Source organism: Eucyclogobius newberryi, unplaced genomic scaffold (assembly GCF_026437365.1).
Source record: "Eucyclogobius newberryi isolate DKJ021-1_F unplaced genomic scaffold, fEucNew1.0.hap1 SCAF_19, whole genome shotgun sequence".
NCBI classification, from domain to species: domain Eukaryota; kingdom Metazoa; phylum Chordata; class Actinopteri; order Gobiiformes; family Gobiidae; genus Eucyclogobius; species Eucyclogobius newberryi.
Genome location: NW_027315823.1, coordinates 21,772,490 through 21,844,047, shown reverse-complemented (window position 1 = coordinate 21,844,047; position 71,558 = coordinate 21,772,490). Strand labels below are relative to the sequence as shown.

Sequence of the window (71,558 nt, the reverse complement as noted above, 5' to 3'; positions counted from 1 at the left end):
AGAAGAAAAGAACAGATCACTTATAGGAAGTCTGAAAAACAAAAAGATGCAGCCTACATAACATTGTGTATGAATATTGAATTCCATTTATTGATTTTATCTTGAGTTTTAACGGTTTTTGTTTTAAAAACTGTTAAAACTCAAGATAAAATCAAAAAATGGAATTTGATATGCATACACAATGTTTTGCTTGCCAGGCCAGCCAAGAACTCATGCATCTCCAATACTTTACAAAGACGTGCAGTCTGGGCCCTGGTTTTTATATCCCCCGAGTTCAAATGGGTGTGACTGAAAAGCAGATAGGCCAATCAGAGACCCGCATCAAAAGAAATTTGGATGGTTACGAGGAAAAACAAAAAACAAACAGAAAATATAGTGGACTGGAAAGCAGTGCAGACTTCAGCAGAATCAAAGAGCAAAGATATAAACACTGTTCATCTGAGGCGAGAACTTTTATTTTGTTCTGAAAAAATCTAATTTGATTGCATGGCTTTGTGTTCATTTGACCTGAGACGCAACGAAGATGGTGGTGACCAGACAGAGCAATCGTCTGTATAGATTATACACAGTCTGACTCTACTACTGCTATGCCAGTCAGAAGAAGCACCCGCAACATCCGTCAACAATAGGAATGAGTGGTGAAGATTTGATTACAACTCCCCATGTGGTTTCTCATATAATCTTTACCACTTAATAGCCACACGAAGCTTAAGTTAAAAATACGAGCCACCTCTTCCAATTACTTTTATTCAATTGGGACAGCAACACCTCCCACGATAGAAGCAGCTAATTACAGAATGACAGACTATACGGTGGGGAACTGGGTCACTGTCTCATCCCATGTTATCCCATGTTAAAGAAGCCATGCTGTTGCTCGTGCAGAAAAGGTAAATATGGTCTGTCATTTTAAGCACTGTTTGGTTGCGAAGTGGCAATGAAGAGCATCTATAAAGACCTGTTTATGGAGGAGATGTAAAACGACGAGCTCAGGAAAACCGTTTTACCAGAGCGTAAGAAAAGCAGTAGCTCCTTGTCAGCAGAGCCGAAGCGCTGGAGAAAATGAGGCACAAAACTGAGCTGAAATGGGAGGCAATCTCTCTGAACGTCATGACATCCTGCACACAAATTGCTCAGGCATTCAGTGCTGTAAGTGAAAATCCTTCTGTCACCAGTTGTGTCACGTGTGATAGAGGTTCAAGAAGTTGGATTGTTTCATACTAAACCAAACCATTAATTCTTATAGGGCTGCATCTTTTTTTTTTACGTAATAGACCCTGTTATTGACAAGCATTCAAGGATGACAAATAAGTGTCGTTTCATAAGAATACCAATAGGAGATTCATTAGCAAGCGGTCAGAATCAGGATCAGAATCGTCTTTATTGCCATTGTTGGTGAAAAATACACAAACAAGGAATTTGCTTCGACGCCAAAGTGCAACATAAAAATATATTAATAGTAATAATAATATTAGGAATAAAAAGTGTCGACGGTGCTAAATGTGCTCAAGTAAATGCAAAAGAAAATACAGAAATACAGGATAAGAACAAAAGTACAAAACTGGTAGTGCCAAACAGTGGATAGGAGGTATTTACATGAATATTTAAGTGACAGGTGTTACGGTTCTCAAAGTGTTCATGTGTCCAATGGCAGAGGGAAAGAAACTGTTCTTGTGACAACCTGCAGCTATTTCCAATCTTCTGTGTGTGGATAAACAAAATGAAAATATTTCGGCACCAGTGAAACGCAGATCCAACTATAACAGTAATAACTTGATGGTGTAACAACGCAGAAGGTCAAAACAACAAAATACTGTTTCTGTCTGTGTTGTCTCACACTTCCTGTGGTGTGAATGCATAAAGCAATACTGGGTATAACTAATAAGATTTTACATGGAAAAAACATCACAAGAGCCCATATCGTTGAAGCATTTTAAGACGAGAGGATTGTACTTGATCAGCTTAGGACTGTTGTTTAAACAAGCCGTGCAGATGCCAGCTGGCTCCCCACTACGCACAGCCTGAAGGACACTTGATGAAGCATAATATCAGCTCAGACACAAGTGAGATATATTGTAGTGACTCCACTAAAAGACAATATGACAGTGAGGAGATTTCAGAATTAGAGATTTTGCATAAAAGAAGGAATCTTGTGCATTGCAAATAACAAACTGTGTGCCAGACAAGTGTCAAACTGACTGACAACAACTAAAGGAACAGAACAGAAACCTTCAGCCTCTGCAGTGGCTGTGGCTGAATATTAACAACAGATAAACATATTGTCCAGAAAGTTGTCAACGCGCAGTGAATATAGAAAACACAACTTCTACAGTGTGTAATTGCGTTGATTACCTGATGTCGGGGTAGTCTGTTTGGACTCAATGCCAGCTCCAATCAAGTTCATGATCCTCTCAATCTGTCAAAAGAGTGTTGTTTAGACATAAACAAGAGTGGTATTTTGTGCTTAAAAGATGCAATAACACACAGGCCAATAGGTAATGCACAAAGCATTAACCCAAATGTTAACCAAACCAAACCAAATAACATAAACATGTGTATTTTAGACTTATTCTCGTTTATTCAATGGTTTTACATGAGTCTCAAGTTACAGTTGTAGAAGGTCTTATGGTCTGCTATGCTCAAAATGTTCAATCAGAATCAGAAAAGGTTTATTGCCATTGTCAATTAAAATAATTCACAAACATAGGAACTTGCTTTGGTGATTCTGTGCAAAATAAAACAATGAACAATGATAAAACAACCTAAGTCAAAAAGAAAAACTAGTCAAATCTGCTACAGGATAGAAACAAAAATAGGCTTACTGTGGACACATATTACAATTTTCTTTGTATCACGAATCATGTACACAAAGTGCCGCTTTAAAGAGGCAACAAGAACTATCCACATCTTCTGAGAGTTAACGCCTGTCACTCGCTCAAGCTGACCAAGTAGAGTGGTGGGTGGGAATAGTGTCTGGTTTTGAAAGCAGAGCTGCATCAAACACTGATCCATGGCGATAAATCACAGAAAAAGCGGATCATCACAGGGATGGGATCAGTTTCTATCGCTGTACAGCCCATCCCTAAATGTAGGACCGTCACCGGTGCGTGAACAAACCAAACTCGATACTGGACTTCAAGACTGTGCCACCTCATGACTCAAGAGGAGGCGTGCAGCTTAGCGATGATGGATTTCCAGCAACAGTCCAACTTGGAGTGCAATTCAACGAGTAAGGCAAGAATCAGCAAAAACTCAGCAAACCCATCGCTTCTGAAACTTCACATAAAAGAAAAAGGAAATAGAAAGTGCTCAAGACTCAACAATCTCCAGACATCGCCCATTTGTTGCTTCTAAGAGTGTGCCGCCCTCTCATATTGCCTAGTTAAATCTGATGTGGCATGCGAAGGATAAGGAGATACTAACTGAAGAGAGAATAAATGTGGGGATTTTTAATATCTGCAAACTAGAGTACAGTCCCCTGAGTTCAAGTTGGAGCAAATAAAAAAACATGTTTAATAAAGACAGAAAGAGAAATGTATTGCAAAAAAAAACTTTCATCAAGATCACCACATTTCACTATTTAATACTAAATTCAACACAAAATACTTTTTACACTAAAAGTTAAATTACTTTTACTTGAATAGAGTTCTATATGGAATATTTTTTTACTTTACTTTGACGTTTTTTGCTTTTGTATCTGTACTTCTTTCTCCACAGCTTAGTGCAGGAATGTGGGTGGGGCTAGGGGGTAGGTTAACACAGTGCGGGATTACTCAAACATTGTATTTAATAAAATTACAACTCTGAGCAAGATAGTGAGTAGAGGAAATCTAGTTATATAAAAGCGCATTAAAAGATTTTGCATGTCTCCATTATGTACAGAGAGTGAAAGAGGTGACTTTATTAAAAAGAACTCAAGATAAGTTCCCGTCTAAATCTGTGCTGTCTGTTTGCTCATTACAAATTACAATTTGAAAATAAGGCTCCCCTCACACACTTTTTAGTTGGCTGGGACACACTTTGCAAACTGTCCAATGTCATCTCAACGCTATTAGATGTATATCTTATTACAGCCCAAGTGGAATTGCCTTCACACTGGCACACTTTCTGCTGAGCGGCACCTTTTCTTATGCACACCATAAGAGAGATAGATGTTAAGGGAAAATGTTCACACACAAACGCAATAAGATAAATATAAAAGCACTCGTGTCTTCACAAACAGCGGTGATGATTTTAGGAGCCTAAAAAGCTGATTGTGCTCTTCCATGGTGACACCAGAGACATCGCCAGTCTCATTTGATGTAATATTTAGTGTTAGAAAAAGCCCTATGCACATCGCTAGTGGCATCAACACTGAGGAAAAGCCTTGATTCATTTGGAAGTCTTTCACATGGGACGCGTGGCATATGCCTCCAGCGGTACAGACCTCGCATTACTCCCTGAATTAACCCACTTAAGTTCATATGACACACACCAAACCGGAGTTACAACCGGCCGGAGTGAGTGCACCTACACAAATCTGTCTGTCATCAATGTATGCTCTAACATTAGCAGCCTCTTCATAGGTAAAGTGCTGAAAACCTTTCACAACGTCCAAGCCTCATCCGCTACGTATAAATATTTAGTATGTGGGCAGACATACACAGAAAATGTTTCTTGCTGAACTAACTTTTTAATTTATAAACGTGTGTTATGTAAGGGAATGAACATTAAATAGAACAAAGTAGTGAAATTAAAGGGCCTGTACTTGATTCTGAAACCATGAGTAAAAGAGCTTGTTTCAACTTGATTTTCATTCAACAATGTCTCTCGTTAAATAAATTGTCCCTGTCCCTGTCCCTGGCTATTACCTCAAATGATTCTCATACAAAATGGCTTTTGAAATATGTAGGCAATGACATTCAGTCTAATCTTTTGTCCCAAATAGATGCTTTCACAATATACTATATGGATTAAAAGGGATTGAATGAATAAAAGGCAGGTGGGCACTATCACTTAATGAGATGCAATGGGAATGAAGAAAAACATGTAAGGCTTCCCAGTATACTTCAAATGAGTATCTATCTAGTTTCAATAGTTTTAGAATTTTTAATACTTTTGACAAGTATATTGTGTTGTAATATTGCATACCTTTGTGTCACATTATGGTCAATTAGACAGATTAAAACTACTGCGAACACAACACCTCTCACTTCAGCACAACACCTCTCACTTCCAATGAAAGGACTTGTCCTCACTCACAACAAAACTGTTATGTACTAATAACGGCACAAACTGTAATATTTCTTGTCTAGTCACCTTCTGAATACAAAATATGTGTGGGTCCACTTGAATCGCTCAGCAAAAGAGCTCTTACAAAATAGACATAATGGCCATATTGACAATGTGCCTTTGTTTGCTGTAATATTTAAAATAAGATTATGGTTTGTGTACCACAGTCAATAGTGGCAGATGGGGACGGCGCTTTTTACTCAAAATAACTTCATCTTGTTCCATAAATAATAACAACATTAGACATTTGAAGCATTTTCCAAGTTCACATGTGCATAAAGACTTGAGACGTTTAGTGTGATTGTAGGTCATATATTTTTTACTTAGGGACTGCGTATGCATTTGCACATTCATTGCAGTTGGTCTCTGGTGTGAGAGATTTTCCGGACAATGTGGCAGGTAAAGCTGGACTGTGTCACCCCCCCTCCCCCATCCACAGTTCGTATACACCATAAGCACCACTACTCTCATATTCATGTGCCACATCTGTCTAAACTGATCTGGAGATGTGTTCACTCTGCTGTTCTCAATATAAATTATACACCAGCTTCTACGTAGGTTAAAAATACACACTTTTTGTCAAATGGAATTATCAACATTGCTGCCACCAATGTGCATTTATCTGTGAAATACAAAACAAGTAAAAGAAATTATACCTAAAATAAAAACAATGAAATAAAAATTAAATGAAACTTATTTTTTAAAGACATATGAATACAATTTAATATTAGCTAATTTCCCTATAGTATTATATTGTATTACACATCCCAAGCCGTTGATGTTATGTAAACCGTGTGCATTAGTGAGTGAAGATGCATACAAACTCATTCTGAGTGCGCACTTTAAAAGCCTGAATGTATAATGACCTCAGGAATACTGTTGGGAAATTTAGAGTACAGAGACGAATGAGGCCACTCAAGCATCCGTAACATGTGACTGCCTTAACCTTTGCCTTCTGAGTATTAAACAGATACGGAGAACGGATGGGGCTCCTAAATCATAAATACCATTACTAATGGCATATATTATGTAATATATCTTTACTTCTTATTCTGCAAATTAATACATTTGTATATATCAAACCCATCCAGTGGTCATTGTACAGGGAGAACAAACATTGACTTGTGAGACAGCTATATAATAATATCTAAACAATAGAGCAGAAGACAATTGTGCTTATGAAGGTTCAAATATTAATGTTGGTCTTTCAGCTCCCTTAACTTTCTGGGCCATTCTAATGTTTGCTGAAGGATGATCGCTTCATGGGATCTAAACACAGTCAGGTGTAAACTTTTGCCCTTGGCGAAATAACTACACATAAAATAAAAATGCACAGTAGACAAGTCCTATGGGCCAAAACCCAAACCAAACAAACTGCTCATATTGTAACAGAGAGATATTTGGACACTTCCCTGAACTGCAAACAGGATGTCCGAGAGCAGGATGCCCCACCCAACAGGGCCTGAATAAACAGTGGTGTCAGGGGGCTCAGGGACTGCGGGGGTCGTACAACAAGAACCATAAGAGCCATGGAGTGGAGGATATTGGAGTCTGACAAAAAAGGTTTTAAGATATCTAAACCTAAATAAATGAATCAACGTGTTATTAATTTAGCTCTAACTTAAATATATTTTTGCAGCAATATAAGCTAGATGATATATAATATAGAGTAGAACAATAGCTGTAGCTGTAAAAGGCTGACAACAGTCTGAGTCAAATACCCTTGGACAAATTGAAGATAAATGTCTCTTATAAGAGACATTAGCTCAGGGCAAAAATGAATGAAGTGTGAAGTTCAAATGTGGCCTGGGACTTTTTGTTAAATGTTATGCACGAGTCAACAGCACACCAAGTCAATACAGTCAATGAGTCTGAGTAAGACATAATATAATGTGATCACAGTGATATAACGCAAACTGAAAGTGTCATAATCCTCCACTTTGCACAGATCACTTTGAGAAATGTATAATTCTGCCTCAGAGCAGTGCACAAATCATATTGTCAGTCATCTACCATTGCCCTGGGCTGTGGCTATTTAAATAAGTTGTAATATTTTGCAAAAAATTGGTTTTATATTTTAACTCTGCAGGGTGTGCTGCATACACCCTGAAGAATCACAAATTACAAGTTTAGGCTTTTGGGGATAATGGGGTTAGGGACTGTTCACATAAAAGTAGATGCGCAAGACGCAGCAAAGGAGCCAGAGGAGTGCAGGAGGAAGCAGAGGAAGCGTGGGTCGGCCCCTGAGACATGGACTGAGTGGATGTGGAATGACAGCACAAGCCCAATTAGTCTTGGATGCCAGGGCTGCTACAGGGAGGTCGGTGCAAGTGATCAAGCCATTCATGCATTCAAGCACTCGCCGCAGGCATTCTCCGCCAACAGCCTGGATAAAGTACTACACTCCATCACTGCTTCTGCAGGACTTAGCTCCACTGCAACCTTTCTACCTTCCTCCTACTTATTCTTCTAAATGTAATTTGTCACACAAAAAAAAGCGCTTATTGACCCTCACTCTCACACTGTAAAAGCAGTGTTAAATATTACCTCATCCCACTCCGAGGCAAAAGAAGGCATGCGCTTCATGGCTGTTTGCCCAGAACTGCAGTTTGACACAGATCCACTGCGTCCGGCCAAGCCTTCATCCTCCTCGCCCACCGGGGACGACAATAAGTCCGAGTCCGACTTTGACAGACTGCGGATCAATGTCAGGTCTCCTGGTCTGGGTCTCACGGTTGCTGGTAGACTCTCTGTTGACAGTTCACTTGAGTTCACGTTGTCCTTCAGATCTAGAGTCAAACTGTCCACACTGGGCTCTGATGGACATTGAGCCATGCTGACGCTGCTGGTTTTATATCCCTTGATTTGATGTTGTCTGGTACTTCTGGAGTATGGTTCAGCCTGGTCGTAACTGTAGTGTTCTTCACCTTCAATATAATAACATATCAAGAAAATAAGAAAAATGGCAACACCAAACAATCCTGTACAAAATAAAAAGCCTTGTAAGTGAGTAAGTTTGCACTCCGAAACAATCATAGGTTCCACCCACTGGTTGTATCCTGTTGCCCTCCCCTTTTGCTGCCCAATAACATTTATTGTTGGCCTTTTGCTTCCTCCTCTTGCTACCAGCCAAACAATTATACTAAACTATTCTAATTTAACATTGCTCATTAAAGTATCCTACTAAATTGTCATGCTTTCTTACCTGCTAACTTTACATAGAGTCCCAGTGCTTGTCTTGTACTCAAGTGTGTCCCGCCGAAGGGTTGTCTCCAGGAGGACCGCCTCTGTCCTGTGTGAGGATCAGGGAATGGTGGATCCCAAAGCCTGGGATTCAGACTGACAGCTGGGGTAATCAGGTTACCAACACACTGGGTCACGGCTCCATTTTATATGATTTTGCTATGATGACTTCCCCTGTATACGTAAGATGTGTTTGTTGCAGCAACTCATTTGGACACTTTTGGAAACAGAAGTTTAAAAAACCTTAAATATTTCAGCAGCGGTCAGGACAGCAATCCAGTGAGAGAAAGAGTCTTGGGAACAAAGCCATTACTCTATATTATCTTGTTTCGCTTTTGCATATGAAGAAAGTACCATAATCGTATTATTCCCACAGTACCAAAGAGCGTTTCTATGGTCTCCAGTGACTGGAGAATATATAAAGGAAACTGTTGGGGAAGATCAGAGATTAGTTTGTACAACAAAGGAGGACTCACATTTTTGCCTTTCACCACTGCTCTCAGAGGGAGTGCGGGATGACAAAAGGGTCTCTCGTGAGACATCCTTAGTATTCACAGTCAACACAGTGCACACAGTGCCACTGTCCCATGCCCTCAATCAGCCAAGTTCGTTGCAGGCTCACCTCTCCCCTGTGGGCATCGCTGGTTTGTGCATGACAGAAAAGATAACATCCTTCCCCTCCCCACACACTTGCTACACTGCTGAGCTGGCCACTAGAGCCACATCAAATAAAACACATCACCAATTATCTCCATGGTGATGCTCAAACTGATTCTACATTTAAGACAAACAACACTCAGGAATACAACTTGTTTTTGAAATAATGATGTCTTCTCGGCATATTAGAAGGACAAAAATAAAACAGCCCCCTCCGCCCAGGGCTAAAGACAGTGGTGACTCATGAACGCTCTTCTCTAACAAAGAAATGCACACTCGAAGCCAGAGCTATGCCACCAGAGTTGTGTGCTAAATATTTTTTGGCAATTGGGTGTTTGATTGTGTGGTGTTAGGGTGGGCTATATTGACAAAAAAAATAATAGCTCAGTGTTATTTTTGATTCTCCATTATTTTGTAATCCATCACAAATATGCTAAAATGTGTCTATGGAGCTCAACAGTCCCACCCACTTCAAAGGCCACTGAGGAAGAAACAGATTTTAAATAAAAATGATTGGTCTTGTGGCCATTAGTTACTGATTAGACCTGATTAGACTGATTGGAAAGCTTCCGAACTAAGTAATATTCACGTTTTCTTGAACATCTCTGGGGAAAATGTATGATAAATTTATTTCTGGAACCTTGTGGTGGGCAATGACTGTTGAGTTTCATAAATGCCTTGGTTGTGGATCAACTTTCACACAAAAATGTATAGACATCAAAACTAACTACAAAAATGCAGAAATAGCATACCCATACTGTAAGCTCAATATAGCTTCCCTTTTCTACATGATGTACTCAATATCATAATTTATAATACCCAATAGGTATCATTTTAAATGGGGTTATGCCCATCTGGTACAACTTCTAATGTGATGGCATGACCAGATGAATGTGTCCAGTGCTCCATGAGAGATGCTTTAATCACCTGTAGAAGTTGTAAAACTACATCCGGACAAAGGACAAACGATGGATTTTCTGCAGTCAAGACCCTGCAGCTCCCACCTGATCCTCCTCTATTACAGACAGACAATGAGACCACTGGGTAAAGACCATAATAGAGATAATCAAGCTGGGGGAAAAACTACCTTCATAACAGTGGCTCACTTTCAAAACAGATCTGAGAAAGGCAAAAAAACAAGCTCCTCCCCCTCACAAATAATCCACAGTTTATGCTTTGTGTCATGTACTGTCTTATCCTTGTCTAAGCCATTCAAATTCAAAGAAGACATTATTCCAAAGTCACCTTTAATTTAAGAATGTAGGCCTCATAGCAGTCATTAATCAGATCACACAAATTAACCTTTATGTGACTTGTTGCGTATCTCACAGCATTAAATTTAAAGGTGCACTTTTCAGGTGTGAATAAATGTTATTTTTTCAGTTAGGTGTTTCTGTTGTGAAGATAAATACCTTGAAAAACATATATTCTCGCTTGTGGATCATTCCAGACAAATCAGTAAAGTGTTAAAAAACTGTGTACCGATGGCTTAAGAAATAGGAAAACAAATAAAATATTATATTCTGTCATAATTATTCAGTAGTCAGAACCGCACAGTGCTTTAAAAAAAATTTTTTTAGTACGGCTGCAGCGATTAGTGAACTTAATTGTGACCAGTCGACCATCATCTTTTTTTAATCATAACCATGTTTTGATAAACGTTATCGTTATCTGGACTATACAGACTCTAAAGCACGGACATATATTTTATAGGCAAGACAAGTTTATTTGTAGAGAACAATTTGTACACAAGGGAATTCAAAGTGCTTCACACAAAAGGAAAAATGCATTAAAATCTCAAACATGACAGAAATCACAAAACAGTTTAAGAAATAAAAAGAGACGAGTGCAAAAAAAAATCCTCTCAGTCATATGCACAGCAAAATAAAACTGTTTTTAGCTTAAAAATTAGCTTTTTAGCTTAACATTGTCAGAGTAGAAGCCTGTCTCACATCTTCAAGAAGACTTTTAGCTGCATAAAACTGAAACGCAGACTCGCCATGTTTAGTCCTGACTCTGGCACCAGCAGGAGGCCGGTCCATGTTTAGTCCTGACTCTGGCACCAGCAGGAGGCCGGTCCATGTTTAGTCCTGACTCTGGCACCAGCAGGAGGCCGGTCCATGTTTAGTCCTGACTCTGGGCACCAGCAGGAGGCCGGTCCATGTTTAGTCCTGACTCTGGCACCAGCAGGAGGCCGGTCCATGTTTAGTCCTGACTCTGGCACCAGCAGGAGGCCGGTCCATGTTTAGTCCTGACTCTGGGCACCAGCAGGAGGACTGTCCATGTTTAGTCCTGACTCTGGGCACCAGCAGGAGGCCGGTCCATGTTTAGTCCTGACTCTGGGCACCAGCAGGAGGACTGTCCATGTTTAGTCCTGACTCTGGGCACCAGCAGGAGGCCGGTCCATGTTTAGTCCTGACTCTGGGCACCAGCAGGAGGACTGTCCATGTTTAGTCCTGACTCTGGGCACCAGCAGGAGGCCGGTCCATGTTTAGTCCTGACTCTGGGCACCAGCAGGAGGACTGTCCATGTTTAGTCCTGACTCTGGGCACCAGCAGGAGGCCGGTCCATGTTTAGTCCTGACTCTGGCACCAGCAGGAGGCCGGTCCATGTTTAGTCCTGACTGGCACCAGCAGGAGGCCGGTCCATGATTAGTCCTGACTCTGGCACCAGCAGGAGGCCGGTCCATGATTAGTCCTGACTCTGGCACCAGCAGGAGGCCGGCCCATCTTTAGTCCTGACTCTGGCACCAGCAGGAGGCCGGCCCATCTTTAGTCCTGACTCTGGCACCAGCAGGAGGCCGGCCCATGTTTAGTCCTGACTCTGAGCACCAGCAGGAGGCCGGTCCATCTTTAGTCCTGACTCTGAGCACCAGCAGGAGGCCGGCCCATCTTTAGTCCTGACTCTGGCACCAGCAGGAGGCCGGTCCATGTTTAGTCCTGACTCTGGGCACCAGCAGGAGGACTGTCCATGTTTAGTCCTGACTCTGGGCACCAGCAGGAGGCCGGTCCATGTTTAGTCCTGACTCTGGGCACCAGCAGGAGGACTGTCCATGTTTAGTCCTGACTCTGGGCACCAGCAGGAGGCCGGTCCATGTTTAGTCCTGACTCTGGGCACCAGCAGGAGGACTGTCCATGTTTAGTCCTGACTCTGGGCACCAGCAGGAGGCCGGTCCATGTTTAGTCCTGACTCTGGCACCAGCAGGAGGCCGGTCCATGTTTAGTCCTGACTGGCACCAGCAGGAGGCCGGTCCATGATTAGTCCTGACTCTGGCACCAGCAGGAGGCCGGTCCATGATTAGTCCTGACTCTGGCACCAGCAGGAGGCCGGCCCATCTTTAGTCCTGACTCTGGCACCAGCAGGAGGCCGGCCCATCTTTAGTCCTGACTCTGGCACCAGCAGGAGGCCGGCCCATCTTTAGTCCTGACTCTGAGCACCAGCAGGAGGCCGGTCCATCTTTAGTCCTGACTCTGAGCACCAGCAGGAGGCCGGCCCATCTTTAGTCCTGACTCTGGCACCAGCAGGAGGCCGGTCCATGTTTAGTCCTGACTCTGAGCACCAGCAGGAGGCCAGCCCATCTTTAGTCCTGACTCTGAGCACCAGCAGGAGGCCGGCCCCTGAGGTCCTCAGAGTCCGAGATGGTTCATGGCACTAACATGTCCGAGATGTACTTTGGGGCACGGAGAGACTTGTTTGTATACATATACAGAGCTGTGAACACATTGAAGTATCGTTATTGAATCAAAATGTCAAAAATGTACAAACAATTTATGACGTTCCTCAATAATACACTCTTCATCTAGAACTCTTCCGTCACCATATTTCAAGTTTTATTTTTGATGTGTGTAAAAAAAGTTTCAATATGGTACAATAAAAAGAATAATTTTACTTCTGAAGTATTTCCTCTGAGACAGCTTACATTCCCTTCTTTAACAGTGAATCAAAAGGTTCACTGAACAACACCTGCCCTTTTCACCAATAGTCCACAATTCTAGTGAGGGTGTTTGCAGTGACTAGGAGCGGAGCTGACCTCTCCGTGAGGAAACAGGAGTGTGCGGCTGAGTGAAGGCGTGCAGCTGGATATCCATCAACGTCAGACAGAGACGGAAACAATGGAGCCCACACAAACACAACTGCCTTCATGCCCTGGACACAGAATCATTCCCACCATTGTCTTATTGGAAGAATCAAAAAATGTCTGGATGTGAAAGGAGGTCGCTTGCAATACACCAAGTGATACAGTGTCTTCTAGTGCCAGTGTCTCAAACTCCACACAGCAATCTGCATTATACTTACATTGAGTGGCCATGGATAAATGTAAAGGTTTGAATGAGGGGCAAAATCAATAAATCAATAACAACACACAATATAGGCAGAAGAAATAAACAAAAGACTTCACTTTGTGCACTTGAGGGAAGAGAATGTAAACTGCGTTGTATAAATAGATAGATTTCCAGGTTTATCTTTCCCCTTGTTAAATGCACTCATTATACAGTTCACCTGGAGGCACAACTCGAGCATTGTTACTCTCCTTATCAGTGTTAGTGGTACCACATGTTTGCATCCTATTTGCAAACGGACATACATTTATTGTGATAAGGGAAGCTTTTTCATCATATTTGTGGCACAAGCGCTGGAGGCCACATAAGGAGAAAGATAGAGAGATACAAATACATTTAGCCAGGATCTAAATCAGAGTGTACTGTGGAATCCAGGTCTTTACTCTGTTTGTGTGGCTAGAAAGAATGTATGAATTTAGTGATGTGAAATCAATCATGTATAACATTAGCACTAGTGATATATGTTATATGAAGTTTGACAATGGGCAAATTGCAATGAAGGAGACAGAGCATCTTCAAAACTGCGACTTTTGAGAGGCAAGTAAAGTATCCATAAAAAGAGTCTGGATGACAATTATTATTATTATTATTAGGTGCTTTACATTTGGTGGGTGGGTGGACTCGCCAAAAATCATACTCAAGAGTAAAGTTAAGTGTAAAAAGGTATTTGGGGAAACTATAACTCAAGTAAGAGTATTTTTAAGATAAACGGGGCGTAACATCATATTTAGTAGTATTGTAGTGTAGTGTTTATGTATGTTTAAGTAATTGGAAGGACAAAACATTGATTAATCTGGCATTTTAAAAAGATAGACACAAAATGAGGAAAACTAATATCTGAAAGGGCAGTGCAAGAAACACAAATATTAAACTTGTTTCAACATAAAACCTTTGTCACTTGTAGATTTACAGTCACTCACAGTGGGAAAAGGAACCAAAACTTTTACACAAGTAAAAGTACTGTTACTTCGATAAAAATAAGAGTAAAAGTATAGTGTAAAAAAAATGACTCTAAGAAGTATAATTTCTTGAAAAAGTAATTCTCATTAGACTAAAAACGAGTCACATAACATTTTACTATTTCCACTACTTTCTGCTCCACTCCATGAAGTTATTAGCTATATATAATGTTCCACAGTAAGGCATTAACTGTATCCATCTGCATGAAGAAATGCTGACATTTAAGTATTTCTAAGCAATAAAAAACACCCGTAATTGATTAAATGCCATATTGTGAAACATTAGGCAACATCTCCAAGACAAGTCGGCCCCCTGCTTGTCTCCACCATCATGAATAGTCACATAATGCACTTTGATTTGATTTGTTTTACATTTTCAAACTATTAACACACAATTCACGTCACGTTATACGCAACACAAGCTGAGTGAATAAGTATGAACACATTTGAATTCAGAAGAAGAAAGGATGAGGAGGGCAAGGTAATTAATGCACAGATAAAGATGACGGTTCACAGCTAGGTCACTTTCAATATGAGAGCACAGTAATAGCCGTCCTTGACAAGCTCCATATCTAAGTACTAGAGACGTATTCTTCAATGATAGCAATCATACAGACGCAGCAATGAATCAATCAAACATGTTCAGTATATTCAGCCAAGAGTCATTCTCACAGATGGGATTCTGGGAGTCAATCCACTTCCATTATAAGATGCAGCACTTTAACAAAGATTAACTACATGCGAGGAACTACAGACATACATTTTTGTGGAGGGATGACAAAAACTTTTATGACAAAAGGAAATTTAACAAAGATCATTTTGCTCATAATAAAATATAAACATGATCAGTACTCAAGCTATGCCTCAATCGGTGCTTTTTTTAGATGCAAAGAAACTGCCAAAAGCTTTTAGCCTTTCTCCCTTTGGAACATCAAAGAGTTTGTGAACCAGAATACTTTAGTTTCTATAAAAATAAACTTTGCCCTAGACACATTTTAGAAGCATAAAAACTTGTTGTTGAAGTAAAAGGACAGGCAGCAGAACTCCAGTCTTTTGGACAAACTCTTGATTTTGCTTTGCTTTGATAACATTTACGTGTGACACATTCCTTGATCATATAGATAAATGTGATACATTTAATCTTCAAGAAATGAACATACACATTTATGAATTAATTTATAAATGTAAATGTAAAGACCAGATGGCCCAACAGAAAGTAGCACATCTTCCTCTGAACACATCACGTGTGGCGTTCACGCACATCGTTCAGATCTGGCCTTCTGTAATAAAGAGCACAACATTTGAAAAATCAGCAGGCAAGTTTCTGTATTAAAAATGACTTAACTTGGTCTTCCAAAACGACTAAGTTTGCTAAATGTTTATTGACAATATGAGCATCTTTAGTGATAGAAAGCTGGTAGCATCAAATGCTGACTCAGATGGAACAATGTCGGATACCTGAGGCTGAGGCTGGAAAGCAGTTTAATCAATCTTGGATATCATGAATAAAACCACTGCAAAGCAAGTCTGACTAAGCATTTGGGTTCTGTGCCTTTCTCCAACTAGAAAGTAGTGGTAACACTACTAAAACAGGGACTAGACAGAAGTGCTATATCAGTAGATCCATCTTGATTTGTGCTTCTAACATCTGCAGCACAGTAAAGTGTAGCATAAAATGCTCTCAATATGGGAGAAAAAATAACAAAATGTGTGTATTTTATAACAGCTATATTCAGGTAATAAAAATAATGGTTTGAGCATGCATGTAAAATCCTGTTTGTATATGCTTAAAAAATAATAATAATTGGGCTGAACACACACCCGACTGCAAGAACTGGAAATAAAAGGATTCTGGGTCAGGGACCAATTATAACAACAAAATGAGTCAAATAGATGAAAACACATTTGCTGTGAATTAGGCCTATCTATATATATTAAAAGTAATTTAAAGTAATGTCTGTTTGCCAATAGTGTGAGTAGTGACACACAAGAGAATCATTTCTAAATTTAAACTTCCATTTTGGAAAACATGTCATTTAAATTTTACTTCATAACTTGAATTGAAAATGTTTAATCCATGCTATGAAGAGCTTAACAGATAAATCAAAATGCTTCACTTTGGGGGTGAATAGAATTAACTGATTTATAATAAAGATCTTGTTGGCTTAAGACATGCAGCTCATGTATATGTCAATCGTTTAAAACGTTGTGACCCTCAAATATCTTTTTGACCAACTGCCTTCAAAATACTTAATGGCCCAGTGCAAGATTTACAAGCTTATATATTTTTATGAGTCTCCATTAAATTTCCGGACTTCGAAACTAAATGCAAGCTCAAATACTTATTTGCCACTAATTATTATTATGCATTTTTTCTACATAATAAAAATGTACTGTTTCTTCTTAAATTTCTATAGTAAAATGTTGCATAGAATGTGATTATTCTTTTGACTTGCAGGAAGAATGAATTTTTAACATGCTTATTTATAAAACATAACTATGCATGAGGCAGTGGAGCAGGTAAAGGAAAGTCAGTCATTCTCTGCTGTGAGCACAGCTGGCCCATGGCAGGACACACCATTGCTCTCTAAATACACTTTAACTTTGTGTTTATTCCACTGGCTTGCAAGAGCCAAGTATTTTGTTTATTCTGCAAATGTGAGATCAGTCTTTGAATTCAATTTAACCCAAGCAGTACCATACTTTATACAACTTTTTGTCTGATGTTGTGATGCCTTCATTTCATTCAAAAGAAACTCGTAGAGGTGTGTTCAGACAGCAATCGTAAACTCACTTTGTGCAGCAGGTTGGAGTGGAATTAGGTGTAAGACTGCTTTGTTTTCTCAGATACTGCAGTGTACTACAGCTGTTTGTGCCAATGGGCCTGTGGGAGCTCCTGCTGGCCAACATTACCACAGTTTGAAACAAGCAAGAGGCTCGCTCTTAGGCCAAAGAAAATGGATATTGATCTGGAGCCATGACTAAATGGATTAAATTACAGAGTAGTGTTGGTAGCAGGAGGAAGAAGACGGAGATGACAGAAGAGAGACAAAAGAGAGGAAAAGGGAAGAGACGGATTTTCAAAGAGTCCACAAAAATCTTTGCTTCGCAGAGCTCTTTAGCGTTTGTGTTTCTTTTAGTCAATATCCCACCCAGCGGCCCCCGTGCAATCATCCTCTTCATACCATATTTCTAAGCACCATCCTGGTCTTCATTCACTTGTGAGCCAATTGACTACAGCAAATTGTCAGTCAGGGATTATTGTGTTCCTTAGTCAGCCTAGGGTGGGGGGCGCCAAATGGGGAGGAAAATGCACCATAGATATATGTAAAATTAACAAAACAACCTAAATTTATGGACAAAACTTACACCATCTATTTGATATGAACAGTAAACTTGCAATGTATGTTATACATAATCAGTTAATCAATAAACACTTTGCTCTGCCACCTTAAACTATATAAACAATGTCATTTTGTGAATCCCCCCAACGGGAAAATAAAAATCGGAAAAATCACCCCAAGGAGGCTTTGAGAGTTCTAGACGTCCCACATGAGGATAATATGGTGCTTATTAGCCAGTTATAATGACTATCCAGTGCTAGAACTTAATCTCCCTAATACCGTGTGGGAGAAATTATCAGGGAAAGCAAAATCATTAAAGTGGATATTTTTTTCTGTTGTTTAATAATCTTTCCAGTGACTTAAATAATCATTCCTGTTCACAAATAAGACAAGAATAGCAAGGTGAGTCACTAACCCTAACCAGTGGTGGAGTCGCCTACTGAATTAGTACTTAATTCCAAGTATGCATGGAAAACACTTCTCAAATACACAAATAATGCCATTTTAGAGGCATGAGATTTATATGAGCTACAAAACCAGATTTATTAAACCGTTTAAAGCTAATGCAAGTTGTTTCAAATCACAATCCACATATTCTCAAAGCAGGCAATGTAGCGTTATATGTGATTGTGTGTAAAAATGAACAGAGACAGCAGAAATACCGCATTGGGACTACTGGCACTTGTACTGTACATGGCTAGAATTATACTCCAGTAAATATGTTTCAAAAAATATTTCTCAAAAGATTACGCTTGGCCTAACCCAAAAAAAAATCAACTCAATTACTCCAACATGAGTAATTGTAATTTGTTATTTTCCACCCTGTTTACCTAATTTGATGTGCTGTTAATACAATTTGAATGGGCTGTACCAGTGCACTAATTCTCAGTGTAAGCTTCATCGTAGTACTTCCCATGATCCCCAACTCCTAAGCCCTAATCATAAACACTTTCCCACTCCACTACACTCCCTTCAGGGCAATGCTCCACTTCATGGTGAGATTGAATATTCATAAAGACTATTCAGATTTCAGATGGCACATGGGTCTCCGTCCGACTATGCTCGACATATGCATAAAATGTGCATTACATGGTTTTATTCTTGTCGCGCTCATGTGGAGAGTAGATATTTTCACAACATTTAATGGAAGCTGTCAAACGGTCTTGGCCACAAACCTTTGATTTTACAATATGCAAGATAGACAGAAAAAAAAGTGCTTTGGACAACTTTCCCTCCGGTTTGCAAATTTAAAAATAGTCTAGCATAGAATATAAACACAGGGTTATTGTCCATAAATTGTTTTGATTCATAACCTAAACTTTGCAACACCAGAAAGGTCCTTTAAGAGTATTCAAATAAATTGTTCATAGAAGCACATGAAATCACAGTACATTGTGTCTTGGGTTTTTAATCGCACAACATGCAACTCTCTAGCTCCATCTATTGAGCACCTCCATCACGGTTGATCTGAAAAGTGCTACATTTTTTTCAAGGCATTGCAGAGACAAATGCCAGCTGAGATAATGAATCATAAGCTACTACAAATCTTTATGTAACAGCTGCAAACCTTTAACCATGCTTCACTAACTAAACTAATGAGGACGAGTTCTAACTGCAACATCTGTTAGAATGAAGTAAATGTCTCAAGAACATGCAGAAGCAGTTCTAACGGTCACGGGTCTGACACATTACACATTTGTGTGATGATTCATCAGAAAATGAGTCAAAACCACTCAGCAAAACCTTAGGTGACGACATTCAAAGATTTAGAAGCATCCGCAAAATTGTGTCTGACCTTGAAGTGGTTTGGAAGAGTAGCCTCCATCTGAACTTCTAAAGCCAGAATGTTAAGACGTAGAACCATTTCAAACTGTGTGCCGTGATAAAACGGCAATGATCTTATTAGAAATTAATTTAACACAGTACAATTATTTACATTTGTCTGGTATAGACTTCTTTGCAGTCAAAATGCTGATGACTTCAGTGACCTTTGATGAAAAACAATAAGAATAATTGATACTGAAATGAGTAACAAACCTCATTAGAGCAGGTATCAATACCAAAAACATGTGGACTTAATTTTGAACTTCGTTGGTTGAGTGCTGTATAGAAACAACCAGTTAGAGCCAAGTCATGTCCAAATGACTTGATCTCACGATATGAAATAAGTCTTTGTGAAAACAATTGAACAAAATTGTTCTAACAATAGTATTCAAGCCTTAGGCGTTCGCACATACTTTACAATCCACCTTTTTAAATAATCTGAAACAACAATGTGGCTCAGGATATAGATCAGAATTATAAAGCAAAGAAATTAATGAGAAGTGTTTGCATAGATAAAGATATGCATCCGAGAGTCGGGTTGAGAAATTGCGGCTTTATTCCACAATGTAACAACATACAAAACATTAAAGAAAACTTTGAAAAAAATAAAAAACAAAAAAAACTCAGTCTAGAGGTGTGAAGAAGATGAGCATGGCACATGAAACCAAAACATACACAACACTTATTGGGGAAAAAAAACCCGAAACTACAATTTGTTGTTACAAATTTTACATGGAGGTCATAAACAGAAATGGTGACAGAAATGAGCTTTAGGTCTTTTTTTTAAAGTTAAAAATGTCTAAAATGCGAGAACCACACATTCTCATCTGAGCAAGTCCGTTGGTGGCAACAAAGACAATCCGCACTCTTATCTGTCGGGGCGCATCATGCCGGGCCTCACTGGCATCATCATGGGCCGAGGATGACGCATCATGTGTGGTGGCCCTGGCATCATCTGCATGGGCCCTCCCATTGGCGGCCTCATGCCTGCAGAGAAAAAGTGAGGTTACGCAAGTGGGTTTTACAAGACAAAACCTTTTTGTTCTATCTTTAGGTTAACAAGTAACATGGAATATCCTCATTACCAATGATAATCTCAAACTCAGTGAATAGGAAATGTTACAGAATTTTATCTCCATCTTTCCAAGTCAAATATGATTTTGAATCACATAAAAAAAAATATACATTTCCTTACCAGGTCCACCAGGCATCATGCCATGTGGAGGAGGCCCCATCATAGGCATCATGGGTGGACCTCCCATTGGCGGAGTGGGCAACATGCCAGGACGAGGAGGACCACCTAGGTAAACACAATCATCAACCAAAGAGAAGATGCTAATTTGTAAAAGGAGGGAGGACATGCATTTGTAATTTGTAATGGCCTCATTTGTAAAGTTGTCCTGATTGATGTCTAAAAGGCCTAACTAACCCATGTTAATAATGAAATTGTGCAAGATAAAATAAAATAAAAAATTAGCTTCAAACCCTTTTCTAAGTTCGCTAAGTCCTTGTGGGAGAGTGGAGTCTATTGATTTATAATTACGAACCTGGTGGAGGTCCGCCAGGGAAAGGTGAGGGAGGAATCTTCCCTTGTTGAAATGCAGCCGCTAGAAACATGAAAGAAAGGCTGATGAGCACTGGGACATGTGACACGCATTAGCCACTCAGGGTCTTCAGTGTTCCATTTCCATCAGTATACAAAGAGTGAGGTTTAATTCTTACTTGTCTTATCAATTAGACTCTGTGCTTGCTCCTCCATCCATTTCTGATAATAATCTTTCACATTTTCCTTGTGTTTTCGCCCACTACAGTGCGTTTTCCTCACTGACGGCTGGAATATAGTAACAACAGCACAAGTAAGAGAATAAAAAAAAGAACAAGCAATTGTGCACTAGTTACAGACATATAAGCGACTTGAAGAGAAACTCACCGAGTCATGTGTTAGATAGGTGTCACAGTAGTCACAGTAAAACCTGCGGGGAGATAATGTTTGAAAAGTGACTGAGACCGAGGGAGAGTGGGGCTACTACAATGAAAGTGATGGATTTCAGACTTTAAGAAGCACCGCTCGCACGTTTGTCATAGTTCTTTGACAAAAGCGGTAAGCCATTTCCAGGCTCTTGTCCTTTCCACCGTGGAAAGGACAAGATCCCAGTACAATGTTGGTTTACTTGTATAACTTTCCGTAAATACATGTGTATTCATCATCGATTAATTAGATGAATGCGTAGGATTTACAAAGACGTGTGTTTCAAAAACTCTAGTATCTCGTGAATTATTGTGGTGGCGGTAGCATACATCATGGCATGGTCATACAAAGCTCCCGATGTAAACCACAACCCCGATAAATCGATCAATACATACATTGGAGTCAAACACGAGAAGGTACTTGTATAAACAAACAATGACCCCACAAAAAAGCACACATTATTTTGTATAAAGTGAATCATTTCTTACTTGGGCATGTTTGAAATTCACTGCTGTCGCCGTCCAAGCGAGCACTTCCTGTGTCTCTGAAATTACGTGCCCCCGATTAAATGATCTACTAAACTTGAGTTCCGCTCCAAGAAAAAAGCCATATCTAGATTTTAGATTTCACAGTTAGGTAATTTTCAAAAAACGTCTCATTCTTTTTAATTTTTAAAAATAAAATAAAAAATATAGGACTCATAGGGTGACATATACGTGACAAATAACAGACAATAACATATAGCCCGTAAAAGTACAAAAAAAGTAAATTACGTGGTAACTTGGTCACAAAATGAAAATATTTTTAGTTTCTAAATTGGGAATTGCTTAATAAACGTTGACTTAAATAAACCAATGAAGATGTGACTGCAAATAGCAACAGCTGACGTCGTTTGCTCGTTGTGATTGGGGGAGAGCGGCGCTCGTGCTTTAGCTGTTGTAACGTCAAACAGCGTCCCCTTTCTTGTGCCATGCGCACTGGCGCTTGTTGTTGTGGAGGTGGATGTTATTATGGCTGTGATGGTTGAAACAGGCCCCGAAGTGAACTGAAAGGTCCGCGGTCAGACAGTCTCCATTACGGGGCAACGTCACCCATGGACAGCACGGACATGGACGTGGATGCAGAGCTGATGCAGAAGTTCAGCTGCATGGGCACCACGGACAAGGACGTTCTGATCACGGAGTTTCAGAGGCTGCTGGGCTTCCAGCTCAACCCCGCTGGATGCGCTTTCTTCCTGGACATGACCAACTGGTGAGTGCGGGACAGGCCTGTGTACAAGCAGCTCGGCATGAGGAAAACATGATTATAGAGCCTGATCTGAAGAAAGTGACTTGGAGATTGCTGTATGCTAAAAGCCTGATACAGCCATGATGTTTCTGCACGCCAAGAGGCACTAAAGGAAGACTTCAGACTCAAAGTGAAACTAAAAGTTTAAATATTTTAGGTGTTCTTCTTGTTTCTTCTGAGTTGTATCTGAAATAGAAACAGGAAACTAATTAGGAGAGTCACGGTCTGCCTTGGGAGCTAGCTTGCTTATTTAAGCACTTAGCAATGAGTGTAGATTATTTGTGCAGTGTTACATAAGAGTCTCCAGAGCTGTTTTTTGAGAAATCACTTCATCTACGTCTTCTGACGCAACCCGTGTGACAACAAGTGCTATTTGGAAATGGCAGAAAAAAAACATATTTTGGTGGACTATGCACCATACATATTACTTTTAGTTGTTTATATATTTACTAGTATTCTCGTTGTTGTTGGTTGTCGATGTTCTTTTTTTTTTTTTTTTTTTTTTACCAGCCAGGCAAGTCTGCCCCAAGGCGGCTGTGGCAACAAACATTAGATTACACGCCACTAAAGTGACTGAAAAGAAACTTGTAATTAAAATACATTGTCTTTAATTGAGTAACTACTGTCTGTTAGAAAATAATAATAATGATGGGTTTAAACATGAAAACGTTGTATAAATTAAAGTATATACTTAACAGGAATCTACAGGCTGCCATTGGTGCATACTATGACTTTGAAAGTCCCAACATAATTACCCCATCCATGTCCTTTGTTGAGGATGTGACAATTGGAGAGGGAGAGTCGGTTCCCCCAGATACACCCTTCACAAAGACGTGGAGGATACAAAACCCAGGCAAGCAACATGTTATAGTCAATAAACCGAGCTGAAATGAGACCTTCCAATGGCAAAAGCTGGTTTTACTTTGGTTTTCACTCCATAGGTGCAGAGTCTTGGCCTCCTGGAGTTAGTCTCAAGTACATTGGTGGGGATCAGTTTGGGCATGTTAACACGGTTATGGTCAAGTCTTTAGACCCGCAAGAAGTTGAAGATGTAAGTGTTCAAATGAGGAGTCCCACTGCCCCCGGAATGTACCAAGGCCAGTGGAGAATGTGCACCTCAACAGGTTTATTTTATGGTGGTAAGTCACAAACCTCTTAGTTATTACAATTCAGATGTTGATATTTTGTTGATATTTTGCTCATCCGTGTCTTAAATCTGTGGTTGTTTGTCACGTTTGTATGACCTTGGTTTAAGAACAGAAACTGCACTTGGAATCTGCCATTTTAAACTGTACCCGTTTCTTTTCACAGATATAATTTGGGTAATACTCACAGTAGAAATTGGTGGTCTCCTTGGTGTGACTCAGCAACTATCGTCCTTTGAGACAGAATTTAACACCCAACCCCAGCGCAATGTTCAGGGAGACTTCAACCCATTCGCTTCACCGCAGAAGAATAAGTACGATGCCGCTGACAGCAGTTTCACAGACCCTGGAGGAGTCTGGGAACACACAGAAGATTCAGATCAAAACGGACTGTCTCATAATGTTGTAAACAGGGCATCAAATGGTCTTCAAACCAATCTCTCTGTGGTGACATCTGGACAGGTGTGTCAAGGACTTTTTCATCATAATTCCTTTTCCTTAAAGGTGTACTATGTAAACTAGTACGCACCTGCTTGTCTCCATGCAGATGTTATTGCTTCACCTGGAATGCTCCTGGTACCATTTAACTTTCTAGCAGCTTGCATGTTTTCATGACATGTATTTTTAGTGCGAGAGGAGGAAATGGATGAGTTTAATGTCACACAGTGGAACATTCAAAGCAAAGCAATAACTATGTGGCGGCACTATTTAGCAACTTATGTTTAAATGTATATTTTGCCAAAACATTTTTCTTTATTATTGTCTCTTTACAGGGGTTTCATGGACCGTATCCATTTGGACAAAGCTAGAAACACAAGGACCTCCCCTTCAACGGACCCTGGGAGTCCTAACACACAGGCGTGAAGAGGGAGGAACAGTTGTTTTCTATTGATTCTTGCCAACCCTCTCCCCAAGCCATGGCCCTTTCCACAGAAACACAAACTAAAGACAGGTGTGGGATTACTGTACATCTACTTCAGTGTCAATTCAACGTCACACGTGGCATTTACGCCTCGATTTGCGCGTGTGAATGCGTCAATAAAAGCCCTTTACTAACATTCACAGTCACATGGAGTCCAGCCGGCCCAGCTGAGGAGCACTTGGTTGTTTATATGCTCCACTTTACCAACCTGTTGGTCTGTGTCCATCCAGGCGTCAGAAATCGTGTGTTTCATGTGTTTGTGCTTTACTTTATCGGTGTAGTCAAGTTGGATCAACAACATGTGATAAAGTCACTGTAAAGTGGGGAAGGACTTGACTCATTTATTTGTTAGCAGATGCATTCATTATTTGTCAAACTCCCCCATTCAACCCTCCCTCCCCCGTGTTACTCAGATGTGCTCTTCACGTGTACAAATGCAAACTAGCCACTTACTCCAGACTTTACACATGTATGTTCTGTAAGGAGCAAGAAATGAGCCGATGGTCTGTGTGTACTTCTTGGAAAGGGCTTAAGAGCGCACAACCCTTCAAAACATAGAAATAAAAACATGAAATAATTTGATCTGACAAGGAAGGACCAAAAACTCTGACAAGGAAGCTAAAACTATTGAACTTTAACTTGATTTGATCTGTTGTCTCTAATAAACAGCCTTAAGGATGTGATCAGGGAACGAACTAGTGTTTTCCCGGTAAGTTTATTGAGTGCAGTACAGCTGAGATTTGTTTCCAAATCGGGTCCTGGTCTCATTGAATCTAAGGAGTAGAGGTGATTTTATGTGTGCTATACTAACTGCGTAAATGACTTGTGTGTCTTTGGAAAGGGATTACAATTTTGATCTGTTTAAAAAGAGCTTTATGACCCATGTACCTCTGAAAGTGTTGTTAAGGGATTCTTCATAGCTCACTAAATTGTACTAGTGTTTGTGCACTGCATAGGAGCTGCCCAACGACAGCCAGCAGGTGGTGCTAAGATCAAATGTCCCACACAGACTATACTTGCCATCATGCTGACTACTTTGTAAAAATAAGATTTGTCTGTCAATTAGTGGTTGAATGAGTAGCACTGATGTTCTGTTACTGCTATTTGCACAACGCAGGTGTGGCTCCAATGAGAAAACATGCGATGCGTTTTGAGTTTTCACTGATGGTGGGTTGTAATAACCAGCATTTTCAAAAGCTGAATGTATATCGGCTCTCTCCTAAAGTCTATTTTTACAGCTTTAAATATTCATCAATTTTAATTGCAAACACTTTCTGTTTGCAGACCCCTGGGGTGTTGCTTTCTTGTTTCCACAGTGGATTTTAGTGTGCGCTTTGTTTTTAAGAAAATAAAATGGAAACATGCTGAAATTTTGTAACATTTAATCTTCCAGATAATGATGATTATAACTTTTACATCTGGTTAAAATGATGTGTTCTTTACGCCGTTAAAAATGTATTATTCATATCCCCTATATTTGTTTTGTTTGGCAGCTCATTGTGTACCAGTATTTTGTATTGAGAGTCAAACTCCTATTGAGCAAAGCCCCTTTCATTCATGTCAGTTGAGTTTGCTGGTTTGAGTGAAACTGTAAGAACCACTTGAGTTGAGGAAAATGTCAGTGATGCTGGGTAAATTATTTGGATTAGTATGTTTGTGATATTATGAGTAAATTGAAATGAATGGTTGGTTTGGAGCTAAAAGAGTTTAAAGGTGGCACATTTATCTAGAAAGAAAGTGTTCAAAAGCTTTTTTCCTGTACCTACGTATAATTAATTATTTGTATGAATAAATTAAGAATGAGAATATTTTTGTGTTGTTTAACTTGATGAATTAATGAATGGCTTTGTATTTTTCAAATTGCGTACATGCACTGAATCCCTAGTATTGGTTTACTTTACTACTAAGAATCTTTTATCAAGACAATAAAGTTGATATGTTCCAAAAAACTTTAGGGCCACTAGAGTTATAAAAATAAAAAAAATACATATTTTAATCTGTGTGTTGTCTCTGGTGCCAAAACCTAAAAACAAATACAACAACAAAAAGTGTTAAGTGATGGAAATTATATTCATTATTTAAAAAAAAAAAAAAGTATATCCGAACCTGTCTAACCACTATTCACACTCTCGGTGCTACTCAAGTCCTGAAGTGATCGACATGATCACATCTTACCTATTACCTTACATATTACTTGTTACATCCCACATATGTATTCAAAACTAAGCACCACTCCACACTATTATTTGCTGTAAATTACAGATAAACCCGAGGGTATAAAACCTGCAAGTGATATTGTTTCGGTTAATTTGTGCGCTACAAAATAAACTTGCCGTGCCCTAAAAATACGGATGTGATGTCCATGAACATCAACAGTGTTGGCGCAGCCCATGTGGGTGCCACTGCCGACAGCCGCAGAGCAGAACAAATATTGACTTTGCCCCATAGATTCTGTGAAGCTCCTGTCATATCTATCATCTCTTACTCCACTTGAGTCAATAGCATTTTTTATGTTTTAAAACTGTTTCATTTCAAACTGATGGCATTAGTGCAAAAGAAGGAAACAAGTGCCTCTTATTCAAGCATTTGCATACTGCATGTCAATGCACAGAAAGTTGTTTGTTTTGGCTTTTGAAAGTGTGCAGTATTATTAATATAATAAAGGATTGGCCTAGAATGTGACATTTTGTCTTGACTGACACTGACAGCAGAGATAATATCTACAAACTGTAGAAGCCTATACATTTCTAAAAGAAAATATTTATGAACAACTGAGAGAGGGATTGAGGAAACTAGAAATGTTAAATTTAACGATCTCTCTTCCCCTGATATTTATCAGCCTGGAATGAAATGTTTCCAACAAAGTGTAAAAAAAAGATCACGTTGTCTAATTCGTGTGAACATTTCAGTGACATTTTAAGCCATTTTTCTAGACAGCTGTCATATTGTGTCTAATGCCATTTGGTTTATTGTTAATCAAATATACTTATCACAAGTATTCAAACAGTGAACAATTGCAAGTTACTATTCATAATATGCAATCCATTCTGTACATTCCTTGTTTAACTCAAATTAGTAAATCCTTTTAACTAGTTAAATTTAAATTACCAATGTGCACTATATACTGCATTTTATTTATATACACTTCACCTTACCAAGTATGAATGTGATGTGTGTGTGAATGATGGTGTTTGGAGGAGGTGATGGCACATATTGGCAGCCTCACCTCCATCAGTCTGCCCCAGGGCAACTGTGGCAATAGTATCTTTCAACCACAGATCGTGGAGTTGATGAATAATGCACTTTGGGTGTTTTGAAAAGCATTTTTTTTTTACCATATATGTTTATAGATTGTTAGTAATTTATTTGTTAACGTCGGAATTGTCATTGATATCCACTAAGAATGTGGTCTGGCTTTATTCAGTATAGTCATTTTCATGCTGCAGGTTATTGTCAAAAGTATAGTATTGTAACAACTGAGTAAAGAATACATCCTCCAGCAGAAGAGAGGCAAGTGTGGTCAAGTCACTTCATGCTGTGTTAACTAATGCCAAATTACTTGCATCCTCAGCTAAGACATTGTGTTACTGCTATTGAAATGTGTTAGATTAATTTATTGTAGGCCCAATGCAACCACAAATACCATTTGCATATCTTCAGTTGACACATGAGCTAATACATATCAAACAGACCAAACTACCCCAAACCTGGATCACTGACAAACAATAATCGTTGTTGGCACGGCCAAACACACAGGTGCACCAGTTACAGCAAAGGCAGATAAGGTGAAGATTATGAATGGGAACGTTTTTTCACCTGTGGCCGGATATGTAGTTTCAGAGCGCCAACTGTTTTGAATGAATTAATTAAACTATACTACAATTACCTCTGGCCATGGACATTCAAAACACGCGTACGCTGGATAGAGCCTGTGAAAGTCTTCTCAAGTACCCATAGTACCCAGTTATTTTCGGTATAATTGCTATCTTTGATAAAAGATAACACATAAGCTAACAACACATTAACTTGGCACACTGCCAAAACATGTATTATGAGGAAATGAGTTCCTTCCACAGATACATTGTTGGCCCTGCGACGAGTTGGCCACTGTCCTGGGTGTACACCGCCTAAGGCCCAAAGTCACTGGGATAGGCTCCAGTCACCCGCGACCCCGAAAGGGAACAAGCGGTAGAAAATGAATGAGTCCCATCCACAATGTTGTTATGATTTCAATAAGGAAGTAATTTAATGATGCTCAGTGTATTGTGTACAATTGTGTTGTACAGTTATGCACTGTTGAGAAAGTATATTTTCATCAAGTAGCAGTTGAAACACAAGTAGGCTATATTTGTCCATTTACTTTGTTTGCAATAATGCTTAGGACTTAACCAAGTCACAAAGTATTCCCTGAACAAAATGAACACAGCAGGCTCTTGATACTTATGCTTTAAGGTGGGTCTCTGACGCCTATTTACCAAGTAAACTGCACCATCATCACTGACAAGTTTGAGTTTACTGTCTTTCGGTCATGACAAAGCCACTAAAGAGCAAGATACTACACAAACTAGAATTGTATTCCACCTTAATTTACAAATTGTTAATGTTCCATATACCAGTCAATGTGTTTAATTGTAGATTTTCATCCATACACAGGCACATGCTCACCAAGAGTGAACATGCGCCTGCCCATGGCATCTGTTTGTGTGTGATCCATGTTCAGACACATACACAACGTGCATGTGGCTGTTCATGAACCGCATAACAATGTCAATGCTAAGACAAGAGTGTTATTTTCAGGGCTGTGTAAAACCATACAGGGTAATCTTATATAATGTGTATGTATCAGTTGCGTGTGTGTGCCTTTTTTGAGCTTACAAAATAATAAGTAAAGTCCACACCAAGTCACACTCACAAGTGCGTGTGAATGTTTATGTATCACATTCTAATTACAAAGATTGTAACTCTCTCTCGTTGCTGAGAGAGTTTTTTAGCATTTCAAAACAATTACTGCCACAACGATGTATTGAAGCTTCAAAGCAACAAAAAGATGAAAAATATGACGTCTTTTCAGCTTCAACCAATTTTGAGATGATCCCTTACTTACCCACACTGTCCTGCAATTTTTTTAATGAGGTGAAGTACATACATTTTTTTCACACACACACACACACACGCGCACGCACGCACGCACACACACACACACACACACACACACACGCGCGCACGCACGCACACACGCACGCACGCGCGCACGCACGCACGCACGCACACACACACACACACACACACACACACACACACACACACACATAGCCGTGGACAGGTGCCTTGCCATGTTGTTATGTGGACCATGTTAGTATCAGTATCATAATATCAGATAACAAGAGCACAAAAACAATTATATAATATATAATATTAATATATAATATCATTATCAGCAGCCAACCCATTTGTGGAATCGTTTTTTGACGGACACGACAAAAATATATCTATATTTGTTCTAGTTGCTATGTTGTTGTTGTTTTTTTTTTTTTTTTAATAATCAAGAGGACAATTTAATGTAATTCTGTAATCTTAGTTGGGAATTATTTTAATAATTATAGCTTATACCAGTTAATTCTTTAAAGCAATGAAATTACGTTTTACTTTCAGAAATCTAAATGTATATAAAAACGTACACAAAAGTTGAACATAAACATAAAACACATAACCAGAGTTGTTCCCATTTTCTCTTAGGAGGCGCTGCTTTTATCACCAGTCGTATAGACTACTCTACTTAATGGTCTTCTTATCTTTCAGACCTGCTTTTACCTTACGAACCCTCACTGTGTTCCTCCCTCAGCCGGCTCCTAATCATTCCCAAAGTCCAATGTATTCATTATATTCACTGAAGTTATTTTATAGGCTTTTATTTAGTCCTACTTTTAGTTATTTATTATTTATTTCCACTCCAAATTTCAATCAATGCAATTTAATATTATGGTTCTTTGCTTCTATTCATATAGTTAGTTCTTACTAATTTTTTATCCTTTTATTCAGTGTTTAGTGTTTCCTCTGTGGAGCCCTCTGCACCAGGAGTGAGTGGGTCCTGTCTCGTGGGCTTTGGGGGAGGTTTGGTGTCTCATCTCTGCTGGGCCCTGTGTTTGTGTCCCGTAGCTGCAGGCAGCTTTCTGCTCCTGGTACAGACGGCTCCTCAACTGGTTCATCTGTACTCAGCCTCATGTATTTACTGTGCGTGTGCGTCTGTGACTGTGTCTGTGACTGTGACTGTGTCTGTGTCTGTGTCTGTGACTGTGTCTGTGTCTGTGTCTGTGTCTGTGTCTGTGTCTGTGACTGTGTCTGTGTCTGTGACTGTGTCTGTGACTGTGTCTGTGTCTGTGTCTGTGTCTGTGACTGTGTCTGTGTCTGTGACTGTGTCTGTGTCTGTGTCTGTGTCTGTGACTGTGACTGTGTCTGTGTCTGTGTCTGTGACTGTGTCTGTGTCTGTGTCTGTGACTGTGTCTGTGTCTGTGTCTGTGTCTGTGTCTGTGACTGTGTCTGTGACTGTGTCTGTGTCTGTGTCTGTGGGTGGGTCAGGCGGTTGTGGTTGGGATTGTTTTTAATGTCCTGTAAAGCACATTGTGTTACATTTCATGTATGAAAAGCACTAAAAAGAGATTGATTGATTGATTGATAAAATATCTTACAAAGCAAGTAAATAGTAAATAAGCTTCTTTAATTTGCAAATTGGGGAAAATGCAAACAAATAAAATGCAATGACAGTCCAAATTGTAAATATTAAATCAGTTTTAACTTATAATAAGTAGACATTACCATAGAAACAAACATAGTATCTTCATTAGACCAAGCAGCCCTTCAGTGATTGAAACGACACAATTTTGTCGAAAATTGAATAAAATATATGGTTGGAAATTATGTTGTATTTTGCGTCATCTGAAATGTATAGAGCTTGTTAGCTTGAAATCTCTGTAGTACTTTATTTGCTAGCATGTTTGTTAATTGTTGCATATTATGATTAGAGCAATTATATCAACATCGGACAAGTTTCAGAATAAAATCAATGAAACTAACAATTTGACTGCAAATCTCATTTTACAGTAGCGAGGGAACCACTATCGCTCACTCAGCAGATCCAGTTCCAGTGCCCATTTGAGGAGTAAGAACTAGGGACTGGGGCCACACTTCAGGGACTTTTTTGGCTCCTGCCCTGGGGTTGGTACTTTCCAGTAAAACAAGTACAACACTGCTTTTACTGTGAAATATGTTTCATTAATTTTCTAAGTAAACTGTATTCATTGAAACAAAACATAACTTGGACACAGCAGTTCCAAAACACTTCTTAATTGTTATGTAGTACTCTGCTTACATTTTAGAAAAAGATTCAGTTGTGAATCTTTTTCTACAATGGAACACTCCTGGATGAATGAGGGATTACACCGACATACAATTAATAATAACTATGAATAATTGCATTTTATTGTCAATTTAATTTGTGCGTTTTATACATCACAGACTAAATAGAGACTGAGGAATTATCGATACTGTTAAAAACACAAACTGCATCTATCCAAGGCCTTTTCGAAATCACCTAAAAACTTACCGGTAATTAACATTTAGTGCAGCACTATTACCACACATTCTGAAATTGCAAGCCACGTTGGAGTTGATTTCTTTTGTCCCAAATGTTAATTGCAAATGCTAATCATTCGTTTGCATTTTATAATGGAGCTGTATCTACCTTTGTTGAATACACTATGTCAACATCACAACTGACAGTAAAGATTGGGACTTTTCTCACATCTGAGCAGTTTTTGTTTTCATAAATGACTAGATTCAATATGGCCACGGGTGGAGTTTTTGTTGATTTGATTACCTAATTGACTAAGATATTTTAGTTAGTTATTAAGTTACGTTGTGACGTTATCAGTCTCATCTTTTATTATCAACATGCTGAGGCAGACTTCCTGGCCTATTACAGTTCAAGAAGGGAGGTTTTAGCTGCAACACCATCATACCTGTTGTGCATAAGTAAACAGTAAAGCCCTATAAATATAAACTGCAGTGGATGGTGCTGAAATTCCTTTACTCTGCCACTCTGCTGCTGCTGCTGCTGCTGCTGCTGCTGCTGCTGCTGCCTTGAGCACACCTCCAGCTCCAGCAGGTGCTTTCTCTTTGAGATCAGTTTGCAGTTGTGCTTGAGGCTGTGTGCTTAGGCTAAGTTGGAATTTTCCTCCTGGGAATCTGGGAGGTCCCATGTCCCAACACTGACAGGCATTCATCAGCAGAAAAACTATTTGTGTTGGACACTGTGGTGAGTGTAGCACAGGATCAAACATCTTCACCATCCCACCAGAGCATCTCCTCACTGGTAAGACACTGCTTCATAATGTTGTATCTGTAGCTTATTACGTCTGCAATGTGGTTCATTGCACTAAAATCAAACATATTATTAAGTGTCATTATTTAATATATTGTTGAAAATGCCTAAATGGTAATAATCTGTTCAAAAATAAAAAATCTTAATGTTAAAGTTCAACCCATTTCACTCCTCTGCCACTAAATTCAACTATGTTTTCTAATTTAGATTTTCTTTTGACTGCCATTACACATGTATACAATTAAATTATCACCATGCAACATTTTAGCCTAAAAACTAAAATATTGGAGGATTTTATTGTGTGGGTTTGCATCGCCACAAACCTGATGCTTACTTAGCCTTGACCCTCCACCTGCTCTATCTATATATATATGCATTATATGTATATACATACATACACATATACATACACACACACACACACACACACGGATATATATATATATATATATATATATATATGATATAAACTTATTTACTTCACAATGAAGAGCCAACATCGATACATCTATTTAAACATCTTTTCAAAATAAAAACAAGCTCAGTGGCAGCAGGCCGCAGTGTCATACGGCTCTGACAATTTGCTGAATGTCCTTCCCTCTCTTCCCCATTTCACTTTACACTACTCTGTTCAATAAAGCTTTATGGGCCAAAAATCCTTAAAAAAAAACTCACCTTGGTCCATATATTTGAAAACAACTTTCTTCAATCGTATCAAAACAAGCCAACCAAACAAAACATGCAAATTAAATGACTATACTGTCTTAATAGTCATTTAATTTTAGCTAGGAGCTTGGGGGTTTTACGCTAACATCCTTATTCCCACGAGGAACAATAAGAAGGAAAAAATAATCTCCCTTTAGCGCTGGCATGGTAAACAGTCACGCCTGGATGTGCACACCTCTCAAACAAGTCTTTTTAAAAGCATTGGTTACTCCAGACTCTCTCCCCAAAGCCACACATTGAAAGCGTTTGTGACGCAGCAGACGTTTGGGTGATAACTCTACTTATTAACTTAACTAGTAAACACTTATTTGAAAAAACTAACTTTGTAAACACTTATCAACTTTCAGCCATAATGATACATGGTCAAATCCAATTACTTAAAGCAAAATACTAGGTTTTGTTTTTTTGTTTTTGGAAATTATGAACAAAATCTTGTTTCAATGTGTCATTACAAGACTTAAATGCCAATGTTTCAAAGGTAATTTTATTAGGCATGGGTTATGCCTGATAACGCGTGACTGATGGCAGAGTATTATGTTCTCCCAATAATCAATAAATTAATTAATCTTTTTCTGTGGTGTACATAGTTTTATTTTTGTTTTACATTAAACAAGAAACATAGTTGCATTTCATCTTTTATTGTTGCCAAATGAGAGTGAAAATGTTTCCCATATGCCTTCCCATTGGTGTCAAAGGCTGACTGAGTAAATGGTGCAGCTCTAATACCCCTAAAATGAATATCATCGTCTTGACCAAACTCATTTAGAGATCAGTCACTTCCCTAATCCTTCTCTGTGGGGTGGGTGTTTGCGTCTCTTTCTTATGCCCCCTCTTCCTTTTGGAAAAGGGTATTATGCCTAAATTTGCCTTACTAATGGGCTTAGTGCAAGCTGTTACAGAATGGAGTTGACGCAGCCGGGCCGGGATACCACTGGCTTTTCATCTGACTCCTGATGTAGGCATAGAAAGTGTGGTCTACGGTTACGAGATACTTGGAGATAAAAGTGCATTTGGGGAGAGGTTTTACAGTGGGGGGTTAAGCACCAAAGACTTGAGGTGAGCTCTTTTGTAAGTAGCAAGTCAGACAACTTATTTAAACTTACCGAACACTCGGCTGAGGTGATTTAAACAGACTTTCACTTTAGCATACCAATACATAATGACAGAGCATCTTAATTGCATTGAAAGTATAGTCATGGCTAAACGAATGCAGGACACTGACGGCTTATCACTTTCTCTATTGCGGGCTATAACCTTTTTTTTAATCTTTAGTAGCTCATTTTGAACATGTGTTTTGTGAATTTAAAATCACTTTTACTGTCGGTTCCTGATAACCCAGTGTTATTCAGCCGTGTGCCTTCCCATATGCCATCTGTGGCAGGTACACAGTGTGGGTTTACCCTGAGATTACAACACTTGTAAATGTCCATAACGTAGCACTTTATCATGGATATTTCCTGGGCATTTAAACACACACCAGCTCTACATTATCTAACTTGAATTTGATTAAAAAGCCCCCAGCTGACAGCGGAGACAGAAGGCTGCGGGCTCAGTACCTTGAAAGTGCATGCAGGTGGCCTTGCTGGTTAGGGCTCTCAATACGAGTCACCTTCCCCGGAGAGTTAAGCTATTCTGGGGAAATGACCCTTGAATAAGAGATTGAGGCGGACTCATTTTGGCTTTAAAGTCTGGGTGTGCTATAACTTAAGGGTCATTGAACAAGTATCTCTTTTAGGCTTTGGGATTCTTGAAGAGATTGGTCATTGCTGTTACGCCTTTACACCCAGTCATGACAGAGGAAACCAAAAGAACAACTTGATACAAAATTCACCCTAGTCTTTTTTTTCTTCTTAGGTTTCTTTGCTGTTATGTCAAATTCTGTCAGAGTCGAAGAGCTCTCACTTTATCACTCCCGGATGGCATTGGCAGACAACTGTCTCACTCAGTTGGATCATACCAGGTGTCCTGGATGGGACTTGGACAACACCAAAGCAAACATGAACAGCACGGAGCGTAGCGGTGTCCCCAGTCTCTACTTGTCCTGCTTCGACATGCTGCTCACACAGGACACTCAAGTGTCTGAAGCCTCTCCAACATCAGCGGCGCCTATGACTCTGCTGGAGCTGAGAGACGAACCTGAACAGTGTCCCATCATTGACAGTCAGGAGCAGGGACTATCCCCCTGTGGGATCGAGGAGCAAGAGGAGGACCGGTCACTAGAGCAAGTGCAGAGCATGGTGGTGGGCGAGGTGCTCAAAGACATCGAAACGGCCTGCAAACTTCTCAACATCACACCAGGTAATCTTCATTCTCTTCTGTATTTTAACTTTGATGTTTCACAAAATCAGGCTTATACGTAAGAAAAGGAAAAATAGCCAATATGTGCTCAAAATATTTGATTTATCATGATCTTACTCAGGAAAATCAATACAATTGCAATATAAGCTCTCAAAAATGTACCCAAATGTTGTATGAGTAAAGTAGCATCATTCTTCATCAACATCCAACGTATAGTTAAATCATCTTAAGTAAAAGCCAAAATGTAGGTGGAGTGGGGGAAAAATAATAATCAAAAAATATATATTGTAGAAAAAGATTCAGTTGTAGTCATCTGGACATCTTTTTCTACAATGGAACACTCCTGGATGAATGACAAAAACGACAAAAAATAAAATAAAAATACATATATATATATATATATATATATATATATATATATGAAGCAAATCATTCAGTGTCAGGCGTGACTTAAGAAACGTAACTGTTGTCTTCAGTCTTATTCTACTGACGACAGCCATATTTGTCAGTACCAGGATGTGTGTAATCCTGACCTTTGCATGCGTTCTGCCGCTGTATAACAGTGATGGTTCTGCCAATAGATGTGTACACAAGTCTTAAGGGTGAGGTCCCCGCTGCTGCTAAAGTCAACAGAGAAAGCAATTGGCATTGTGCACCTCTCAATGTCATAAACACATGTAAACCCTGGGTACGTCCTCTGATAATCATCATGTACAGATTGGTTTGCTTTTCAAGCACTATATAGTCTTGATTACTGTAATAACCCTAATCTTAGTCATAGTGCAGCTGGAAGAACTTCCATCGTTTATAGTCCCTTTTTTCTTTAATAGATCCCTTTGAGTGGAATTCCAGTCATGTTCAGAAGTGGCTGCTGTGGACGGAGCACCTCTACAGATTGCCCCACGCAGGGAAGGTTTTCCATGAGCTGTCAGGGAAAGACTTATGTGACATGAGTGAAGAGGAATTTCGACAGCGATCCCCCCTCTGTGGAGACACGCTACACGCCCATCTTGATATCTGGAAGTCTGGTATGAATCACATGTGTAAAGAATAACCTTTACTTTTGGACACAGTAATTATACAATAAAATAATTGTGTGTATTTTTGCATAAAGCTGCTTGGATGAAGGAAAGGTGCTCAGTGACAGATACTAAAGGTTTGTATCTATTATTTTTGTTATTAAATTAAATACATTTGTGTCGGGAACAGTGACAGAAATGCTAAAAACGTTTGAAATTAGTATTTTTTTTTTATAATATGCATTTACATACATGTATGCATTTTAACAAAGCAATGATTACAATTGCTTTTTAATTTAATGTATTTACTATAGTGGCTTTTATTAACTAAAGCTTTATAATGACTCTGCTTCAGCGTCTGCAGGGCTGTGGTCTGAGGCAGACTCTTCATCTTCAGGACAGCCCATTCATTTGTGGCAATTTCTTAAAGAACTTCTTCTAAAACCACACAATTATGGACGTTGTATCCGTTGGCTGAATAAAGAAAAGGGTACTACAACCAAGTCTTTATAGCACATTTTATAATGTTACAATTTTGTTATAACATTATCTATTCCAGGTATTTTCAAAATAGAAGACTCTGCTCACGTGGCCAGACTGTGGGGCCTAAGGAAGAACAGACCGGCTATGAACTATGACAAGTTGAGCCGTTCCATCCGCCAGTACTACAAGAAGGGCATCATCCGCAAACCGGACGTGTCTCAGAGACTCGTGTACCAGTTTGTCCACCCAGTGTAAGGAATGAGGGACAACATATAAAGACTGTGAGGGAAGAGTGGGATCAAAATGCACTGACCAACCCAAATATACTGCAATATATACTGTATGGTATATCTTTAAAGTAAAAAGACATTTCAAATAGACCAAAGTTGGTTTCTGACATATGAATACCTTTGTAATCATAGAAAATGATTCAGTTATAGTTATCTGGACTCTGGATTTGTCCACAGCTGAATCTTTTACTACGATGGAACACTCCCAGACGAATGAGGGTTTACACCGACTCATAGTTGAAAAAGCCATTCCACGCCAATCAAAACATTGTGGCAAACTAAATGCATGTCCTTCATTTCAATGTAAGCCTGTGTAATGGTATATTTTATAATATTAATATCTAAAATATTAATATTTTAGATATGATTGTATATTTTATTAATTTATTACATGAAATACATACATCAAATGAATCACAATGACAAAAATTATGTCTTGAAATACATATCACTTAACATAATTAATTAGCATATTAGAGCTTACAGTTTTTACTTTTAAGAATTGAACAATACAAATGATCTTTTCTACTTTTCTACTTATTAATGTGAATTAACACTAAAATGGAAACTAAAATGATCCATGAAAGCTAGCACAATTGTAGCTTTATGGTTGGTAATGTTTAAGGGCTTTTCTGTGCAGACAAAAACAATGCGATTGGTAATAATACATTTTTAAACAGTACACAACAACACAAAAAAGTACTGCCTTTAAGATTCATGCTCTGCTTCTTTATTTTCCTTTGTGTTTAACTATCTCTCAACCATTACATCAAGCGAGGAAACTGCTTTGACGTCAGAGCTGCCCACAGGCATTTGTTTTTATCTCTGCATTGCATCTCAACCACGATCTCCGTTTGTTTAAGACTGAGATCATGGTGGAAGAACCAGTTTTTCTTCTACAGAATCGAGCCTATGATGATAATGTTGCTTCCTCTTTGGGTTTCGCCCTCTGCGTACTCCATCAACCACAAAGTTGGGCACCTTTTCTGTAAAAACAAAAATGTTCAAATATTGATTGTGTTAAATGTGACACCACTCTGCTGTTTGTATGTAAATTTTATACTACAGTGTTTTTACTTGTTTGTAATGATGTGTGCCTGTTTTAACTTTTATATTGCATACATCTGTCTGTTGTGTGTACAATATGTGTGAACGCGTGATCACAAAATACTTAAAGCTGTAATGATTCCAATTTTGCTTGAGTTGCTGTTTTTATTTCGCCCATTATTATTAGTCTGTTTGTTGTTTAAGTAGAAACAACATAGACCATATTTATTAGTTCTTTTGGTTTTGTGAATATACTTGCAATTAAATATATTTAATATTGGATTACTAACTGTCAATGTGACATGTAAGCGGCTTCTATGTATGAGAGGTAATTGTACCTCACCCACTTCCTTCAAAACTGTTGTTTGGTTTAACATCCACCCGGCCAGGATGAATGTTATTAAGACGGATGACTCACTTGCCCTCAGTCATTTGCATTAAAAAAACATTTGTCTTCTAATCTTTTCTTATAGGATATAATTAGACTTCTGCAATTGGGTACTTGACTAACTTCCAAGTTTTTTCTGTTATCAGTTGAAATGAGTTCATGTTTTTTCTCCCTCCATAATTAAACTGGTGGCACAATAATGCCTCCTATAACCAGGCTAACACAGTTTCAGAAGTGTTTTTTATATTTAGAGCAAAAAGCACAAAAGTATAAGCATAATGTCACGGTTTATTTACAAAATCTTGACCTCCTCTTTACACCTGCAGTAACACCATTTTAGGTCCTGCACTGTGGCATAAACGTTTAAACAAACACCAAAACCAGAAGGAGCTCATCTTTCATTCATGCACCAGGAAAAGCTCTGGGGTTAAGAGTTTAAGTTAAAAGACATGTTTTATAAAATACTTCTTTGTCAAATACAACATTTCTGAAAAATCTTTGAACCAGTTTGATATCCTGCAGTGTGACAGCTGTATTTAATAAGGATTGTCTTTCTTCATTTCTTTAAGGTGGGACGGTAATGTAATTTAGTTAGCATTGAATATATTCTAAAACACTTTTAACATGGCAATTGTGTATTGAATGTCATGTTAAAATGTCAAAAAAAAAAAAAAAAGAGTTACACATTTTTTTACTCGGAAAAAGTATTTTTGTATTTTGCTACAACGGTACATTACACTGCAGGACAGAATCATCATTATTTATCAAGTCATTATTAGTCAATTATTTATGTTATGTATAAAATAACAGAGTGATCAATCAAAGGAGATGTACTGGCTTGCCTAACAGTGCCACTGGTGATTACAGTTGGTATTTTGAAGTGTTTGTAGTAGTATCCAACTTGTCTTCTGTAAATGTAGTAACCACTGCCCTCTATTGGTAGAAATGGATAATTCTACTGTCCCACAACAGGCACACACTGTCATTGGGGATTTCAAGAGACATTTTTCATTTTATTTTCGCAGATAGACAGGCACTACAGTTTGGAAATGTACAGCACAATGCAAAAAAGAGAAAGCCCTCGTGTGTTCTTAAATGTCATTCATGTACAGACAGAAAAGGCGTAGCATTTGAGCGTTTTTTGAAGATTAGTTTCACAGTGTGTAACACAGCCAAACAAGGTACAGCTTGATGTTGCCTCTGCCCTGTACCATATGTCGGATGTTCCATTTTTGCTAAGGCGTCACTTAAGACATCACTCTAACTCGGTTAACACAGTTCATGGACAAAAACTAAAAACTGTACACTATAGAGAGTAAAAACGAAAAAACTCCCCCCTGGATCTTATGAAAAATGAATGTGCAGGCTCATCAATGTTTCAGATACGGATCGTCTTTCTGCTTTTTGTGCAGTGCTTGCTTGAGGTATAGTTTTCACACCTGCGGTTACCAGGAGCAACAGACCAATCGCATTCATCACAGGACATCCTCACTCTTATATTCTTGATATTGCACATTGTTGGATTTGCAATAAATTATGTTCTAATTCACAATATGAATTAAAAAAACACACACACACTAAAATGCAGCCCCATACAGGTGACAGTGTAAAAAAGCTTTTGCCAATCGTTAGGGTGCACGGCCAGTTTTGAAATGCTCTGAAATAGGATACCCAGATAATATTGAAATGTATTGATACTGAAAACAATACATAAATGGGAGAAAGTTGGACCTTTTTCTGAATGATCTGGATCAGGGGTGGGCAATTATTTTCCTTTGAGGGCTATATCCGAATCCAGGCAAGTAGCGGAGGACCAGCCCGCGATCATTGGTGTGAAAAAATGAATAAATTATTAAATATCAAATAAAATATCACCTTTCTGTCAAATATAGGCTATTGAATCTATTACTTAATTCATTTCATGTCATCTTTATTATGGATACAAGTGCAGACAGATGTTACAGTTAAAAAATAGAAACTAAAATCTTTCTAGGGGCCAGATTAAAACATGCCGAGGCCCACATCTTGCCCCTGGGGCCACAAATGCCAGGTCGGGTCTAAGGGCAAAAAAAACAAAAACAATATATATTTAAAAAAAAATTACTTGGCATGTTTGGTAGGCCAGATTATAAAGACAAACGGGCCGTTTGTGGCCCGCGGGCCATAGTTTGCCCACTCCCGATCTGGATCCTTATCAGAACACATTGTCAATTTAACAACACTACTGTATTTATGTTGAGAAGCACATCACATTGTCTATAAGAATATTTGTTTTCATTACCATTGTTGTATTGATTCTAGTGTTGTGAAATAACTCATCAGAACATATCTGTGTGCCTCTACATTTGTCTTTTCATCATTTTTTACCATTTGTCAGTTAATACAGTCCATAACATAAACTTGTGGTACATTTTACCTTCTAGCTGAGAGATGCTTGGGTGAAAAGATAATAAAGCATATTAATATCAGCAGTAAGTAGTTTCGGGACTGGTCTGTGAAGGTACAGGAATAACAAACGGCTGCCATGCACTGTCAGGCTGCAGGTATGAGAGCTTTAACATGCACATACTCACAGATAAGAGCGGCAGGTTTGATAAAGCTGAGCCACATCGTGTAACTCATTGTAAACAGTCAATAGACAATGCCTATACAACAGAGTTTACAGTTCATAGTGTTAGCACAGTCACAAGTAATGGTGAGCAAAAATAGGCACGTTGTCGTTAACAGGGTGAGAGGGCCAAGGTCATGTAAACAAATGTCCACTGTGGAAGTCGATGTATGTAGAGCTGTCTTTCATCCTGCTTCAAAACGCTGAGTGATATGCAGTGGAGAAAATGGAATTATTCACAAAAGCTGGAAAAGAAGGGTTGACATTTCTCAAGGAGGGCAACGATACAACTGTAAATTCCCTGTTAAATGTGATACCAAAGGCTCATAAGGGTGCACTATGTAACTCTACTGGTGGAGGGTCCTGCTCGTCTCCATGGAGTTGATGTGATGTTGCCGGGCCAATTTGCAGCTCGGATCTGAGAAGAGGCAAGCCCGCTCACAGCAATGAATGTTTTTGTACGTGTTTTAAGATTATGCTTTTTATATTTTATTAATCTGGAATGGAAACAAGCCTCCTCTGCAGAAAGGTTACATATTGCACCTTTAATAGGCTTATGCCGATTAACTAGAAGCCAGATAACATTTTTCCCTTTTTTTTTCACTTTTACAAAATGGTTTTAATTGCATTTTTGTTACAGTATATTTATCAGCAGTATGAAGCGAAGAAAACATTAGAATACAATTTAACAGAAAAACAAACACTGGAGTGGCATCTACCATTTCATGTTACAATTAAAATATATTACTATTCTTTGTAAAATGTTGCTCTACTAAGTCTAAACATAAAATGTTCAGTCAATGGTGTACGACTGGTCAACGACTGTACAGCATTTGAACTGTTACAAAAATGCAAATATATACAGTGAGGAAAGTATGTATTTGAACACTCTGCGATTTAGCAAGTTCTCCTACTTAGAAATTATAATCGGGTCGGACATTTTCATCATAGATGAATTTCCACTGTAAGAGACAGAAATCACATTGTATGATTTTTAAATAATTTATTTTAACAAAGACCTGTTAGTCTGCCATTAAAAAGTCAACCTCTACTCCACTTAATCTAAACCAGACCTTCACAAGGCTGGAAAGGGCCACAGGGCCATTGGAAAGCAGCTTGGTGAAAACGATCAATTGTTGGAGCAATTGTTATAAAATGGAAGAAGCTAAAGATGACAGTAGATCTCCCTCGGACTGGGGCTCCATGCAAGAGCTCACCTCATGGGGCATCAGTGATGATAAGAAAGGTGAGGAATCAGCCCTGAACTACTATGTGGTCAGATGAGACCAAAATATAGCATTTTGGTATTAACTCCACTCTCCGTGTTTGGAGGAAGAATGAATCCCAAAAACACCCTTCATACTGTGAAGCACGGGGGTGGAAACATCATGCTGGAGGTGCTTTTCTGCACAGGGGACATGACGACTGCAATGTATTAAGGAGAGAATGAATGAGGTCATGTATTGCATGATTTTGGGAAATGACCTCCTTCCCTCGGTCAGAGTATTGAAGATGGGTCTTCCAACATGACAATGACCCAGAACACAGCCATAATAACAAAGGAGTGACTCCATAAGAAGCATATCAAGGCTCTGGAGCAGCCTAGCCAGTCTCCAATAGAAAACCTTTGGAGGGAGCTGAAACTGTTGCTCGGCAACAGCCCCAAAACCTGACAGATCTAGAGAAGATCAGTGTGGAGGGGGCCAAAATCCCTGATATAGTGTGTGCAAATCTGGTCAAGAACTACAGGAAACGCTTGACCTCTGTAATTGTAAACAAAGGCTTCTGTAGCAAATATTAACGCTCAGGTGTTCAAATACTTATTTGCAGCGATCACATTCATACAATGTGATTTCCAGATTTTATTTTTTTAATTCTGTCTCTCGCAGTGGAACTGCAACTACGATGAAAATGTCAGTCCCCTCCATCATTTCTGAGTGGGAGAACAAAATCGCTGGGTGTTCAAATACTTACTTTCCTTACAAAGGCAAAATGCATAGCTCTTTCTCACAATCCAGGCACAATGCCACATCCACCAAATGTTGAAACAATGCAAGGCATGGCATGTGTATTATGACACACAAATCCAATGAGTTTAAGCTGCAGTATTTGTAGATGTCCTAAAACACAGAGTGGTCTTGTGTGAGATGTGAAGACAGCTCACTGTGCCTGACAGGAAGAGGAGGTTCTGCTTTCAAGTCCCTGGCAATGTGCAGTGTCACTGGAGGCTTCAGTCCTTTTTCAAGAGCAGAGTCAGACCAACTCCACGTAGTTGGCTGGATAAAGACCCTGCTGACCGGTGTTTAGGCGACCTTTACACCAACCCTGTTCATCCTCATCCTCGAGCTTTATCAGCTCATCACCTATGACCAACATACAAGCAAGTCAGGCACTTTGCACACAAGTAAAAGCAGAAATAATCACTCTTCAATATCAAGCAAGATGATTAGACAGTAACACAGATTATTCAACCAAACTGGCATCTATTAGGTGGGATATTTTTTTGTGATCATAAAAAGGCCAGTGGCAGTAATGCTATCACTACTTGGTTAATCATAATTAGCCATAAACTCATTTGTGTACCATAAAAATGAATCATTTGTCACTGACCTGCTTTGAAGGTCAGCTCGTCCTGCTCCTGGCCGTCGTAGTCGTACAGCGCTCGGACTCTCACTCCTTTCCCCACGTCTTCATCAAACGGGTTTGGTCCTCCGTTTGTGTCGTTCCCAGAGTTAGGGGCCGTCTGATCCTCGTCTGACCATTCAGTGGAGGCTGTGAACGCCTGGTTCTTCTCATAACTGCTGATGCTGAAAATCATACATTATTTTTACTTTAAGTTACTATTTTGTAGTGTTTGGCACAGAGTGTTTCTAAAACAAGAGAAACAGCAGCATCAATAGCAAATGTTTCTAACTCACCTTCCTCTGTCTTCTGCCTGAGACGGGTTCACCCCGTGTGAAACATTTCTTAGAGTGACACCGTCACTGCCTTTCTTTGACTTTTCTTTCTTTGTGATGCTGTGGGTCAAGTCTGGGTTGTACTCCTACATTAGGAAGTTAAATATTAAAGAAGAATAATGAAAATCCAAATACTGAAATAGGAATAAATTTAGTCCCAGTTTGTACCTCAAAATGTGGCCAGTTCATATGCATGGCTGGACCATGGTAACTACTGAACCACTTCAGATCTTCTTGTGGGCTGGCTGATGTAATGGTGCGTTCAAGGTCGGGATAAATTGTAGAATAACTGAAGACATTTAAAAAAGAGATAAGTTAAATCAACAAAGAGCAAATGAAAATCTATTCATAATCTGTTATTGTGTACCTTTGGTTCTCTGTTAGGTTGAGATGTTGTTTGACGTCCAGCAGCACTTCCCTGAGGAAGCCCAGTCTCCTCTCCTCAAACTGCTGGCACTGCCCAAACACCAGCTCCATGTTCTCCATGTACTGAGGCGTGCAGTTGTTCAGCTCATCCAGAGCTTTCTCATACTTGTCCTTGGCCTAAAAACACATTGTACACATTGTAATATCTACATGCCTGAGTCGGGGATGTGTATATTACTGCTAAAGCATTTATTTAAGAGCAGAAACATCGAAAAACTGCTTCAAGTTGTTGGTTAATTATCCTCACACTTAAACACATAAAGCCATTACACATCGAGTAATGTACAGACAGGCCTGTCAAAAATAGATTTAAGATAGTTAGATAGCATAGAATTTCAAATCTTATTAAACACCTATTTTGGTAATTGTTGTGGCATAGAGATAAGCCATCATTCTTACTCACTACTGTGTACTTTATAGAAGTACAAAAAGTACATGCTTTAGTGCCTCACCTTCTGTGTATCCTGTTTACACTTTTCCAATTTCTCTTGGAGTTTCTTCTGCTGGTCTACTGTGACTGTGTCTCCTTTACAGTTGGACTCTCTTGTGGATGCCAGCTTCTCCTCTTTGCAGGCAATGTGGTAGGACTTCTTTGCAATTTCCAGCTAACAAGGCAAAATAAATACTTAAGCAAATATGTAATGTTTGTATTACAGATAGCTCCGGAGATAGCTGCACCGTCTTACCTCTTTGAGCTTCTTGGCCCAGGGTTTCTGAGCCTTTTTAAATCCCTCTTCTGCCTCTTTGGTTTCCTTAAATCCTCCCATCATCTGCTTGTGATAGCTGTCTTTTTGCCAGTTTTTCACCTTCTCAAAATCCTCATTGATTAGATTGTTTTTCACTTCCTGATGAAGGTCGCTGATCTTCTCTGCCTCTGCCATCAATCCTAACCATGCACGCTCCACTGTGCCGTACTGAGGGCCTGAAAAAACAAATAACTATTTGTCAGTTTAAACAGTATAAAACATGTATTTTCTGTAAACCCGGCTTACCCTTTTCTACCAGCTGTCTCCATCTTTTAGACCACTCGGTTAGCTGCTGTGCGTAGTTCTTCTCGATTTTGGCACGCTCCTGAATACAGTTCATGACGTCATTGCAGAGCCTGTGACCGTCATCACTTCTCTTTACTGTCCGCTTGTAGTTTCCTACCTGTTGGAGAAGAAAAAAAGGATTTTAATACATTTTAATAAACAAATGGGGCTCCACGAAAACAAATTCAATCATCATGGACATTACAATTTGTGAGCATGAAATAAAAATGTGTCACATAATAAAAAACCTTTGGGCTTAGAAATTTCAAATTGGGTAATTTGCTGTTATTCTACAATGTTTTAATTATTGGCCAGTTAAGTTCAGTCATTTCAATAACACTGTACCGTCAGCAAACCATAGATAACTGTAACAAAAGTGTAGAGAAAAAAGGTAGCGACAAACAATAGCAATCAAGCTAATAATAATAATAATAATGCATTGGAGTTATACAATTTTTTCACATTTCATATGAGACAAGATGGATGAAGTGTCGTGCCTAAGGACATGACATCAGTTTGCGCTAGAGCCAATGCTGGTATTCAGAGGTCTCCCGTCCAAGTACTAACCAGGACCAACACACTTTATGAGATGTCACAAGATCAAGGAAAGACGGTGGTATGGCCAAATTTTACAAAACAGTTAAGTAACAGTGTTAAAATGGATCCTTAAATGAACCCATTTGCTGCCCACAGGTAAAACTGAAAAGGCAACAGGGAGATGTTGAGACATGATTTCCCTGTGAGTGATGTAACGCAGCAAAGGTTTGGTTAATGTCATATCATTTACAATCCTCTATTGACACAGCAGCAGCCGCCTCCCAGGAAAATGTTAGCTCTGCCTGGAGAGACAATAGACCAGTGGGACAATAAAAGGACATCTGTGCTTTATAAGGGCCAAGTGCATTAGATGTGTAAATACTGTACTATATATTCCACCCAGTAAATGACAGCGCATCGCTCAAAGTCCAGTGAATGAATGGCACATCGCACTACAGGTTGTGTTGGTGCAGCAGTGAGCAGAGTCAGCAGTAGCCAGCAGCACTGCAGCAGCCTCTGCCCTAATGCGGAGACCGACGCTGATGTAGTGGCTGTTAGAGGGAGCCTGGCACCTTTGCTGCTCCAGCTGATTCTGAAAACAGAGCCTGGACTCGAAGACAGGGCGAAGAACAGCAGGTGCTTTCTTATGTTTGTAGAGCACCGTAAATAATGGTCACTAAGCTGAAACAAATTGAGCATATTGACCCTCATGATTTACTTCAGTTCATAGTAATGATACTGCCGGCTTTGTGAGTGTGTGCTTCTTCGAGTCAATGTCCATACTCGGCGGCTCTCATATATAATTAATCAGCTTCTGGGAACCTGTTCTTCAAATTACTTGAGACTGTTAGTGATAAGGGAAGGTAGTGGATGATGTCATTGTTTTCAGTGAAAGCCAGTGCAATACTATACTAACTACGGTAAATACCATAGTAAGAACCTACTTTTACTTGTGTTAAATAAATCGCACTCTTGCCACACATTCACACAAGCAAAGGTACTACCAATTGATGACTAATTAATGTTTTTTTTTTCATTTACATAGCAATCACAGCGACTCCAACCACTGTTTTTCAGCCTAACCAACAATTACTACCAGCTTTTTTTGACATAAGCACTATTTGAGTTTCTGACGTGTCTTGTTTGATATGTTGAAATAGAACTGGCAGATAAGTCAGATTTCGCCCGTCCATATCATGGCTCACCTCCCAGAAACTGTCGCTCGTCTCCTCCTGAGACGCGGTCTCGTCATATCCCCCAGACATGGTAGAGTGACTTCAGGCTGTCGACAAGGGAAGCGTCCTCATGCGCTGAAAGACATGAACAGGAGCAGTGTTTACTATATTATTTACTATATATTTCTCTTGAGGAATGAACCTTGTTTGTTTGTATTTTAAAAGGTAACAGCTCTTGGCAAGGGCTGATTCATTTTGCACTCAGTCATTATCGCTCAGAAATGACTTCATCAATAAATGTAATATCAGTCTATTAAAGAGAGACAGGGTTCCACAGGCTTCCCTTAGGCATACTCTCAGTTTCTCATCTATTCGAAACACCAGCTCCAAACCGAGGTGGCTGTGCTATTCTAAATGTCAATACGGACCATTAGATTCAGAGCGTGGTGTTGTTATTGATGAGGTGGCAATAAAGTGGTGTGATCTTTCGCGTCACATTTCCGCTTGACTTTTCATTTATCACACAGGTCAGCCGGTGATCAACAACAGTACAGCTGAGTGAACTATGTATGCAGGGGAAGGTTGAAAACGCTGAGTGTATAATGTACAGATTAAGGGTCGGTCTGTAAAAGTCCACATATCTTAAAACACAAGATAAAAGGTGTCACAACATTTTCACTACAACCATTTAAGACTAAATATTAATCTTTTGAATGGGAAACGGTCTTTAAAATGTCGCATAAAACAGGTGGCTGAAATGAATAGCAAACAAAATGAATATGGAAAACACTGTGGACTTTCCCCAAAGCTAGAGTAACAGCCTGGCTTTGGTCTAAGGGTATGTTCATTTAACTAGGACTGGGGTCGGCCAAAGAAATTCTTGATCTACTAAAGACATATCAGATTCTGGGACCTAAACTGCGCTCACGAGACAATGTAATGGAAGTTCATGCAAACGCAAACTAGAAACTGTATTTATTTGTATAAAGGCATATTAAACTCACGATTCACTTCAAAATCTTCAGCTAACTTACTCATAGTGAATTTTCCTTACTGCTGTTGTCCCATATAAATCCTTTAAAGTCTAAAGAAAATAATTAGTTGACTACTACAAAGAAACACCATCAACCAATTAATCGACTAAATGACCAAGGGCCTACAGCTTTACATTTCACCTATCCCAAGAAAGTGTTATTTAAATAATATAAATTATAATTAGATATAACAATTTTCATCAAGATCTAATCGCCAATGACATGATTAGGTCATTTTATTTTGAGGAATCCACAGCCAGTCCTCTGACGGTAATCCATCTGGTTTAGAGTTTTGGAGTTTAACAGCTTTAATAATTTCATATGTATAATTTTTATGTTCAGGGAAATGTATGTTGAAAAATGTACTAAAGAAATCTGCATAGCTCAATACACAGGCATAAATATGATGTTTTTTTGTCATATTGCCGAGCACAGAACAATTTAGGGAAATCCAATAAGAAAAAATGACATACAATATGTTTTTTTAAATTAAAATGAGAGCTAAACAAAAGGGATGAGACTTTACTGCAGGTCAGGGGGATGGGTAGAGAGGAAGGGTATGGGTATTTGGGTCAAACGTGAGCTGGCAGAAGGAGACACACTTTGGGCACAAGGCAAAAATATTAATAAATACAATGAAGCGGTACGTCCAAATTCTGCAGTTTATCAAAGGAACATTTAGAAAAAGCTTCCGTTCCCAACAGCGATGGTCCGGATACGGCCGAGTCAGAGTGGGCTGGGTAGAAGAGGGTGTTCATCATGCTTGGTTAATCCATTAGCTACGTGCCAAGAGGGGGCTTTTGTTCTGAGGACCTCTTGTGAAGCGCATGGAGAAGCATAAAACAAGCACTAGACATGCTGTTTAGTATCAACTTCTACTCCTTAGATAGGAAATAACTCAAAAATAATGTACGAGATGGATGCGGCACGCAACATAGTTTTGCGTTTGATTCTGACTGGCACAACAGCTGAAATCAAAGACCACCAAAACAAAGACAAGACAAAGCTTGAGTAAAATAAGATGCGTGTTCATTCACATAAGTATTAGCAAAGTCTCTAAACCGTAACAAAGCACCACAAGTCAATATTTGAACCCTCCCATTTACACAAAAGGCTTGAGAGGTGCAGCCCCCACTTCAACAACAAAAGCTTACCCCCACAGAGTGCTCCATCAATAATGTGGCACAGCAGAAGCAGCTACAGCTAAAGCTAATAGACACAAGTGGGGACCTCTCATCATCGGGCCAGTCTCCTCTTGTCCGGACCACTTCCCCACCGCGGGACAGGTGCGAGGGGATGAGATGTGACAGTCCAGACAGAATAGACGAGCGCTGATCTGGTGGTGTTATGAGAGTGAGCGGAGCAATGAGCAGAAGCAGCGCAGAAGGGGAGGGGAGAAGGAGTGAGAGGCAGGGATGAAATAACAGGATGTGGTGTGGTTTGTCTGGGCCGTGGTTATTATAATACACAATTGTTTGGAAGAAATCATTCTACAAGGGAGATGTAGCTACAGCTATAAGCATGCTTTTTGTTCCCACTGCTGAAGCAAAGTTGCAAATCTAAATATTAACAAAACAAATATTGACAAAGGCTTAAGAGTTATATCGACATGTGCAGGAATTAAATTATTTGAACTTGAGGATTGTTGCTGAGAATTAATCTTATATATATATATATATATATATATTTATATATATATATATATATATATATATATATATATATTTGCATTTTAGTCTTGGCTTGATTTCTATATTCTTTGTTTCTATTTCATTTCCTGTGGCACATGTCTTGTTTTTTTTTTCAATTGAAGAGGAAAGTATGCACAATAAATTGTGAATAATGCTCCAAGAATTTACATTCCTGTGACGTATCAGGGTTTCGTTCAGACCACGTCATAAGGTAGATAAGCTTAGTTGCATTAGTCAAACATCAGCTCGCAGCTGTTAAAATGCAAGCCATAAAAATATTAATAAGTAGACAGATGATGTGGTAATGTGAACAAAAGGTAGGAATATTAATGTATTGAGTGACTAAACTAGAGAAAATCTATTGAGTACAATAAATACACTTTGAGACGGTTAGAGGCAAGAAGCAACATCATTTTCTTCTAGTAAAATATATTAAGCAAATTAGAAAAGGATATGGAAACTAGCCCTCAGTGAAGTCAGAGTTGTGATCAGACCAGAGAAAGGAGAGGTCAGGACAGGACAAGTCAGATAAGTCTGAGGGTAGAACCACACTGACTTAACAAATCCAGCTGTAAAACTGGATTTTAATGTTAAAGTATGTACCCTGCGCTCTAACGGTTTTAAAAAAAGGTACAGCACACACAATTGCACCTGCGTTGCCAGTGTCTTAACTTGCATGCTGACAACACACATACAAATGTTCCTCATCCTCAACATGGACGGGCCGGGCCTCACGAAAGCGCTCAGAACCTCCAGAATGCCCTCACTGAGCTGCAGAGGTTGCACAATGATCTCTGCAATGATATATATACTACTCTCTCATCATAGATTAGAACATAGAACATTTGGATCACTTCTTGACAAACGCAAATGTCCCTGGACAAACTGCTTTGTAGTTACTCACATTTTGCTGCACCTTTTAGCCATTCATGAATAATTGACAATGCAGATAGAGGCTCCTCCATTACAGCTATTATAACTATAAAAGTCTGATCCAAAAGTAATAACAAAATTAAAGCCTTTCCAAATGTAAATGACATCTTCGAACTAGTAGAAAGTAGAGTTATTTAATAAAAATGTGCTAAGAAGAGTGGAGAGAGAAGAGTTAAAATATCATGATTGTAATTAATCTATACTAAAGGAGAAGTGTATTTTAAATGTAGACAGGGTACATCACTGTTCAACAATAGTATATGGGCAAATCTTACATAAAAAGCATAAATTAATCATTTCAAACACCTCGCCCAAGCCTCGCCTCTCACTATTCCTCGTCTGTCAGATTGTTACTCTCTCAGGATCACGTTTTCACTCAATCAACACACGTCAGGATGAATCTAGGCAGTAATTTAGGCAGACAAGCTCCTGAAAGGAATTCTGCATTTCTTTTCCAAATCAGTGTTAAGCTAATGAGAAACCCAGCTTTAATCATGTTCATGATCACGCTACACAAAAATCAAGAAAGACTTCTAACCTGCTTGGACCTTTCGTTCCTTCAATGTTTTCCAAATGAATCGACTTCAAACCTAAGAACAGTAACTGCGACTGTGTAACACCTGCCACAAACACACCCTTCTGATATGAACTGAAGAGGTTACCTTTGACCTGTGAGCCAACATAATGAGCCAATAATTAGCCAACGGGTTAAGAAGACGCCAGGACGGACTTCAGCACAGAACCATACAGGCTAAAAATAGAGTGACAAGATGGTAAAATATAAGATCAGTTATATTTTTTGTATTTTATTGTTTTGCGTCATTCTTAATCTCTGCTATATAAAAGTAACAAAATGTAAATAAATAACTTTTGATAGATCGATATTGGTTATATACAATAATTATTACATCATTGGAATTTTATGCTTACTTATTCTTAGTTTATTTCATTGACCGACAGAGGAGGGACAGAGGAGAGACTGGCAAAGTATATTATTCCTTAATTTAAAAGCTCATCCAGTCCAAACAAGAGCGTCAACGTGGCATTAACGTGGTTTGCTTTTCATACGTTAATGACAAAAACACCAATGTATTATGTTTCATGTGGATTATATATTTGTACAATGATCCCAGTGGGGCAGGAGAAATCAAGCGGCCCGGACTTCGGCGTGTGCCATCTGCATGTCATCTAATCATGTTTCTCCCAATGGACTCCCTTTATCTGACCCCTGCGTAACATCCCATTATTGCAGGAAGTAATTTATGACCTCCGCACGGAGAGAAATAGCGAACGAGTACGGCGAGTTTGCTCATTTTCCTGGCCCAATCGAATCATTGGCTCTGTTTTCATGCTGTGATTTCACTACATCCGTTTTATTGGAGCAAAAGGGTTGTGATCCTGAGGCAGAGCAATCCAATTTCATCTGCAGGTCGTTACAGACATGAGGCACGAGATCATAACACATCATCGTCACTACTGGGCATAGTTTGTGCAATACTTTTAAATAGCATGGATTAGATTACCGTAAATCAAATAATAAATGTAATACTTGAAGATGGGGATGGAACGAAAACCGGTATTAAGGTACGTATTAAGAGATTAATACCGAGGATAGACAGTACTGAACATGAATTGATTATTTTTGTTCATATTATCTGAGTCTGAAGTCTATCTAATCCAGGAGTGTCCAAAAGGTTCACGTTTATGCCGCATAGACCACAGACAGAGGTAACTGTAATATTAGTTCTGTCTCATATTTGAACTTTTGCCAGAAGAGGATATTTAAAAAAGTACTACTAATCCCTGAGTTGCATTATTGTGGCCTGTCCTAGTGGTGCACTCCTTTCGCTCTTATAACTGATCATAGGGCATAACCGACGAGCACTATAACACGTTTTAATTGAGAAGTCTGTTGTTATTAAGCATTACAAAATATGCAACTTTACGGTATACTGTAATTTTCAGTTATCGTAGCGAGGACATTTCCAACCGTCCCATACATGCACAACTTGAGCTGCAGAGGACTATTATATTGTTTTACACCAATTATTAGAGCTGCAACAAAACATGTATTAGTCTGATTAGGATCATTGTGATCAATAAATGAAAATGGAAACCAAAACGCAATCATTACTTCAATAAAGCTTGCGCACGAAACATCACATTTTAAGCTTAATTAGCCTCAAATTCAATGCCCAGTGTCCAATGTGTGAAAGCTCTTTGTATTCTCTGTAGTTTGTGAATGTCAAGATAATCATTTTTTGGCTGTTTATTTTACAATAACTTTCCATTCAGGAAGGCGGTAATAACACGGTAATAAATAAGGGTTGTGTTAAAAATATCGATACGGCAATATAACGTATATATATATATATATATATATATATATATATATATATATATATATATATATATATATATATATATATATATATATACATACATATACATACACACACACACACATATATACATACGATTTTTGTGGCCCGTAGGCATTAAACGAATAGTACTTTCGATCTGCTGTTTGTGCTGCTCCTCTGGGCCGAGGTGAGAAGGAGCTGTGGACCTGATCAGAAGCTGATCTGTGCAGAAGATGCTGCTGCAGCATGTTCAGACCAGGCCAATTGTTTGGCAAGAAACATGCAATACTTTACTAGAATGTGTTCCATATATTTCTATTAGGATCAGTTGGTTGGATGTATGAAGTTATTAGAGAATAATGGATTTATAAATAGGTGTTTTGTGGATAAACACGAAATTTCATAAATTTTCTTATCCAGAGTAAAAACATTACCCATTTGGTAAATTTTTAAGACCCTTTTTTCAAAATTGTATCGGGATACGTATCGTATCGTGACCCCTGTATCGGGATAGGTATCGTATTGCGAGGGTGTGTGAGAGTGTGTGAGAGTGTGTGAGAGTGTGTGTGAGTGTGTGTGTGTGTGTGTGTGAGAGTGTGTGAGAGTGTGTGAGAGTGTGTGTGTGAGAGTGTGTGAGAGTGTGTGAGTGTGTGTGTGTGTGTGTGTGAGTGAGTGTGTGTGTGCGTGTGTGTGAGAGTGTGTGAGAGTGTGTGAGAGTGTGTGTGTGAGAGTGTGTGAGAGTGTGTGAGTGTGTGTGTGAGTGAGTGTGTGTGTGCGTGTGTGTGTGTGTGAGAGTGTGAGTGTGTGTGTGTGTGTGTGTGTGTGTGAGTGAGTGTGTGTGTGCGTGTGTGTGTGTGTGTGAGAGTGTGTGTGTGTGTGTGTGTGAGAGTGTGTGTGAGTGTGTGTGTGTGTGTGTGTGTGAGAGTGTGTGTGTGAGAGTGTGTGAGAGTGTGTGTGCGTGCGTGTGTGTGTGTGTGATGTGTGTGAGAGTGTGTGAGAGTGTGTGTGTGAGAGTGTGTGTGTGTGTGTGTGTGAGAGTGTGTGTGTGTGTGAGTGTGTGTGCGTGCGTGTGTGTGTGTGAGTGTGTGAGAGTGTGTGTGAGTGTGTGTGTGTGTGTGTGTGTGTGAGTGTGTGTGTGAGAGTGTGTGAGTGTGTGTGAGTGTGATGTGTGTGTGTGTGTGTGTGTGTGTGTGTGTGTGAGAGTGTGTGAGTGTGTGTGAGTGTGATGTGTGTGTGTGTGTGTGTGTGTGTGTGTGTGTGTGTGCGTGTGTGAGAGCTATACAAGAAACTGTCCACAGCAGATTCAGCCGTGCAGCAAGGAAAGTGCAATTTGATCTTATGAAGCAAAACAATAAATGGGTTATCCTCTATAATATGACATTAACAAACACATCTCAGACTCAATTAGAGGATGGGGATAGAGAGAAAAAATGTATATAACAATTGTTATTTTGAAGAACTCGAATATTGAGTACGGGACTAAACCATTCAAAATATATATTTTTTTCTGATAAGACACTCTGCGTTTCAAGGAGAAGACACACTCACGTTACTCCTAGTCACTGTGGATCACTTTTACCACTGCAGGTCCACAGGAGTCGCACACAAACTGCTTTCTTCTTCTTTGGTGTTTTATGGCGGTTGGTATCCAAGTGTTACAATACCACCACCTACTTTATTCTTTATTCCTTAGACTTTATTCTTTATACTTCTATTGTTGCGGTTGTTGTTGTTGTTGTTGTTGTGTTACTTTTAATGGCGGTTGGCAGCCAACTGAAAAGGTGCATTAACCACCACCTACTGTAGTTGTACGTATTCAAAGTATGTATTTTACGCTATATCGTTGGTGTTGTTGTTTTATGGCAGTTGGCATTGTTGTTGTTGTTGTTGTTGTTTTATGGCGGTTGGCATCCAAGTGTTGCATTACCGCCAGACTTTATTCCTCAGACTTTGTCGTAGTCCTCAGACTCTGTCGTAGTCCGTAAAAGTACTCCTTCCATTGCTTTGGTGTTGTCTGTGCGGCGCTAACTCATACACTGCGTTTATGTTCCATTGTTTTCAAAGCCTATGAGATCAAAGCGGAAAGGAATCGAATGCACATGCATTTTTTTCGAATAATGCTTTATATCATCACGAGCTGTCTCACTTTTTTTCTCTCTCTCTTTCTTTTTCTCTCTCTCTCTCTCTACCCTATCGTTCTCTCTCTCTCCTTTTTTTTTACAGAACAGCGTAAAACACATAGTTTGAAGATATACAACTACAGTGGGTGGCAATAAGTGCACCTTTTCAGTTGGCGGGCAACCGCCATTAAAAGCAACAACAACATTTATGTTGCCAGGACAGAAGCACGTACAGAGGAGGGACAGAGGAGAGACAGAGGAAAGACAAAGGAGGGAAAGGGAGGAGGGACAGAGGAGAGACAGAGGAGGGACAGAGGAGGGACAGAGGAGAGACAGAGGAGGGACAGAGGAGGGACAGAGGAGAGACAGGAGGGACAGAGGAGGGACAGAGGAGAGACAGAGGAGGGACAGAGGAGGGACAGAGGAGGGACAGAGGAGAGACAGAGGAGGGACAGAGGAGGAACAGAGGAGGGACAGAGGAGAGACAGAGGAGGGACAGAGGAGGGACAGAGGAGGGACAGAGGAGGGACAGAGGCACGGCTCAAACGGGCGAGCCCCACACTTTGAGAAGCTCTGACTAACATTATTGCAGTTTGTGCAAATTGCGACATTCAGATTGCGATGTGATTATGATATATATCTCATCCAAATAAGGGATGCACTGTCATTTTTTGAGAAAATTAAAGGTTTTTAAGTGTGCCTTATAGTGTGGAAGATACGGTAAACAGAAACATTCAGTGTAATTTTCCTAACAAGGGAATACAGTGAGTTGTATACACTTTGTGGTTATTTTATAGTCTATTCACACTATGAGTGATACAACAATTAAACAAAACTATTTAACCAAAATACATGTACCTCAACCAAGACATTCAATATAGTCTGAATATTGTCATCAAGAAAATCCAAAAATGTTGCTTAGATACTTATTTTTGTAAATTACACCAAATTCAATGCTCAGTTACATCATTTCAAGAACTAAATGTTCTAAATCTGACACTGCAGATCTTGTTATTGTGAATTATTCAGTAACGTCTGTGTACTTCTATAGAGATATTTGTTTCCTTTAACTCTGGAAACAGGCCAGTCACATGATCATATTGGACCACAATGCACTCTTCACATATTTGAATATCTTTGCCCTCGGCTCCTCTCACATAATAGACAGCTGTATGCCTTCTCTGTTGTGTCGTTTACAGACATTAACCTGGTTTGCAGATGGCAGAACTCCTGACCTGTCATAACAGCCTGTATATATTTTTTTTATTTTATATAAGTTGTGTTATCATTGTTCATTGTTCTATGTTGCATTGAATCACCAAAGCAAGTTCCTATGTTTGTGAATTATGTTTATTAGCAATGGCAATAAACCTTTTCTGATTCTGACATGATATATAGTACTGTGTGTATAGTACATATATTGTACTGTGATTGACAGACAGACAAGGTATTTACAAATGTGTTATTTGAGCTTGTAGAACTTATGGGAGCCACTCTGGCAGTGGATGTCTGGCTAAACTGCCATCTGTCATGCCATGTATCTGAAAAGTTAGATTACAGAGTTCACTAAAACATATGTGAGCATGATTATGTTTAACATTTTGCCAATGTTTTCCCATTTTGACCATTTTGGTGACAATAATTGTACTTCCTGGTTGAATTGGTAATTCCACACTTTACCTAGCAACCATACTGTAAACAAGGGCCATAATCGTCACAATGGTTATTACTATTTTCCAGTTTATTGTGATACTAAAATCAATTTCATTACTAAGGAAATACTGATTTTGGTATCATAACAGTAAAAACGCTACACGGTCAAGCAAAGATTTCAACACAAAATAATAGTATTACCGGTACTGTGGGTTTATACTAATTCTGTCATAGATCAAGACCACTGTTCACTATTTCTCCTATTTTTGTGATTTATTTCCTCCCAGTATTGATACTTTTGAAATTAGTACTTATTTTAATTTTAGTATAAAATAGTATTTTTTTTTTTAAACCAATAAGTAAATATATGGATACAAGGAATAAGGGATATTTTAATCCAACAACTGCAGTACATAAATGATTAAAACAAAGATTACCTATGACATCTTTGGTCTCGGCAGCGTTCACAATCCAACACACAAATCATGTTGTATTCTATATCGTACTTGTATAACTAACTGGAACCAAGCTTAATATATGTTTGTAATTTAGAATAATAGAGGACTGATCCGCTGAGTCATTCCAAAACTACTGCAGCTTGTTCGCGCAGACCTTCACTTTGCTCTTCCTTCCAAAAGGTCACTGTCTGTCTAAGAACGCAGTCCCGTGGGCCTTTAAGGAAACATGGCCTGCATTTCTGCCCTGATCCCCAGCGAGGATCGGATCTCCGGCTCCTATTACTCTGCAGCACGGACCAAAACTCACGCCGGCCACTCAACTCCAACAGCACCTACGAGAAAGTACCGTGGCAAACCCGGAGAGGAGGGAATTCACAGACGATTGTTGAAGTGAGAAGCGGCAGAGGAGTGAAATCACGTCAGCAAACGTAAATAATGCTCAACACTGACTGAGGGTAACACAAACTAATCCATTTTACTATAACCTGTAAGCTAATGAAAAGTGCACTTAGGATTTGAAGCACAGACTGTCATCTTCAACTAGACGGAGGTTAAAAAGAGGGCCACACATTAAATGAGTGTCCCTCCTTTGTCATGTAATTAAATTAAATGAATCACTCACTGGAGACTCTGAACACGTGCATAGTAATGTGAATCAATAACACAACAATAAGAAAGATGAGCAGCACATGTTCTTAGATAATAACATTTACACCAAGGAAACCAAAAAGGTAGCAAAATAATACTAATATTGTTCAAAGTTAATATCCCATTTAGTCCAAAGTCTTCTAAATGTATTAATGTACAAATTGATACATTTGGACATTAACTGTGTCATCCATTTTCTTCTGATGGCCTTCGCTGTATGGTCTCCATTCAGTGATTTTGCTAAATTCTATTTAATGTTTTTCTGATATATATCGCGCTCTCTCTGGGCTTGTTCTGATTTTGGGTTCTATTCTGTGTTCTATTTTTAAAACTGGAAAAATTAAAGAACTTTTGTTGTTTTAGCTGGTCCCAAGCCTTGTACATGGCATGTTTTATTACCAGAGGAAGTTACATTTACTCTCTTACATTTATTCCCTTGAGTAACTTTTTTCTTGAAGTAATCTCCATACTTGAAGTAACAGTAGTGACAAGTGACAGAGTTAAATGATTTGAACATCAGCATTTCTTACACCTTCAATTATAATATGATTATTGTATTGTTATTTTTGCAATAGTATGTGATCACTTTTATGAAATCAAACTTTCTGAATGCAACATTCAGTTAAAATGATCTAAACGGCCTCATAAAAAGCACAAAATATTTAGGTGTACGTTTTGGAGTAAAGATTAAATTGAATTTATGTACAATTTTACTTCTAAAATAGTCACAATTATTAGTTTTCAGTCCATATATTATTATATTGTGTCCTGAATATCCTGAATGTCCCCCAATACATTTTACTAAACACTACTTTTTGCCTCAGCTTGAGTAATAATATTTCAAAGTAACGTCAATCTGTTTCTTGAGTACATCCTGACTCTACCTCTTTTTGTTACATAGCAATAAAGAAAGTGTAATGCCACAACTTCCCAATAATCTTTTGCAAGTGAAACAAAACACTTGACAGCAGCATTTAACCTGATGCATGCCTCATCGTCAGCCCCGGGGCCAGGTTCAGAACCGTGGACAGAGCCGGGGGCAGACGTCCTGAAGGCCGAGGACATAAAGGACTCAGAGGTCACAGCATCTCAGAGCTGCACACACCAGCTGCTCCTCAGTGACAAATCAAAGAAATGTGGTTTAGGAGCTCGGGCCTCTTCCCAGGGGAACAGACGGTCATATGTGTTTACCGCCCCTGCAGACCACTGGCCTCACGCGCTCTCAAACACACTCACCGCGAAGCAGAAGTGCACATGTTTGATAAGAGACGAGCGCTATCAAGAGCTCGATGATCACAGACTGGCAACGGTTCATCCCGGGTCTCGCCCCGGCTGCTCATCCACAGACCGCAGCCAAAACCGCACAATCAAAAGTAACGAATGTATGGATTCGGCCTCCCTATTTCAGAGAAGGAAAATGTGCATTGAATGTTGATTACCGCTTCTCCATCCATCGCGCCGGTAACGCAGCGGTCCAGACGAGCAGAGCATGCGAATCGGGACACGCCATGAACGCAAATGAGCTGTGATGGTGCGTTTTGGATTTTAAGAAGAATAATAGAACGTCCTACCGAATAGAAATGATTAATCCCACTGCTCTGGACAGCTTCAAAACACGATCATTGTCCTCCGGAGCAGCCCTGTCTGTTGTGCCAGTGGATCGCCAGTTGGGTGAGGACGGACAGCTAACGTCTGCGAAGACGATCTGCGTTTCCGTTTTTTTGTTTCAAAGTAAAACACGTATTGGTTCAGTTCCACTTCCCAACCCCCGTTTCAATCTCAACCAACAGCAGTAAAAGAGAACGCTGACGTGATCATCACCATGGCGACCAGGCAGCCATGTTACGACTATAAGTAAAGTAAAGTAAAGTAAGGAATATCTTTAGACTTCTATTCTTTCACCAAAGAAGAAGAAGAAGAAGAAAAAAAGAAGAAAAAGAAGAAGAAGAAGAAGAAGAAGAGTGACGGTAATGCAACACTTGGAGAGCGACCGCCATTAAACACCGAAGAAGAAGAAAGTCCGCGAAGGAGGGGTAGGGTAAGAAGAGGCTGAAAACCATGCTGAAAACGCTGCCAGTTGTAAATGCAGCATCAGTTACACACTTACACACACACACACATTATATATATATATATATATATATATATATATATATATATATATATATATATATATATATATATATATATATATATATATATATATATATATATATATATATATATATATATATATATATATATATATATATATATATATATATATATATATATATATTGGCAGCTAGTAACAATTCTCCTCCACGCCACACGAGGGAGCTTTATTTTTGCTAGTCACCCTCCGCAAGAATAAAACTTCCGGATTAACAGCAGTCGTTCCTTCCGGCTCCGGTCACTTATCAATCGCAGAGGTAAAGTCAGACTCTGTGATAAAATCCAAATATATCTTTATCATCGCATTAGTACTGGTCATATAATTCGCATTACGTATTTACCTACATTGTACCAACGCATATTTGAACATATTTTAGCCCCAGAAGGATGATAACAGTTGGTATTTCGTGTGTGAACCAGGGCAAGTGTCAGGGATGATGTGAAGTATCGTTTGCCGCTCTCGAACAAACGTAGCTAGTTTTTACCCCACACACATAATTACTACACTCTGGTCTGTAAATGTATGAAACTGTTGTATAGAATTCCAGATTGTACAAGCCCTTTAGGATTAAATTGAGTCTTCCGCAGACTATGTACCTTTTCATGTTAGCTAGCAGGCTAGCGTGGCTAATGCCGAACACCCTCTGGCTTACAGATGCTGATGCCCAAGAAGAATCGCATTGCTATCTATGAACTCCTCTTCAAAGAGGGAGTCATGGTGGCCAAAAAAGACGTCCACCTGGCCAAGCATCCTGAGCTCGCTGATAAGAACGTGCCCAACCTTCATGTGATGAAAGCAATGCAGGTGAGACGATCATCCCAATGTTGCATTGAGGGCTCATTGTTAATAGTAGATGTGTTATGTTTGGATTGACAAGGGGCAACCAACAAATCAAATTGTTGCCATGTTAGGTGAAGACGCCGTTCATCCCTTTTTTTTTTTTTTTTGAAATATTGAAGGGACAACCTAATAAGGTCCTCAAAAGGAAACTTGTCTTCCCATTATTATACACAACTTGTCTGCCTACCTTTCTGCATCACAAGTTGTGTTCATCTTAGGTGTGAGATCTTAAACATAACCTGGTGTCTCATTCATAAAGCATGCGCATGTACAACATTTCTATGTTCATGACTTATCTTTGGGATGACATCTATAATGGCTAGGTGCAATCTGGTCCACAAACTCTGACCTTTTGAATACAAGAGCTTTTATTACTCATTTATACTCCACCCTGGGTGCGAGCGGTTCAAACTACGTTGTATTGCTGCGCATATTTGACAAACAGTGCAGGTTCACATTACCTGAAAACTGCGGCTGGGGTAAAAATGGACCCAATGCGGACTGTTCTGCAGATCTTTTTTGAGTTGGTCCTGACTCGTCGTGTGTAAACCCAGCATTGGAGAAGAGCCTCGTAGAGAAGAGGGCAAGTTGGAGGAAGTTAGTTTTGTCTGTTCAGTTTTGCTGATGAGACCCCTGGGCACCTCCATGTCCATTGCGTTCCGAAAGTAAATTTCCCAGAGTTTGAAGGCTTAACAACGTAAGCTAAGGAGCTATGTGGTGACTAATGTGTATCTGCCACTGATTATTTTCTCATTAGCAATTACCAGGCTTTCAAACCTTAAATTAGGAGGGGAAAATTCTTGGATTTTACTTCTGGAGCGTTTGCGATCTATACACCCACAATATAATTTACAGACTCCAGAATTAACCAACACATACAGTACAGCATATAGAGTGCCGTTTATTATGGGCTCTAATTTAACAGTCTTCAACTTCATTTTCAGTCCCTGAAGTCCTGTGGGTATGTCAAGGAGCAATTTGCCTGGCGTCATTTTTACTGGTACCTCACAAATGAGGGCATCCAGTACCTGAGAGACTTCCTCCACCTCCCCCCAGAGATTGTGCCCGCCACTCTGCGCCGCCAGACCCGCCCTGAGACTGCAAGGCCCAGACCCAAGGGTAAGAACTTACATTTTACTCAAGTTTAACCAGATTTCTAATACTGCTCAAACCATCTTAAACTTTTCATTTGTTTTTACACCGATTAAATATATTCTGCACATAATTGACTGTCCACTTAGAGGCTTTTGATCCAAGCTGTGTTTGAATATGTACATTTACAGGAATGGAAGGAGAGCGGCCCGCTCGCCTTAACCGTGGTGAGGCTGATAGAGATGCATACAGGAGATCTGCTGCGCCTCGTAAGTATAGACTCTTTCTTGATGGCAAAGTTTCAAAAAGTGCTCAATTGAAGGTTAACTGAACCCCCCCCCCTTTTTTTTTACCTTTGTAGCTGGTGCTGACAAGAAGGCAGAGGCTGGCGCTGGAGCAGCAACAGAGTTCCAGTTTGTGAGTAGTTGTTTTATACAAAGTGAAATCAAATGGCTATTGCCTTGCATTAATACCATTTTTCTCTTGTAGAGGGGCGGCTTTGGACGTGGCAGAGGACAGCAGCCACAATAAGTTTTCAATCACTTATGTATAATAAAGAAAAGAGAAAAAAAACGCGTCTTTTTTCTGAACTTTTGTGGATGATGGGCTTTGTAGTCTTGGCTTGTTTAGAAGGAATTGTCACCCATTGAAGTGTGAAATACTGGTGTTTATTTGTTGGCACATTAATATTACAATCTTCAGTCTTCTCACACTGGTTTCATTCCAGCCAAATGACAAAACGATAAACAATTCCAGTAACATTGGACAATTTACAAATTTACATGTAACTTCAAGGCTGAGGTCAGTGGCTGGAAGTATGAGATGGTTTGAAATATTTGAATTTAATTTTGGCAGTGAGATGTCAAGTTTTTGGGCCAATTTGTCAGGCGTTCGAGTCTTAAAATTGCTTGGAGATCACTGGCTTAATATTGCAGCATTGGGTTACAGTTTCACTATGCTGATTCTGACTGGTCTCAAAGTTTAGGACAATATCACCAGACTTTGACCGCCACACCTTTTTTCCACTGGTAAAGGTTACAAGCTTAAGGGGAAAACAATCCATCAGGAAAGCAGAAATGTACATGTTTAACCAGCAGCCTGCCTGTAAATACAATAATTGGCAGGAAAAACATTAACAGATCCAGCGTTTGTATAAATTGGGTTTAATTTTCGAGGAGCCAGTCTTGTTGGGGGATTACATTGAGCCTTCAGCCACATTCCTGTTTTCACCTCAGAAGTACTTGTATTAAAACTCCAAAGCCACATGTTTCCTTGTACATAAGCCTGGTTTGAAATTACATGGCGCACCCACACATGTAATAAGTGTCTGTCATTAGCTCTCACCTTTGATCTATACAGAAATAAACAATTTATAATAAAAACCTCTTTCATGCTATCTACAGAGCCTCCAGTTTCACAGTATTGAGCCAGCTGCTTCCCGCAAGGCATGTAGCAGCTTGGCTAGATAGACTTGCCAGACGTTTAATAGTATCCAAAGCGTTTTACATGTTTAAAAACGAGGTCTCCCAAATGTACACGGCCTGTTTGATCGGTTACTTTTAATATCAAACAGATGTTTGAGTGTTTTGGGGATGCAGTTTAAATACTAAACATGGGGTCAAAATAAAATATTGATGTCCATAATGAAAGTGCCCACTAAAGTTAAAAGTAATGTAAACATTTTTTCATGTTAATTCTGGAAATAGTTTTGATAAATTGATATGTGCTGCAAGTCCATGTTTAGACAAATATTTTTGCCCTCTTGAGTGTAGAGGAAGACTTAATAGTCACATGTAATTTAAATAAAAAGGATTAGACATACGTAAAGACACCATGAAAATGTGGTTACTTCTACCTTGTGATGACATTCTTGCCGAAAACGCAGGCTCCACTGAAGAGTGTAGTGCTAGTTTCTCGAATAGGAGAAACTCTTGACTTTTAAAACCGAGTGACTACTGGGGGCCTCATCCATTAGACTAAAGCCCCAACAACCACTGTAAGGAATAACCAAAGACTTTAGCACAAGTCAGCATCAGCTCACTCCATAAAGTGAACATTGAACAGTGCTCATGCAAGACGGATAGAAGAAACGCCTATCCTGGAAGGGAAGGAGAAACACTAATGGGCACATTCATTCACCAAAAAAAACAAATTAAAAAAAAGACATTAAAAGACATCCAAAAGCCTTCAGCGTAAGCACTAGGTATACACTTTACATTACAACAGTAAAAAGTAGTTCTTGCATTCAATAAAACATCACACGCTATGGGCGCGTTGGAGAGCGAATGAGGGGAGCTGAGGGACATGCAGTAAGTGAAATGGAAAAAAAGCAAAACAAAAGAAAACAGTTCGGTCATAAAATTTACAAGGTTTTCAGACTATTCACCCAACACTTGTCATCAAGTCTGTGCCACATTCTGGCACAAAGGAGTTGGCAAGGCAAATCATGTCATTGAGACAAAATAAGATAATAGAAATTACACAATAATAAGAGCGCAAGTGGTGGCGAAAGCTCCAGGGGGCATCAGAGTTGTGGTTTTAGTTATCTGATACCTGAGACCGAGCTCTGATTGATGCTGTAGGTAGGGGACAAGTCACCACCTATCGTAGTCACCAAAGGCGTCCCGTTGGTGGTTAAGCAACTCTCCTGAAGAGCCTCAAAGTAGGTGGCTTGCACAGGCTTGTGACACCGCAACACTTGTATGGCATCGTTTACTTTAAACCATTCCCTTTTTCTACCTGCAGACAGAACAAAACACCAGTATGAAAAAACATGTCCTTATGCACCATGGGACTTTAGTGTGGGGGGTCTCCATAGAGATGCTATTGCGTTGCCTGGAATGCTTCACAATATAGAATGTAAACAAGTCTTGCTTTTTTTTTTCAATTGTTGTTTTGTTGCTATAATAAAGACCTTATAAAACATGCATTCTTTCTGTGAGCGGACTCACCTCATCACAAATTTAACCTGTAAGTTGGCCTAGTGTCATCTGCTGCTTATTTTCATTGTGATAGACACATTTAATGCTATATTGAGGAACATTCCAGGCAAAGCGATAATATCTCCATGGAGACGAGCAGGTAGCAGACCCTCCACCAGACCTACCAATGTTGACCGAGTCCTCCCAGTCCTCCAGCACTTCAGTTACAATGAGCACGTACACATATGTTCTGTGCTTCCTCTCATGGTTCTGTTGATAACATGAAACCAGTTAGCCATTTAAAAAAAAAAAAATCACAATTATGAATTTAGAATGCATGCAAGTGTACTCCAATTCACCTCAAATACTCCCACTAAGCGCCCTAAAGTCCCCTTAACTCCAGCCTGTAAGGACACAAATTAACAATGGTAAACTACAGAAACTTTGAAGATGAACATATTTTAAATTGTGACTTGACCAATTCTTCCTCAAAAACAAACAAAAATGTGTGGAACAACATCCTTTCATATGTTGTTCTAGCCTCAGAGGTAAAATGCATGTTGTATTTCGATACAAGCCCAGAGCACTTTGCAGCTTCTTCTGGTTCCAGTTTCAGTCTAAAAATAAATGCTGACTCCATGTACAGTACCATACAGACATTTTTGCAGCCTTCAGGTCTAGCAAGATCAAATTAAAGAAATTAAAGTCCGCCAACAGTGACCCTAAAAGTATGCCATTGGATTGGGTCACGGGACAGTGTGCCAGGTTTTCATGCCATATGAAATGTTTTTCAGTTCAAGTGCTGATATAACATCTAAACTGAGCTACATTGAGTGTGTAAGTTCTAAAACACCATTGGGTTTTTTATGGCACTTTATAGCTGTTGGCTATTAGACTATCAAAAACAATTCAAACATTTGACGTGTTGCTGCTAAGGAATTGGCACGGTCACCTCGAAGCGTATCCAAAAGTAATAACTACTCTGTTCATATGATCATCAGACTCAGCTTGTAAGGATTAGGATAGGTCCCGCTACAATACCGTCTAATAAGAGGCTTAAGCTAGCACGAGTGGTGACTTGTGTATCCAAGGAAATACAAGTTAGCAGGCATTTATGTGCAATTTACAGGTAATTTATAATACCTGTATGTGGATAATGAACGCATATGTCTGATACTTGCAGAACCATCATTGACACCTAAACACTGCTGTCGAACAGGACTGCACACTTTTGGGAGAATAGAGTTGAATGCAGACATGATTTAATAGAGGTGAAATACTATCCATCTACAACCCCATGCTCATCTAATGTGTGACTCTACTAATGGAGATGTATTTGCAGAACAATATTCCTGGCCGGGGGTCAGTGCCTTCTTTAACCACATGCAATGAAAAGACTTGCAAAGGTGCACTCTAGTTGAAATGCATATGACAACACTCATAATTAGGCAATACATTTGATATGTTTGGGTTGTTCTAAAGCAAAACCAACCTCTTCACAAACTTCTCGAGCTGCAGCAACATTGGGCTCCTCCTCTGGCTCCATTCCCCCTCCAGGAACTATCCATTTATCTGGATGCCGACTACTGCTCACCAGCAGCACCTGTAAAACATGATGTTGATATTCTTATGGGGCGATAAACATGGGTTTGTATTCTAGTGTTTCCATCAATAGGGGAGACTATGGTGCAACAACAAGTTGAACAATTTTGTATTAATACAATTTATACTTTTTGTTTGTATTATTGTCAACAATGTAACAATGTATAAGTAACTTTAATAGTGATCAATAAGTGATACTTATATGCCACTCTAGAAATTGTTATTCAAATATGGATCACTTCTGCCACAAAAGGCTCAGAAGAAACCTGTGGGAAACACTGTATTCACTATATAATGTCCATATAAAACCACAATTGTGTACTTTATTGCGTTATATAATCTAATGAAGACTTTAAGAGGAATTTCATTAGCGAGTCTTTGCTATGTGATCATATATTGGATTTAATTCACTGGCCACATTCTATATCTACATGCAGACTGATGGTTTCCCGTAATCTGATGTAAACCACTTTGCAGCTCAACATCTGGCCCCTACATTCACCGACAGGAGGTATTAGGTTAATAGTCTGCACCACTTTGTAAAATGTTTAGCTCCAAAGACATTTTGTGCCTGCTTGTTGACTTGGACATCAGCTTTCACAATCGCTTCTGATCTGAAAAAACCCTGTGCATGGTTAATGGCTTGTTAGGAAAGGGCTCAGAAGCAAGCACTCCTTTTGTCTGAGTTATAAAACATGATCAAAGGGTAATGACAGTAGTTGCGGCAACCATCATATATGATGACACATTTAATCACATAACACACATTTAATCTATCATTTAATCTATCATTTAATTTATCCCAGCGACCCCAAAAAGGGAACAAGCGGTAGAAAATGGATGGATGGATGGACATTTAATCATGTTACAACCTGACAAAAGGAAAATGTAGGTTGGTCTATCGAAATCTACTTATAAAAATTATATAAATTGTGAATGGAACAATATATTTTTGGACTCAATATTTATCATGTGTACCTTTTCTTGCTTATGGCTAAAGCCAGTAACTATGGCAAATCAGTTAAAGCTCTTTTAATTTACAATACTGGGCTTTTCTTGCTTTTTGGTAATTGTGTCAGGGGCATAAAGTAATTTCTGTTATTGTGATATTTTCTGTAGCAACATATTGCACCTTGATTGACAGTAATAGACAGACAAATGGAAAAGTTGACATTCGGATTTACTTTGGAAACAGACAAATTTGACAAACTTTATTCAACACGTGCCGAATCTTCTTTGGAGATAACTTTAAATGTAACCAGTAATCGTAACTTAGGAAACCGTAAACATTAACCAGCTAACGGGCTAAAATGAATGCAAATACCAACGTTAATACATAATAACAACATTAAAGCAGTCAAATAGACTGATTCCAGCGCAACACGTTTTGTATGCACAGATATATAGACAACAAACTCAATGTAGACTTTACTTTTTCATGACAGACCTGTTATGTATAAAGTTTGAGCTGATCACAGGTTGAGTGGGCTGTGGCCGCTTGAGGAGCAGAATGGCTAGTTAGCATTAGCATAGCGTTACCAGGTCGAATTCTCCATCACAGGTTTCCACACGAATGGGCTAAGCTAGCTCAATGTTGCTATAAATGCTTATATAACATAGCATAGATTAAATGAAAGTAATTCAATTGTGGACATTACTGGCAAACGGCGACGTGGATCCGGTTTTATTCATGTGTATCAAAGTGCGCAACATGGTGATGGTCAATGTTTTAGTTTATAGTGGATAGAAAGCCGCGGTGGGGGCTAAAGTTAGCTCAGCGTTAGCATAGAGTTAGCTCGGCCTAGCAGACAGCCAAATCCCCGGACTCACCTCCTCCTCGACCTCGCTTCTGAAGCACAGGCAGGCGGCCCGCTTCTTGAACCCGTCCCCGTCGTACGTCCGAGTCTGGTTTGATTTTAGCTTCATCATTTTCGAGAGCGCAAATGTGAAATTGCACAGCTAAATCCGCCTCGTATAAAGATGACACAGACGGACACAAAGCCCTCCTGAGGGGAACCACGGCGCGTTGGTTAAAAGAAATAACTTCTTCTCCGCTTCATTTTCAAAACCCTGGGAACAGCTACGGCACGGTCGCCATTACAAGGAGCCGCTACGCCCACGACGTAGTTTAACCTTTGAAAGCTCAGGCAGCGTAAGAAATCCACTTACTTGATGTTGAAGAATGGAGGCCACCACTACGTGCCAAACGCAACAGTACGTTTTGAGCCGGTGTCTGATCCACGAGTGTCATTTGTTTATTTTCACCTGCTTGACATGACTTGGTTTACTTTAACTCAAAGTGTTAGTTTGAAAAAAATCTTTAGTATAAATAAAAACAAAACAAAAAACAATATCAGCTTTTCATAGTAAGATAATGAGTCCTGTTTCAGCACCCCAGGTGATGGACAGCACCCTCGTTTTCATAATAGAGGAATCTTAGCCTTTTGCAAATATTAACGGTATCCTTATTTGGTCTAACGAGACATCTACATTTTCTCTACTGATTACAGAACTTATTATAATATACATCATACACATAATGTTTTATAATAAGTAGAGCTTAACATTCGGCTTTGGGGTGGGGTAAAGATAAAATACTGAAATCCTATTCTGTGCGTCCTTCAGGAAACATATTACCACTTATGTTTTCTATATTCACAAATCTCCTCTTGAGTCTTCCTCTAAACCTCCCATTCGTAAATTTAGACTACTAAACCTGATCAACAATATCAATGTATTACAACTATTATTTTCTGTGCTCGTTTTTTCAGACCTGTTGAGGAGGCACAGTTAGACATAATCAGAACAGGCGCACTGAAGAGGTTGCACTTTTATTGTGTGCAGTTGCTAAGGCAACCATTTCTTTCTGGAGTTTTTGGAGAACCGCTCACTGAGTACAGCCAAATGTGCATGTCCATGCTTTCTCGATAGAGGGCGCTCTCACACTGAAATCACAAACTCCTGGGGAATCGCCTTAACAGCTCCTGGGATGGTCATGTGGCTACACACCGGAGCGACCGCCTTTTAACTAATCAACTCTGTACAAGGCATTATTATTATTATTTCAATAATCATTGACACATTTTATTCGTTTGTTAAACGTTGAATCTATTAATTGTCTATTATTTAACACTTTTATTATTTAATGACATTAAGAAATTAATTTAATAATTATATATTGTATACTGCTGTATGAATATAATGCATTTTGTGCTTGGGTCATGTTCCTGCACAGGGACACTATATCACACAATTTGATACGGCCTTCCCTGCACATATTCACTGATACAAGACACAGCTTAAGGCAACCACTAACTGTGCTTTAATCAAAGGCTGCAAAGATAGTGGGAACATTAACCTTTGCAGCCAGGCTTCTCTCCAGGTGAATATGCGTGTTAATGACTAAATAAGCAAGATATTGTGTTTTTTAGCTGTAGGCCACAATAAATTGTATTTGTTTAACACAAAAGAAGCAATTTACTGGGCTGTGATTTTTCGGAATGCTTAAGGTGACACTGGCTTGTCACTAGATATCACCATAAGGAAAATGAAACAAATCCGATCTGAAATGCTTTTGCCAAAGTGGGATACCTTTTTGCATATTAAATATCATCATCATCATCATCATCATCATCATCATCATCATCATCATCATCATCATCATCATCATCATCATCATCACCACCGTCAGGTTTATTACAAACAATATACAGTAAACACCATTACAC

The 71,558-nt window shown here is 39.2% G+C and overlaps 6 protein-coding genes across 6 annotated transcripts; 3 read left to right on the top strand and 3 right to left on the bottom strand.

Annotated features, from left to right (window-relative positions):
• Positions 1-20,170: 20,170 nt before the first annotated feature.
• Positions 20,171-22,220, bottom strand: snrpc (small nuclear ribonucleoprotein polypeptide C). The gene is made up of 6 exons (XM_072452868.1): positions 22,093-22,220; positions 21,566-21,608; positions 21,358-21,466; positions 21,183-21,242; positions 20,831-20,935; positions 20,171-20,622 (listed from the first exon to the last, which is right to left on the bottom strand). The coding sequence occupies exons 1-6, from the start codon at positions 22,098-22,100 to the stop codon at positions 20,504-20,506; spliced, it is 444 nt and encodes a 147-aa protein (XP_072308969.1). The 5' UTR covers positions 22,101-22,220; the 3' UTR covers positions 20,171-20,503.
• A 330-nt stretch (positions 22,221-22,550) lies between these two features.
• Positions 22,551-26,766, top strand: ilrun (inflammation and lipid regulator with UBA-like and NBR1-like domains). The gene is made up of 5 exons (XM_072452155.1): positions 22,551-22,855; positions 23,590-23,744; positions 23,833-24,030; positions 24,203-24,498; positions 24,810-26,766. The coding sequence occupies exons 1-5, from the start codon at positions 22,698-22,700 to the stop codon at positions 24,843-24,845; spliced, it is 843 nt and encodes a 280-aa protein (XP_072308256.1). The 5' UTR covers positions 22,551-22,697; the 3' UTR covers positions 24,846-26,766.
• A 9,157-nt stretch (positions 26,767-35,923) lies between these two features.
• spdef (SAM pointed domain containing ets transcription factor) lies at positions 35,924-38,257 on the top strand. The gene is made up of 5 exons (XM_072452867.1): positions 35,924-36,359; positions 37,190-37,387; positions 37,474-37,515; positions 37,734-37,868; positions 37,938-38,257. Exons 1-5 carry the CDS (start codon positions 35,930-35,932, stop codon positions 38,114-38,116), a joined length of 984 nt encoding a protein of 327 aa, XP_072308968.1. The 5' UTR covers positions 35,924-35,929; the 3' UTR covers positions 38,117-38,257.
• Positions 38,258-40,578: 2,321 nt separating this feature from the next.
• pacsin1b (protein kinase C and casein kinase substrate in neurons 1b) lies at positions 40,579-60,895 on the bottom strand. Its single transcript, XM_072452154.1, has 10 exons — positions 60,792-60,895; positions 48,351-48,455; positions 46,570-46,726; positions 46,264-46,499; positions 46,030-46,182; positions 45,519-45,694; positions 45,320-45,440; positions 45,113-45,237; positions 44,805-45,001; positions 40,579-44,557 (listed from the first exon to the last, which is right to left on the bottom strand). The coding sequence occupies exons 2-10, from the start codon at positions 48,408-48,410 to the stop codon at positions 44,448-44,450; spliced, it is 1,335 nt and encodes a 444-aa protein (XP_072308255.1). The 5' UTR covers positions 48,411-48,455; positions 60,792-60,895; the 3' UTR covers positions 40,579-44,447.
• Positions 60,896-61,526: 631 nt separating this feature from the next.
• Positions 61,527-64,705, top strand: rps10 (ribosomal protein S10). Its single transcript, XM_072452153.1, has 6 exons — positions 61,527-61,631; positions 62,030-62,179; positions 63,160-63,334; positions 63,499-63,576; positions 63,669-63,724; positions 63,797-64,705. Exons 2-6 carry the CDS (start codon positions 62,030-62,032, stop codon positions 63,836-63,838), a joined length of 501 nt encoding a protein of 166 aa, XP_072308254.1. The 5' UTR covers positions 61,527-61,631; the 3' UTR covers positions 63,839-64,705.
• Positions 63,954-69,959, bottom strand: nudt3b (nudix (nucleoside diphosphate linked moiety X)-type motif 3b). Its single transcript, XM_072452152.1, has 5 exons — positions 69,661-69,959; positions 67,721-67,831; positions 66,588-66,632; positions 66,414-66,498; positions 63,954-66,046 (listed from the first exon to the last, which is right to left on the bottom strand). Exons 1-5 carry the CDS (start codon positions 69,757-69,759, stop codon positions 65,850-65,852), a joined length of 537 nt encoding a protein of 178 aa, XP_072308253.1. The 5' UTR covers positions 69,760-69,959; the 3' UTR covers positions 63,954-65,849.
• Between the last annotated feature and the right edge of the window lie 1,599 nt (positions 69,960-71,558).

Coding starts and splice junctions, on each gene's coding strand:
- rps10 (XM_072452153.1), top strand. CDS start 62,030: ATGCTGATGCCCAAGAAGAATCGCATTGCTATCTATGAACTCCTCTTC. Junction 62,180..63,159: donor ATGTGATGAAAGCAATGCAG/GTGAGACGATCA, acceptor CTTCATTTTCAG/TCCCTGAAGTCCTGTGGGTA. Junction 63,725..63,796: donor CAGCAACAGAGTTCCAGTTT/GTGAGTAGTTGT, acceptor TTTCTCTTGTAG/AGGGGCGGCTTTGGACGTGG.
- spdef (XM_072452867.1), top strand. CDS start 35,930: ATGTCAAATTCTGTCAGAGTCGAAGAGCTCTCACTTTATCACTCCCGG. Junction 36,360..37,189: donor ACTTCTCAACATCACACCAG/GTAATCTTCATT, acceptor TTTCTTTAATAG/ATCCCTTTGAGTGGAATTCC. Junction 37,516..37,733: donor CTCAGTGACAGATACTAAAG/GTTTGTATCTAT, acceptor ACTCTGCTTCAG/CGTCTGCAGGGCTGTGGTCT.
- snrpc (XM_072452868.1), bottom strand. Junction 21,467..21,565: donor CCTATCTAACACATGACTCG/GTGAGTTTCTCT, acceptor ACTATATTCCAG/CCGTCAGTGAGGAAAACGCA. Junction 21,243..21,357: donor GAGTCTAATTGATAAGACAA/GTAAGAATTAAA, acceptor TCATGTTTCTAG/CGGCTGCATTTCAACAAGGG.
- nudt3b (XM_072452152.1), bottom strand. CDS start 69,759: ATGATGAAGCTAAAATCAAACCAGACTCGGACGTACGACGGGGACGGG. Junction 67,832..69,660: donor GAAGCGAGGTCGAGGAGGAG/GTGAGTCCGGGG, acceptor CATGTTTTACAG/GTGCTGCTGGTGAGCAGTAG. Junction 66,499..66,587: donor GCTTAGTGGGAGTATTTGAG/GTGAATTGGAGT, acceptor TGTTATCAACAG/AACCATGAGAGGAAGCACAG.
- pacsin1b (XM_072452154.1), bottom strand. CDS start 48,410: ATGTCTGGGGGATATGACGAGACCGCGTCTCAGGAGGAGACGAGCGAC. Junction 46,727..48,350: donor CGAGCGACAGTTTCTGGGAG/GTGAGCCATGAT, acceptor CTTCTCCAACAG/GTAGGAAACTACAAGCGGAC. Junction 45,695..46,029: donor GTAAACAGGATACACAGAAG/GTGAGGCACTAA, acceptor ATGTGTTTTTAG/GCCAAGGACAAGTATGAGAA.
- ilrun (XM_072452155.1), top strand. CDS start 22,698: ATGGACAGCACGGACATGGACGTGGATGCAGAGCTGATGCAGAAGTTC. Junction 23,745..23,832: donor GTGGAGGATACAAAACCCAG/GCAAGCAACATG, acceptor TTCACTCCATAG/GTGCAGAGTCTTGGCCTCCT. Junction 24,499..24,809: donor CTGTGGTGACATCTGGACAG/GTGTGTCAAGGA, acceptor GTCTCTTTACAG/GGGTTTCATGGACCGTATCC.